Raw genomic sequence first — 72,089 nt, forward strand, 5'->3', positions numbered from 1 at the left:
AACAATATAGTATGAGCTATGTATATGCTTATTTGTATGTGTGCCTGTGTGTGTATGTGTATGTGTGTTTTCAGATGCATTGCTTTCTTTTTCCAAATAAAATGTGGATCATATGAGAAACTAAATATGACAGAAACAAAAAAGAGAGGAATTAAAAAGAAATTATATATATATGTGTGTGTGTATATATATGTATGTATATATATAATGAAGTAAATTGTAGATATACTTTAGAAATTCCTTTTGATTGTTTTTATCTCTCTCTTATTCTCTGTCTCTGTTCTTCTCACTTTGGATTTAGGGACTGGGAGTAAACATTGAAAACCATCGGGAAAAATAGTATAAATTTAAAAGGATACCATATATGAATGTAGAATTAAGCATGAGATAACTGAAAGTGTTTTATAGCAGGTCTATCAATAATTAAAACCACGTCCTTTAAAATAATTACCATTTTAGAGCTGCTGACTTTAAAAGGACATTTTTTTTTTGAAACAGAGTCTCATTTTGTCACCCTCAGTAGAGTGCTATGGCATCATAGCTCACAGCAACCTTAGACTCCTGGGCTCAAGCAATTTTCTTGCCCTAGCCTCCCAAGTAGCTGGGATACAGGTACCTGCCACAACACCTGGCTATTTTTAGAGATGAGGGTCTCACTCTGGCACAGGCTGGTCTCAAACTTGTGAGTTCAGGCAATCCACCCACCTCAGCTTCCCAGAGTGCTAGGATTACAAGCGTGAGCCACTGCGCCTGGCCTAAAGGACGTTTTTAATGTATTTATTTTCTTTTATATTATTGTTCCTGCATTCAGAAACTTGAGTAAAGAATAAAAACCAGATTTGGTTTTCGTCTAAGAGAGAAACATATTCCAGGAAATGCATGAGCAACAGCAGGGAATGTCAATTTGGTCAATGAGAAAATCATTTTTTAAAAATATGAGGACCCAAAGCATGCATACACACACACACACAGAGTGCTCCCTCTCCTGAGCATACACAAAGTATTAAAATGTATAGCCAAAGGAGTGTCCAGAGATTGAAGTTAAAGTGACAGTGAATTGGTAAAAGATTCAAAATGTTATGAGAGAAATTATATTAGACATTAAATAGAACATATTGCAAAAATGTATTTCCCTGAATATGTTTGAGAATCTGCTTTACCTGCTAGCTTTATCAAAATTGCTGATATTTTGTCAAGAAATAATAAAGGGTTATCAGATATTATAGCTTCACTTAGTTCAGTATAGGGCAGTCATGTCAAAACATAGAATGGTGGTGTCAATCACCCTAATTCAATCCAAGTCAAGAAAAAATGGTCCCTACAAAGGTAACTAGCCTATCCTTTAGTCTTAATTGTCAACTCTAGTAATCAATAACTTTCATGCCCCTTCTATTTTTTTCTCCTGACTTACTCACCATTCATATATGATTGAACTTTTCTAATGCTATTTAAAGTAAATTTTGCTTATCTTCCACATTAATTTTCCCTCTATCATTCTAAAAATCTTTGTCCACTATGTCTGCACATCATGCTCCCAGATCTACCTCTCCAAATGACATCTCCAGCTTGCTGTGGCTTCCTTAGGCAACTTCTATACTCAACACTGTTCACAGTTACAATCTTTTTTGTTTGTCAATTACAAAGATTATACATGAGATTCCAAAATCTGATAACTGGGTTGGCTAAAGGTAAAAGAAGCTCAGAAAGCAAGTGTCAAAACAGCCAGTTGGAAGCCACAACAATGAAGCTTCATCCTCTTACTTTAGTGAGAGATATCACTCCCAGGCCTGTGACTCCTCCTCTATCAGTGGGGATTAGTGGCTTATTTGTACTTTGTTCCACGATGCTCTTTGAGATGACTTTATAATTGAAATTCTGCCTTTTAATTTTAAATCTTCAGTAGTTTGTTTATGTATTGTGAAGCCACAGGAATGTCACAAAGTGAATTCACAAGAAGATGGGTAGTATTCTTTATATTCTTCAGTCTTAAAAATTTGTGTTTGAGGTACAGAGAGGCATCCTCATTTATCTTCATCAGTCAATTAATGTATCATCAGAATCCTGGGCTGCACTGAGAATCATAGCTCACAGTGGATGATTAACAATATGAGGTGATTTAGAACAATTGAGTCTACACTACATCTATGCCAGCTAAAACAAAATAAGCTAACTGAACATTACCAATAGGACCCAAATCAGTGACAAATAGAGCCTGCTGAGAAGTGGACACAAAAGAAACATCATTCACCTGGTCAGAGTATAATATGTTGAGGAGTAGCATATAAAATGATGAATTTTTATTCTTTTAGAAGCTGCTTCAACATGACTACTTGGGTAGAGGTTGAACCTTCAAGAGTCCTGAGAAGATGATATTGGTCAGCACTCCCTAAACTTCATTCTTCACATAAGTCACCAGGGATCCTATCTACATTACAGATGCTGATTCAGTAGGTCTGACTTTCAGGGGCCGGGGGACAGAAATCTTCATTTCCGGCAAACTTCCAGGTGACTCCAGTACTGCTAGCATCTGCACTTCAGATAGCAAGGGTTAAACTTTAGTGTTAGGGATGGAAACTACTGAATGAGCAGGGGGAGAGAGGAGGGAGGATGGGACTGGCAGAGAGAGAAGAGAGGAAAGATGTGGGTTCCTATAAGGCAAGCACGATGCGGAAGGCTGTATTCTTCATAGTGTAGCATTTGTAGCACCCCTTCCTTGAAAGAAAAGTCTCACAAATACAAAACTACATAATGCCGTATGATTTGTTTTCTCCTGGAAACTGGTGAAAGGGCTGGTGTTTGCACCTAGCTTTATTAGGGAAGGATTGCGCATACAATGCAGAACCCAATAGGAGAAAAATAGAGGCAAGAATTTGGCAAAGGACTTTGTGCTCTGAAGGATCATGAAATAAGAAATTGTTCACAAAGTTTACCTAAATCTCCCAGGGACCAGGAGGCCTTACCTGACATCTGGATTATAATAATGTAATAATCATGGTTAGTGCTTACCATATGCCAGACATTACACCTTATGTAAATTACCTCATTAATTCCCACAACAACCCCGTGACCTATCACTATATTTTACAAAGGAGTGAATGAGGTTAATAGCATGCTCGAAGCCATAGAGTTGGTAGGTTCCACACTGAGTATTTTAACATTGATCTTGCTGAATTAAAAGGGGTTTTCATTCTTGTTTATCAAAGATGAGAAAGCTTGAAAGGACAGGAGAAAAAAATGTGAAACACGTAAGATAAAGAAAAGTTGAAAACAAAATGATTCAGAAATGACACAAAGCACTGATCTTCATATTGTTCTATTATTTTTCTACCTATATTTGTTTGGCCATGAATGAGCTGACATTTGGAGTTTTGACAGACTGCAGACATATCATGCAGTAATACTCACATTACAGACTAATTTTAAAAGGTGAAATCTAGAGGTTAGAGATACACTGAAATAAAATTCCTAGGAGGATTTTTTTCCCCCTAGCCTTAATCCCCTAGCACTGTTGACATTTAAGACCACCTTTTAGAAACACCAGAGAGATAACTTAGTTGCATTCTTCCAGTTGGAAGAGTGAGTACAAACTGCTAAGGGTACCCTGTCTGCTTAATCCTTTTAAATTCTAGCCTTTCTTTCAGTTATCATTGAGCCATCACTATATTTGAAATGTATGATTTGAGACTTATTTTTCCTCTTTGCACACGTGAGTCCTTTAGGCCACAGAGGAGAGAAGGGATCTACACTTTCTAATGAAGGAAGATTTTCTGACACTAAAGATACAATCTCTATCAGGAGCACACAGAGGAAGGGCTTCCAGCTACAACAATTTTGAGACTGTCTATATTTAAAAAAAACACATTGCAGAGAATACAATAGTACCAGTCACCATTCTTCACCTGTTGTTAAGGTGAAGAACTGACAATACAGCACTCAGATTTGGGAAGGGGTGTCTAAGCAGGCAATTCTGTCTTTTTCCATCTCGCTACAAACCTTCATTCAAATGTGTAAAGGAAGAAGGTCTCCATGAAAACTCTTCCTACGAAAACTCATTAAGAAGTGCACAAAGATGGATTTCCATAAATTTAAAGTCACGGAGTAAGCTTAGCTAACCAGCTCCAAGGAAAGCCATAGGGGGAAGTGACCAACTCCTGCTGGCCCTTCCCTCTCTACTTTTATCTCCTTGGTCAGTGTTCCAGTCAACACCTAAGTCATGGTTCCATACTCAGCCCTTCAAGTTCCACAAAGCATAAACTAAACCTGCTCATCCTGCCAAAGTTTCAGCTGTTCAGGGTGACCATTTCAGAGGCTTTCAATATTTCATTTTTAGGCCGAGTGCAGTGGCTCATGCCTGTAATCCTAGCACTCTGGGAGGCCAAGCCAGGTGGATTGCCTGAGCTCACAGGTTCGAGACCAGTCTGAGCCAGAGCGAGACCTTGTCTCTAAAAATAGCTGGGCATTGTGGTGGGCACTTGTAGTCCCAGCTTGCCTCTTGGGAGCCTGAGGCAAGAGAATCACTTGAGCCAAAGAGTTTGAGGTTGCTGTGAGCTATGATGCCATGGCACTCTACTGAATGTGACAAAATGAGATTCTCTTTCAAAAAAAAAAATGAAAAAAGAACAGAAAAAGGAATTTAGCTACATCTAATTGAGAACCACTGACTTCAGTCTCTTCCTGATTTACCTCAAGAATGGTATTAAGAGAATGGATCTGTCATGATGGACTTCCTTAATAAAGAATGGTTAAAAAATTACTCAACTTTCAGTTACATTCCCAAGCACAGAGAACTCCACAACAGATACAGAAAATGATGTACTGGGCGGTGTCCATGGCTCAAAGGAGTAGGGCGCCGGCCCCATATGCTGGAGTGGCGAGTTCAAACCCAGCCCCAGCCAAAAAAACTGCAAAAAAAAAAAAAAAAAAGAAAAGAAAAGAAAATGATGTACCATGCTGATGGTGTCTAATGATGATAACTGAAATTCCGCCATAATGAGAATGTTAGTAGGCAACCACTTGATTCAAGGTAACCAGAAGTTTCAACTTGTAGATGCAGAAACCAAGAGAGATTATAACTCAGTCATGATGTGCTTATACTTAGTCATTTCTCTACATAGCTATAAATTAATACAATTGAATTATAAATATGGGAAAAGATTTGTGCCTATCAGGAACCATCCTTAAGAAGTAAATGCTGGAAAAAATGGAAAATGCACTTTGAATTAGTCCTACTAGTAATATTCCAAACTTCCCATATTCCTACCTCCTGGCTATCTTACTCACACTTCTTTCATTGCCACAAACATAATTATTTAAAAACTAATCATCCTTCCCATCCAGTGTCCTTTAGTGTTTTCACTTCCACAATTTATTTTCTTTCTCTGTGGGAAAGTAAATTAATACAGTCATAGGCACTACTATGAAACATCAATTAACTTGAAATCAAAACATCAACACATAATGTGGATAGTGAATGTCCTATTATTGACTTAAATCAAACTGATTCAACAATCTAGTACATTTTAAAATTAGAAAAGACATTAGAAAATGATGGAATTCAGTTGTTAGATGTAGAATTCTTCATTTTTATAAATAGTCTTTTTTTAAAAAAAAAAGAAAAAACAGCAATTATTAATCATAGTTATTTATGCTAATTATAAGCCAGAAACTCTCCAACAACGAAACAAGACATCTAAGAAATGTAATTCAGAATACATCAGATCCTGGAACTCTCTTGATGTTATTAATTACCACAAGTAGCAGATAGGCCTCAGTATATTATATTACAAAGTTCTACTCACATCACAATCTTTCTGGAGTGGACCTCAAGAATGGATGTATAATAAAGAGAGTAAATGCCTGAAATACTCTTCTCTGTTTCTTATTCCTAAAGTTGAGTGTATTTTGCTGACTTTACTACCTATTACATTGGAAAAATAGTGGGTATCGTAGTAACTCCTTGTCCATGGTTTCACTTTCCTCAGTTTCAGTTACCCAAGGTCTTTCATAGTCTGCAAATACATGAGTACAGTAAAATAAAATATTTTGAGAGAGAATGAAACCATATTCACATAACATTGTTTTTTTAAGACAGAGTCTCACTCTGTTACCACAGGCTAGAGTGCTGTGCTGTCATAGCTCACAGCAACCTCAAACTCTTGGGCTTCAGCAATCCTCTTCTAGAGTAGCTGGGACTATAGGCACCTGCCACAATACCTGGCTAGTTTTTCTACTTTTAGTAGAGATGAGGTCTTGCTCTTGCTTGGGTTGGTCTGAGCACAAGCAATCCCTCCCCTCACCGCCTCGGCCTCCCAGAGTGCTAGAATTATAGGCATGAGCCACCACACCTGACCTCACATTCACACAGCTTTTATTATAGCATGTTGTTATAACTGTTCCAGTTTTTTATTATTTATTGTTGTTAATCTCTTATGATGCCTAATTTATAAATTCAACTTTATTATAGGTATATTGTATAGGAAAAAAACTTACTATATATCTGTGGTTCCTAACCCCTGAGTCATGGATCAGTAGCAGTCTGTGGCCTGTTACGAATGAGATTGCACAGCAGGAGGTGAGAGGGGGGTAAGGAATCAAAGCTTCATCTGAATTTATAGCCATTCAGCTCCCCATCACTTGCATCACTGCCTGAGTTCTGTCTCCTGCAAGATCAGCAGCATTAGATTCTTATAGGAGCACGAACCCTACTGTAAACTGCACCTGTTAGGTATCTAGCTTATGAGCTCCTTATGACAACCTAATGCCTGACGATCTGAGGTGGAGCAGAGGACAAAAGCAACACACTTTGGATATCACTGTCTCATATCAACCCCTGATGGGACTATCTAATTGCAGGAAAACAAGCTCAGGGCTCCCACAGATTCTGCATTATGGTGAGTTATATACTTATTTCATTATATATTACAATGTAATAATAATAGAAATAAGCTGCACAATAAATGTAGTGCACTTGAATCATCTCAAAACCATCCCCCCTCCCCTGGTCTGTGGAAAAGTACTATTCCATGAAATCAGTCCCTGGTGCCAAAAAGGTTGGGGACCACTGGTATATATAGAGAGTTAGGTAGTTTCTGTGATTTCAGGCATCCACCACACGTCTTGGAACATATCCCTGCAGACAAGGGGAGGACTACTATATATCGAATTTTTCAACGAGGGCTTCATTGTTTTGTCTTCCAAGCTATTTGTTTCTCCATTCCATTTCTCTTCTCTAAGAGCAAACGAGTCAAATGCTGCATGTCTAGATGTGATCCCAGCACTGAAATCCATGTGTAGAAAGACTTTCCAAGATCTGAGAGGAGAAACACAACTAAAAGAGCCTGGTCAAGTGGTCCTACACCCAATGGACAGAACTTACTTTTATGAGAACACCAACCCAAGGCCTACCTAAAGAAGGGTCTTAGGATTGACAGTGACCAGTGGCTGCTGTGGCAGTAACAAATTGGTGACTTGAACAATGTATGAGATTGGGGGGGGGTCCATTCTTGAAAACAGTAATTTTTTTTCCCTTCCTAACTGACTGAATCCCTGGTAGTTCATCCCATATGACTAAACCTTAGTAATTACACATTTCAACTGCTGAGCAAACACAGAGATGGTGCCTTTGCTGACAGGCTGGGAGCTGGCCCTATGACATTAACTCCTCTTACTCTCTTAAGACCAGCTCAAAATCAGGAATATGTTTTACCCCTCTATCTCTTCCACACCCTCCTCTAGCTGTATCACTTCCATTTCCCTGATGGACTTCTAATCTCTTCCATCTGACCTCACCTCTCACATTGCTGACCCATTATTCTGGCCTCACTGATTCAAGCTGGGGGCCGATCTCTTCAGGGCCCAGAGAAAGACTCCTTCCTGCCTTTCCCTGGCTACACAACTCATGCATCCAAATTTCATGAAGCTCCTATAATATGGAACAGAGTTAGGGACCCCAACTAATAACCTTTGCCCCCTGAGCTCCAGGACAGGGGTGACCATAGTAATACGGTGCCCCAGGCTAGCTAGGCTCAGGTGAAAGAGGGGGCCACTGGCCTTTGTGAGACCTAATAGTACAGGGCGAACAGAGCTATCCCTTTGAAACAATCTCAGTTCAATTCTCCTCAGCTAAGGATGAGAATTGTCTTTGCAGTTCAATTTCCCTTCTCAACTCTGGGTCTATTTAAATTCTATTTCTGACACACACACAAACACATACGCACACCATATATATTCATATTATATATGATGCATATATACGATATATATACATATATACATATATATATATCTTAGTGGTTACCTGCTAGCCCACCTCCCACCCCATTCCCTGTCTTTATTACTCTCTCTTTCCTGAAGCACCAGGAGGGAATATCTCGGGAATTTCCTTATGGAATTTAAGAAACTTTCCAAATGATATGTAATTGTCTTAAGACAACTTTCCTAAGAATCTCATCAAATAACCAGGAAAGATGAAACACCTGGAAGAGAAAAGACTATACGTCTTCACTACTCCCAGACAGATTTTTCATTTATTTTTCTGAGGGCAGCTCCTACAGAGTGTATCTGGGATGCTTTTTTTATCTGCATAAATAAAACAACCTTTGTCCCCAGTGAAGTTCTGCCCCACACCTTCCTGCCACCTCCCCCAGAGCTTGGAAGAACTTTGTCCCAGGCCACTGTATTTTGAGCTCATTGATTTCCCCTGAAAAATCATTTACGCCTACATCCCCACCTCCTCTTCCCCCATTACCAAGGGTATATAAGCATCTGGACTTCATTGGGTTTTTGGGTAATCACACTACTGTGATTTTTTTCCCCCCTACACACATAAAATAAATTTTAGGTGCCTTTTTCTCTTGTTAATCGGTCTTTTCTCAGTTCCTTTTCAGTGAACCTTCAGTGGGTGGAGAGGAAGCTTTCCCTCCACTCCTGAGTTTGCTACAAACTTAAGAATAAATACTTTTGTCTCGAAAGTTTTGTATTTTGAAAGTGGGGATTAGGAATGGTTGGTCTGCTTATGTTGGGCAAATTCTATAAATGATTAATAGGAGAATGGCGCATTTTAGGAGAATTTTGCTTTTGTTGTCAAAATTGGCTTATTTTTCTAATTTTGGAAACAGCATAGAGACAATTTTGTAGATAGTACTCACGAGGATAGAGTAATTCAGGTAAGCAGTTGGGAACAGGCCAGAAAAAAACAAAGTAAAACAAGTGTGAGGGTGTGGGGGCTAGAAGTGGAGAAGAAAGGGAGAAGAAAGAAACCTGTTTTAAAGATAAAGATTTTGGCTGACTGGAAAAATAACTTATTAAAGGGAAAGTGGTAAAACCCGGGAGAAAATAGATTTCTTTATAACTTTCGAGATCATAGTCAACGAATTTTCTTAAGGATTATTTTTGTATGTACATTAGAAACCCACAAACGTAAATCCAGTTAAAAGAAAAACATCACGAACTTTGTCACCCCTACTAATCATCCTGGTTTCTAAAGTTTTCACAGTTTTGTAAGGAACTGTTTTCAAGGAGAAGCATTATGACTCTTTTTAGTTAGGAATCCAAGAAACCCATAGAAAGTTGGAGATTAGGGAGCTCAGTGTGCTCTAGGCATTTAAGGTCCTGCAATAATTAGCATGATAATGATTTAGAGATAAGGGGAAAATTGCCAGTTCCCTAAATTGTAAATGTGAAAACCCCAGGCTTTTGTTTCGCTTGGGGTTGGTTCTTATTTGACATTAACTCTATTGTTCTTAGAATTGAAAATGTTGCTTCATTCAAAATGGGATCAGCCTCTGGTAAGACGCGGTTAGAAGGGAAAGCATTACCATCAAAATGTATTACTTTGAAATCCTGCAGCTTGAAGACGGTGTTTTACAGAAGGAAGGGGGTGTTTCTTCCATTCTTCAGCTCTTAACCAATACTTCCAGATGGTGAAAAATCTGGAAACATACCAGATAACCTATTCAATAACCTAGTCCATAAATGGTGAATTTTATAGTATAGATGCAAAGTAGTCAAAAAGAGACACATAACATGACAATTACCTTCTAAACTTGCCAATTACAGAACTGCAATTTTAATGTCAAGAATTTTGTTCTCACGTATTGCGGAGGGGAATAAAGCGTCTCCTTAAGAATCGGAACAAGGTCCTATTGTGCTGAATCCTTAGCCCATAAGTGCTCAATAAATATTTGCAGACTAATTAGTTTCCCATTCAGGAAAAATAGACACCACGTTTCCTATTGCAGGCCCTGGGCTAGGTCTTGCAGGGGACAAGGACATCTTAATACCCAGAATGATATCCAGCTTGGCATAATGCAAAGTGAAATGAATAAAGGTTTTAGCCAATACAGAAAGGGCAGAGCAGTAGAAATGGACAAAAGATTTACTGAATTCACATTTTGTGGGAGTTCTCATTTTAGCCTCTGTATTCCTTCCACAAACGCCCTTCGTAAGGCGCGCAAAAGATCCAAGCAAGCCCCGAAAACAGACGCGGCAGCCCGCTTGTGAGAGAAGTGAAAAAAGATGAAAACCAGAGTAAGGGGACGAGTCCTAGTTCCACCCTGGGTTTGAAAAGAGGATAAAATGCCTTTAGTCACTTTTCTCCTTATTCCTCCAAATCCCTCAGGATGTGAAACTGGCTGAAGAGGGGAGAGTTACATCACTGAGAAAGAGGACCTGTGCTTGCTTCAAGGGCCACAGCCTGGGATACCCAGTAATCACATCTGACACGTTCTAGAAAACGACCCACCTCTGCTCCCTAAGAAAGGGAGACCCACGTGACTGGGCGGGGGGGCAGCGAAGCGACCCAAGAGCCAGCGTAGCTGGGGGCCGGGCGGGCGGTCGGGGTCCAGGCGGCTTCGAGGAACTGGGGGCTTCCAGTAGGCAGCGGCGGCCTCACGCTGGGCTCTGAGCGCCGGAGGGGCGGGGCAGGGGCGGAGCGGGCGCGAGCCTCTGGCGCCGGGAGTTAGAGCCCTGAGCCTCCTAGTGCGGACCCTCTGCTCCTCCCCACTGGGCACCGCCTCCCGCAGCCCGGGGGCGGGACCTGGGCGGAGCGAGCCGGGCCACGCGGGGCGGAGCGGGCGCAGGCTCTGGGTTTTAGCGCGGGCGCGGCCAGAGCGCGGCGCGAAGCAGTCGGTGAGGGTCCGTGGCTGGAGAGGCGTAGCTGCTGCCGTCCACCACTCCCGCCGGGCCGGCTGTCTCTGCAGACACATCTTCTCAGCGCGGCGGGACGCGCGCAGAGCTCCAAGGGAGTGAGTCCCCGCGCTCGGTCTCTCTGGACCCGCCTGGCGTCCTCCCCTCCGGCGGGGCTGGCGGCCGCGGCGCCCGGGCATGGCTTCGGCGGGCAGCGGCATGGAGGAGGTGCGCGTGTCGGTGCTGACCCCGCTGAAGCTGGTGGGGCTGGTGTGCATCTTCCTGGCGCTGTGTCTGGACCTGGGGGCGGTGCTGAGCCCGGCGTGGGTCACCGCTGACCACCAGTACTACCTGTCCCTGTGGGAGTCCTGCAGGAAACCCGCCAGCTTGGACATCTGGCACTGCGACTCCACGCTCAGCAGCGGTGAGGGCCCGGCGCGCCGCGACCCCTGCGTCCCTCCCCGGACTGCCCCGCGCCCCGCCGGCAGGACGGTCACCACCTCTCCCCATCCCTCGTGTCCCCAGTCCTTGTCTGTCCCAACCCCACCCGTCCCTTCGCGGATCCCGGGGCTCCAGCCACCTCCCTGGCTTCCTCCCTTGCCTTCCCCTCCCCTCCCCTCTCCTCCCCATTCCTGGTCACGGAACCTACAGCGACGTCCCACGCCCTCTCCTTCCTCCTGTGGCCATTCCTCCGGCTCTGGAGTAACACATATGCTATTTTGGGTAATTGTTATCATTTAAGGCGAGAACCATGTGGCTGTGTAAAAAATGCAACGCCTTCCCCACCCCCGTGAGAAAAGAAACCAGCAAAAACGCCCCAACTCCACCAAGATGCGGCGGGTTCTCTGCTCAGTCTTCCCCACTCTTCTCCTCCTTTTCCTTTACTCTCCCGAGGAGGAAATTGCCTAGGTTTACCTCGTAGCGTTTGCATTTCTGCCTGGTCTTCTTCACCTTATGTGAGTTTTCCCCCAGTGAGCTTCAATATGGATTTTATTTTCTTTAATTTTTGAGGGATATTGGAGAGTTGAGAGAGAGGTTTAGTATTTTTTTTTTCCTTTTTGAGTGACACCTTGGTTGGTTGTGAGTTGCCGTTCTGTCTCTCCCACTCTGACTCCTCTTTCCTCCAGATCTTTCTTTCTCTTTTCCACGAGCTACTCACAGATGCTTGGAAAGTTGTGCTTTATTCAGCCATCTCTGAAATCTGCAAAGGGATGGGATAGGGATGGGGATGGAGAAGAAGGTAGCCATTGGGGCTACCAGTCGCAGGAAGACTTTACTGTTTTATTTCCTCCCTGATCATCCAGTTGCCTTCTCCAGCCGACCCAGTTATACCCTTAGGGCAGAAATCTGCCAACTTCTGGTTTCTTGCTGCAAAGCCTTCCTCTCTAATCTTGATTTTTCAGCTGCTGGTGTCAGTGCAGAGAAAGAGGAATAAAGGGAAAGGACCTGCCCTTGATTTTCTACACACACGCACACCTGAGAAACTCATTAAATTCCTTCCTGACAGTTTCATGTCTTCTCTGGGACTATTTATAAAGCTTTCCTGGAAAGGTTTCAAGTTCCAACAAAGTTGAAATAGCACAAAAAGCCACAAAAATCGGATTTTACTTTGTCTTTGGTTTCTTCTTGTGGGAGAGATTAGTTCACTTGGTTAAGTTTCTGCAGAAAATTTGTTTTTACAAAAGGCTTTTTCTTTGATATTACCCGAAAATTCTCATTAGAGGGTTTCATCTTTGTTGATTAATTCACTTTGGAGGGGACTGGTTGGCAGCAGGAGGTCAACATTTAGGTCCTTTAATTCTTTCAGGGTTAGTTGTTTACAACTGAAGATAAAATAAATCAGCAAAATTCCTTTCTTTGGTAACCAGGGGATCTAAATAAACTTTGTGGAAAATATCTTTTCTTTCCTTCTTCAATAGAAATGGAAATTTATGTAGGAATGCCAGCTTCTGCATGTATCCTTAGCAACGTCAATCTTTTGCCCCTTTCTTTCTGTCTCCTGAAATAATAGCCCCCTGATTGTATAAAGACTTTTCAGATAGGTTAGAAAAGCCAGCTTTAACTCCCATTGCTTTTCAAGCCAGTATCCTTTTCTCTTGGCCAGGAATGTAGGGAGTGGGGAGAAGCCAGCTCCAGTTTGTTGAGCTCAATGCAGTGTTTGCTAATCTTTTCTTAATTGCCTCCATACCCATTTATCTCAGCCTTTTTTTCCCCTCTAGGAAGGGAAATGGGGAGACATAAACTTAATGCAAATATAGTGGTAATTGGACTCTACAAAGTAAAAATCAAAGGCAGGCAGAATTTTTTAGATTATTTTTTTCTCCTGAATTTTATTTTACCCTTATTTTACCCCCTTGCTGAGACCCATACCCCAATATGTATTTGCATTCGGGTTTCTGAAAATTACCTTTAGGCTTATTTTGCTTAAACAATAATTTTCAGTCTAGAGAAAGTAGAGAAAGTAGAATTCATCAGCAAACGAGTGAAAAGTAGAGATGGTTTTGTTAGAGGCTATTTGGAACAAGTTCTTGACTTTCTGTATGTTGCAGTTTGTTCTCCAAGGTGGTGGTGGGGTACAAGGGGATGGAGGAAAGGAAAGAAAACACAGCACAGTGCTGTGTTCCCATTTTACAAAATGTGCTAATTTCTTAAACTGTTAGGCAGACTTAAAGCTTCTGTCCACCGTGTTTTGAAAAGGAGGGAAACGCCTGAATCGAAACCAGCAGTGCTTTTCTTGCCTGTTCAGAAGAGAGGCAGCTTTTGTCAGTCTGTTTCCTGTGTGGAGTAGCAGAGAGCAAGGAGGGAAATGTCTTTTCTGAAGATTTTTAAGAGATGTACTTGTCTCTGGAAGTAAATTACCTTGGGAGAAACCACCAAGGACAATTTTACTGAAGGCCTTCACCAGGATCTTTAGGGCTTAATTAAAAACCTTTGTCTTAATTAGAATTAAAACTGCCCTGAAGAGGCAAGCTTGTATTTACACAAGGAAGATTTGAGGAATGCTTTCTACTGATAATAGTATGTCCTACTTAGGCCCAATTTCTACTGAAAGTTTCCCTTACGCTATTATTTTTCAACTTGCATTCTAATTTTGTACCAAATGTGCCTCGTTTGCTGTTTATACCCGTTTTATGGTTTTAAACTAAAACAGAACCATGCCTCTCGTGTCCTGGTGTATTGAAGGTTGCATCAGCACTTCTAGTACGAACCAGTAATCCTGTTGTCAGTCAGCTGTAATCCCTTTCTTTGGTGTCCCAATTCAGTGTATGGAGGGCAGCCTAGGCACTCATCTTAAATTTTAAGTTTTCTAAAAAGGCAAATGAGAAAACGGCTAATTGGCTATCATTCATTGTGGAAATGGAAATAAAAAATAAAGTATGCTTGTTAGGAAGTTTAGAATATTCAGTACTCACATGGCTGCCGTCCACATAATTTCTTTCTAAGGATGGTTTTCCCCAGTACTGTTTCAGGCAGTCTTTTAATCTTATATCTTATAAAAATTGTAATAATGTACTTCTGCTTAATCACTTTTAATTTTGATAACTTTATTAAACAGTATTCCTAGAATATTGTTGTTAGGATTTCACAGTCAAAGCAATTAGCAGAGAGAATCCCTTAGTGCAAATAGAATTGGCTCAAGTATATACTCTATGGTGATGCCCTAAAATTCAACATCAAATATGCTGGATAAACTCTAGGGAGATTTTGCATTTCTTCTTTAAAGTTTATAAATAATAACTATTTCATATAAAGCAGATTGATAATTTATTGACTAAGCAAAATGCAAGGACATACAGATGGCCAAATGCAAATATTTTACTGACAATAATTTGAAGGTATAACAAGTGCATTTATGCATCTTTTTACCCACAAAATACTTAATCAAATAGTACCTTTTTCAAGGGATACTGTTAACAGAATTCATGTACTGTCCTAAAAATAGCTGCATTTGTAACATGAGTCACTGGTAGTTTTGAAATGGCAGTACACCGGATGCTAATAACAGGTGAATATTATTATTTCTAGTCGACAGGAGATTCTTTTTAGAGTTTTTTGTACGTAGATAATTTTGTTAAACTTTAGTAAAAGGAATTGACAAGAATACCTATATTAGGAGGTAGTTTAAGATAAAAAGAACTGCCTGAACACCTGCAAATCTTAGAAAATCTGAAATATGGTGATTCTGCGTTCAGACATGTATCATTTGTAAATATTTTGAATCTGTACCTTATTTTATCCAGGGAGCATTGTTTGAAATGAGTAGATATTGATGCATGTTTACAAGTAGCTCACCAAACCTGGAAATCACTACAGTTGTACCCTCTTCTTGAATGCAGTTTCATTTAACCTACACAGCATAGAGGGATACAAATTAATAGAATATCAGTTAATGCAAACTTTCTTAACTAATAAACCAGAGGAAACCAAGCATACTTTATATCAAGACTGTCATGGTGATTTCTTTTAATACCTTCTCGATTTTCAGGTTCTCCAGATGTACTTTTACAAAGGACATTTTAATTTGTGGCCAGATATAATTCCTCTTTTGCTCACATTCATAGAAGGATTGTAATCCCCGGGGAGCCAGCTAGAGCAGTCTTTGGCAGCTAAGGGATTTGATCAGTGTGGGAAAAGCCTGGCCTTTAATAAAAACATTTCACAACAAAACAGAAACAAACAAAGGCATATCTGAAGCAATGGATTTTACCTATTGTCAGGAATGTGTATCAGGAAATTTCTTGCATGTCTCTGTTTCATGGTATGGCCACTTAGACCATGGATACAGCCAGTGAGACCATGGATACAGCCAGTAATATTACACATATTAGTGAAAGGAGTTGTAGATCTAGAATACATTACCAAAATACCACAGCAGGGACTTCTGGCTCTCTTCTGGTTCTGAGGGGTGCCCCTAGATAAGTAAGTAAATACATATGTACATACATATAATAGCGAACCATATGAGCTATGCTAAATTACAGTATAATCCTACAGAATGGCAGAGTAGTATTGTAGAGAATACATGTGACTTTGGATTCTAACTGACTTGAACTTGGCCACTTAAAATCATGTGACCTCATACAACTTAATGTCTTAAATGGTTTGTCATGACGATTAGATATATGAAAGTGCCTGCTTATTAGCATTGTGCTTTTTTATTATATTCAAAAGAACACAGTGATATTATTTCAATAACCATAACAAAATTCAATAGTTAAAATAACAACCATTTTATTATGCTCATAGTTCTCTGATACAGGAATTCAAATAGGACATAATGAGAATGGCTTGTCTCTGATCCAGAATGTCTGGGGCCATAGCTGAGAATAACTTAAATAACTGGAGACGGGAACATCTGGAACTGTAGGATCCTTTTCCAAATGGTTTCACTCATGAGTTTGGCACCTTGGTAGGACAAGCTTTGAGGCTAGACTCAACTGGGACTCTTGCTGGAGCTCCTACAGGTGGTCCTTCTGGCATTGTGTTATCAAGATAGTTGGACCTCTCACAAATGGAGTGGTTTCCCCCAGAGTAAAAATCATAGGAGAACCAGGCTCTGAACTTGCCTAATAAATAAACCACACATCCCTTCGACTACATTCCATTGGTTACAAAGGAGTCATATGGCAAACCAGGATTTAAGGGGAGGAGAATTGGAGATGCCACCTCTGGATGGAATAATTGGCAAGGTCACATTGTAGAAGAGCGTGTGGGATAGGAAATGCCATTGGCACATGTTTGGAGCATACAGTCTGACACTGAGTCTAGCTGCACATCTGGATTCTTTATTGCCTCTAAAGAACAAAGATAACTGTGTAGCTTCTGTATTTAAGAGTTTTGAATCAATTATATAAATAATGTCTGGCTAGGACAAAAACTTCCCCCACCAAAGTATGGCTTTAATGATTGGTGCCTTGTACTCTGGATTTGGGATGAAATGAATTCAAGAACCTACCCTGTCCATAAATAGAAACATGTAACACCTTCTTTCATCTTTAGTTTATAGTCTCAAATGACCAACGCTCAAACTGATTAAGAATCTGTACCATTAATCTGCTACTTCATGCTACATGATAAAAATCTTACTCTTTTTTTTTTTTAGAAAGTTTTGAATACATCTGATGAGATGCTTGGTACATGACACACTCAAACATTAACATTCCAGACAGGAGCCAAGTTTTATAGTGCTAGAGAAGCATTGCAGTTACAGAGTTGTTTTTTTGTTTGCTTGCTTTTCTTTGTTTTAATCACAGTTCTTCTCTTGATAGTTACCTGTGTATTGGATCACAGAATCATAACACATTTGAAATAGAAAAGACTTTTAAATAATCTGGTCGAATCACATGGATTGCATGGATAAGAGCAATGAGGCAGGCTGCAATGTTAAAAGACCCAATAGAAAGGGATCATTTAGCATGGTTGGTTTTCAACATTTTCTGTAATATTGCAGATAACTATCTCTTGGTGCTGAAGGTAAATATATGGAATTTTGGGTAAAGAGGTTAAGGACCACACATGACATAACTGCCCACTTTTTGTAAGATTTCTTATCTATGATTTGATTTCACATAGAATCACTGTGAAAGAGTATTTTAAGAGTCTTTAAATAGAATCCTATGGATTGATAAATCAGTTAAATTTTAGTTATTTATTATCATCAAATTTATATTTTTACCATGACCAGTTCTTATAAATAGACACTTCTTTTTGCTTGAAGTTTCTCCAGGATGGGGTACTCTAAATTAAAACAATCTCTTAATTTTAAGTTTAAAAATAATTCCAAAAGTATATAGAAATCGGCCATGTAAGTTTCTTAAATCGATTAAGTAATATAAGTTTTCATTCAATAAGTTATTATTGCATTCTGATTTAATTTAAAAATATATTAATTTTTCAAAAAATATTGATTTTTCTTAAAACAGAATCCTTTTTTTTTTGGAGATATGTCACCCTTGGTAGAGTGATGTGGCATCACAGCTTACAGCAACCTCAAACTCTTGGGCTTAAGTGATTCTCTTGCCTCAGCCTCCCAAGTAGCTGGGAGTACAGGCGCCTGCCATAATGCCTGGCTGTTTTTGTTGTTGTCGTTAACAGTTGTCATTGTTGTTTAGCTGGCCTGGGCCGAGTTCAAACTCACCGGCCTTGGTGTATATGGCTGGCGCCAAGCCTTAAAACAGAATCTTAACCTCACACATTTAAGGCCCTGACAGCTAAATCTTATCAATCTTTACAAACTGATAGATCAGTTCCCTTGAGAATTAACCCTTTTGCTTCTAGGTTGGTGTGAGATTTTGTGAAACATGAGTTTTCTATTCTGTTCCAATCTTTCTTTTGGCATTATAGGCTCCCATTTAAATAAAAATACAAGGAGACATCTGTGGTCTCCCATAGAACCAGGGAAAGATATTTGGATCATCTTTATCTCTGTCAATTTACTAAGAGTTATGAAATTTAAAGTGATAGTTTAATGAGGCATGTTTCAAGATAATGTCACAAATTTTGATACTGTTTAAAATGTCTGTTTATTGGGCCAAAAAAAGATTTAAAAAAATTAGAAGTTGAGACTCCTGAATCACCTATTCTCTGTACATAAAAAGAGATACCCACAAATAACTAAAATTTTCATCAAAGAGGATTTTATTTATTTTAGGTCCCTAAACCAAATAGTCACCAGAATTCTGACATAGTGCTCTATAGATGAAACCTATAATTTATTCCTAATACCTCTAGATGATTTAGAGAAAGAAATGATGTCTCTCCTCCAGATTCCTATCTCGTTACATATATACACAAGGAGTTAACTTCACTGAAACGTATTCATTGATTTTTCTAGAAAGGGGTAAATATTATCCCGGTACAAATTTAGCCAGTGACTCTGTGCCAGGCACTGTGGTAGGTGGTGAGAAGTGACGAATGAAACAAAGGGTGTCTTGTCAACAAATTAAAGAAATAAATGTACAAAATCCTGTAAAGAAGGAAACAGAAGCTTTACTTCTGCAGAGGGCTATAAGAAGGAGCTGGCACTACCTTACCAATTTAATCCCTCCACATTTACTAAAGGAGTGTCTTAAAACTGATTGTGGGTAGCTGTCTGGATGTCTTCCTTTTACCCTTTGACTATTCTTAGCTGCCCTAAACCCATCACAAAAATGTTTTAGTTGCTTAGAGGAAGGTCATCTACTTCTAATCCTAGTGTGGGTTTTCTTCTTCCTGCTTTTCCAAATAATCAAGTTTTCCAAACTGTAGCTTTTTTAGGTTTTTTTCTCAAAGAGTGAAAAAGGAAAAATGTTCAGTGTAACTCATCACGACTTTATAGAAATACCATAATTAGAAATGATTAATGAGAAGTACTAGGACCCATTAGGTAATATTAGTTACCCTAAAATGTTAATGAAATCTTAATGGGTAAGAAACAGTAGGAGGTGATAGTATCTTTCTTTTTGTTTAAATATTGAAACTTGCTTTAATAGTAAAGCTTTTTTCTAAGTACTGTATACAGTTGTTTCATTTGAGGAAAAACACCATATGTTATTGTTTTTAGATTATAAATTACATTTCCACTGACTTTTCTAAGGTAAAATTCCATGAAGCAGCTAAAATGTCCCTTTATTTGTTTAAGCAGAAGCTATGCCTATTCTTCTGACATCAAAGAACAATGCCAAGGTTTTCAACAAAATTATCATGGGTTGAAAACTAGTAACCTGTCTGGCACTTTTGGACAACCGGAATTTTCCATGCACTTTGGTCATTGGAGTTATTACATCACTTATTTGGATGGTCACCTGGTGTTATTTTTGTAGTATAAAATCAGGTTGGCACTGTGCTTTTGAAACAGTCTTTATTGCTGTAACATGATTAACATACAGATATCTAAAGTCTCTGCTTTAATTTGTGTACCACGGTACACATGGTGTCTATATTGTTTGCCATTTTATTACAGACAAATAATTATTTGCCTTAAATATTTGTTTGCACATGAAAAATGTCAGTTTCGATATCAGTCTGAAAAGAAGAGGTAGCCATTTTAATTATTGAAATTAGAATCCAATTTTTTGTGACTGCCTTCATTTGTATGTATATCATGAAAGGGTATGAAATTAATGTAGGTCAGAATGCAACTTAACCAAGAAAACAAAGTTTAAACTGCCTCAGTAACAGGTTCAATTTTTGCTTCCTTTGCCACGTGCAAATTACCTTTAAAAAGTTAAGCGTATCATTTGATATTAATACTTTCAGAAGTAGTTAGGCTGTTTATAGTCCCCCCACACACACACACAGAAAGCACCGTTTTGACTTATTCTTTATATATGACAATATGGCCTTTCTGTCCAGACTCAGAAGTATTTAGTATTGATCTTTAAAAAACTAGTTACATTTGATAAAAATAATTAAATGTCATAATTTCTCACAAAGTGAGCTAGTTGGGAAAAAGATACAATCTTCAGCAAAGAGGTAGATAACTTGGGGGATGTACATTTGAAATGTTATTCTTTATCTGAGCTTTTTTTCTTGAACAAATCCTAGCTATCCCAGTATTTCCATTCCTCCCTTCCTTCTTTCCTTCTCACCTTCTTCCCCTCATTTCCTTCCCTTTTTTCTTTCCTCTTTTTTTTAGAGACAGGGTCTTACTCTGTTGCATAGGTTGGAATGAATTTAGTGGCAGCATAATGATCATATAGCTCACTGTATATAACTTGGAACTCCCAAGCTCAAACAGTCCTCCTGCCTCTAAAGAGATACACCACCACACCCAGCCCTATAATTTCTTTTCTTTGAGACAGAGTTGTCACCCTCAGTAGAGTGCCACGGCATCCCAGCTCACAGTTCACAGCAACCTCAAACTCTTGGGCTAAAGCGATTGTCTTGTCTCTGGGACTACAGGCACCTGCCACGATGCCTGGCTATTTTTTTTTTTTAAGAGACAGGGTCTCACTCTGGCTCAGGCTGGTCTGGAACCTGCAAGCTCAGGCAATCCACCTGCCTCACCCTCCCGGAGTGCTAGGATTACAGGAGTGATCCACCATGGTTGGCCAGCCCTCTAATTCTTGATGATGGAATGGGATTGGCAATACTTATTTTAACTGTGTAAGTTCTTGCCAATATAATTATTTTAAATATTTTGCTGTATGTATGTCCTACAAATAAAGAAGGGTATTTAGACAAAAAAAAAAAAAATGTTTGCCAAGAATGAGTGAAAAGGATCTAATCTATTTAGGAGAATTTGTGGATAACTTACAAGGAGCAGTGTTAAGATAAGTTACATACATCACTTTGGTTAATATAGTGTCCTTTTGGCTCGGCGCCTATAGCTCAACCGGCTAAGGCCCCAGCCACGTACACCTAAGGTGGCGGATTCGAATCCCCAGCCCGGACCCGCCAAACAACGACGGCTGCAACCAAAAAATAGCCAGACGTTGTGGCGGGCACCTGTGGTCCCAGCTACTTGGGAGGCGGAGGCAGGAGACTCACTTGAGCCCAGGAGTTGGAGGTTGCTGTGAGCTGTAATGCCACGGCACTCTGCCCAGGGGGACAGCTTGAGGCTCTGTCTCAAAAAAAAAAAAAAAAAAAATAGTGTCCTTTTGGAGAGCAACAAAACTGAAAATACAAGTGCCAATCTGATAATTTTGAATGTGATTATAAAAGTTTTCAAAAATGAGTGTTTTAATTTGTGATGACAGTTGTAGAAAAGTGAAGATAGGCCATTAAAACAATAGAATACATTTAGAGAAATACTACCTATCCAAACAGTGGGACATGAATTTATAAGGTTAAAAATTTTTTTCTTCAAAAAAAAAATAAAAATTTGTTTCTTCACTGCTTTTTAATTATATCTAATTTCTAAAGGATTCTAAAAGAAACTGAATTATGTACTCAGGGATTTACTTACAGTAGAACTAATCCCAGCATACAAATAATACCTATAGGGGTAAATAAATTAGCCAGTGTTTGACAAGTTAAAAGTTCCAAATGAGTTGAGTGAAGGCAGAAAGCTTTAAGGAAATAAGAATTCTCCAAATGGGCAGTGATGATTTGGCCTGTAGAATTTTCATAATTCAGTGGTGATTTCAGACCAGTCTCATGTATTAAACTGCTAAAGTCAGTCAGCACAATTCTGCAGAATACTGAAACATTTATAGACATCAGAAACTGTGATGCCAGCTAATAAAAAGACCTTGAAAGAGGACTAGAATTTAATTCCTGAGTTGCAAATTAATGTTGGACTTGATGTTGTAATATAGGGACTGCTAGATTTTTAGCTTGCAACTACAGGAGAAAATACAACCTTATATATATTTTCCTATTGTTTTCTAGCTTATTTTTTTCTGTTAGGGAAAGCACTAAAAGAGAAGCATATACTTATCTTGTGCCTGGACTACTCTAGGTGTAGCTCTAATTCCTCCAGAGTGTCACTGTGGCAATTTTGCTGAAATAATCTGGAGGGAGCCTGACATGTAATATGGCAGCCTCATTTCAGGTTTCGTTTCTAGATCTAAAACATGCCTTCAGCCCATTTGAGCCCTCATGGGTTTATGGACCAAGGATGTACCTTATTTCTTTAAAACTGATCATCACCCATTCTCTCAGGTCTTAGAAACTAAACTCAGATTTCCAATCACCTGGCCTAACATTGAACAATGGCAGTTTTAACTCTGCAAAGCATGCAGTTTGTAGAAGAGCACTATGGCCATCGATGTTCTGCAGGGCTTGGCTGATGTCCTGTGTTCCACTACATTTATAGAAATGTGGAAAACTAATACAGAGTCATAAATCTCTAAGGACTCTTAACACTTCATCTGACTAAACACTGTGAGGGATATAATTGGGGAACTAAGACTCATAGAGAAATCAGTCATAACTAATTAGGAGAACTCTCATAACTGATTATGAGAACTTAAAATACATGACTTTCTTGAAGCCCCAGCTCAAAACTGAAAATTTTATGACATTTTGTTTTGCAAACACAATATGGGCTAGCAAGTATTCGTGTCATGCGAACCTTTTAATGGAAAAATCATTAGGGTAAGACAAGTTTTCTGGTCACTTATTATAATATTACTATAAACTGAGAAAGTCTTATGTAATAAAACCTTTTATATGTATATATTCTTAAAAAAATCTAGTATTGGACTTGGTTGGCAAATAAATGCCTATTTACATATGTAAACACAAAGCCTAGCCTATTATTTTAATGATATCTATAAAATAGGTATCTATGGCATACTCTTTTTTTACTCCCTGTATCACAGTCTTATTCAGCAAGACAGAGGAAAATGGTAACAGGCCAATCTACATGGTCCCTGACTTTAGTTTACTGGCCAGATTATTTGGACAATGGATTATAGTTAAAAAGACACAAAGCCACAACAAGCCCTGTTCACAGCTCTAAAATGCCCATGCTGAACCTGGAAAAGCGCCCTAGGCCTCCTTGACTGTAGTAGCCATATCTAACCACTTTTCAGCTTTCTGATTGAGGTTCAACTAGTCAGCAATTTAAAGTTTTGGTTCTGGGCAACTGGCCTGAGTGAATCATTCCAAATGGATATGATGACAGCAATTCTAAAACTTGGCACCATCTACCAGGGATATAGTCTGAATAATCTAGTCTGAGCCCCAGGTTTTGGCCAGGACAGTGGTAGTTACGACTTATTTCTAGTCTCTCTCAAAAAATAAAATGGCTTTTCTGTTTGAGCAGACATACCTCTGGTTGTGGGCCAAAGGGAAGGGTAGCAGTATCACAACCATGGTAATGCTAATATTCCTTGTTGACTTTATATGCAGAGTAAACTCTCATTGGCAACAATCTTAGTACTGAAAGTAAACATAGGACGTTTAGAAGAAAATCCAGAACTCATTGGGTTTATCTTCTTTTCAGAAGTATTTCCTGTGCTATAAGAGGTTCCTTTCCTAATTAGGTCCTAGTCCCTTTTGATAACCTTTATTGTCCTAGAGACTTCTCGTCTTAACATTTTTGCTTTCCATATGAAATAGAGTATTGCTATTTTGAGGAAATGTAAGGGGCAAGTAGGATTTTTTTGTAGCTATATTGGATAAGCATCACTTTGCTCTCCTGTATTACTCATTCATCAAGTTGACTTCATTATGTGTTTTTATTGTTTGAGAGGCCTTTACCTAGAAACACAAAGTCAACATTTGAAAGTGGGATATAAAGCATACACCTGGGGTCAGCAAACAGCAACCCAGTGACAGGGTCAAAACCAACCTATCATGTTTTTGTGGAGAGAGTTTTATTGGATCACAGCCATGCTCATTTGTTTACATAATGTCTGTGGCTGTTTTCACACTACGGGGCCCTATTAAGGTTCAAAAGAGACCATGACTCACAGAGCTAAAAATATTTGTTATCTGACCCTTATAGGGAAAGTTTACCTATTTTGTTTATAAAATGCAAACCAACATGTGCATTTTAGCTATTCTTTGAGGATATTTAAAATAGAGAAAAATGATCGTTCCTGTGTGGTTTTAGGCTGAAAGTGAAAATAGTCAAATGTGTAACATTTTATGCACATTGGGCTACATGAAAGCTTACAAGAAAAAGCAGTCCATTGAACTTTCATTTTTGAATTCTTTTTTTCTTTTTTAAGGGAGATGTGGTCTCATTATATTGCTCTGGGTTGTCTCAAATGCCTGGTCTCAAGTTCTCTCACCTTGGTCTCCCAAAGTGCTAGGATTACAGGCGTGAACCACCATGCCTGGCTATTTTAGGATACTTCATGATTGAAATAAAGCCCATACTTTAAAAGTTCCTATTTATATAAACTAATTTGAGCACAGTTGTTAAAAGTAATAATCATTTTATTCAGCCTAGGCTCTCTTAATCAAACTCTCTGGAATTTGATTGATGGATGGATGGAGGGATTTTGTTCTTTTCTTTGTACCCCAAACACTTTGATGTAATTAAACATTTTTTATTCAAAAATTTCAACTTACATATTACAGAAAGATTTCCATTATGTTGAAGTGCAAAATAATTGTGTTATGTCTAAACTTTTCTGAAGAAATGTAGAAGCTTCCAGATATAAGAATTATTCTTTTGGCTTTTTAATTCAAACCTACGGTCTATTATGGAATAACAAAAGCTATAGTATGCCTGTCCTTTTAATTGCTAGTTGAAAGCCTGATATACTTTTATTTGAAGTTGAATGGCTTTGTTACAAATAGATGGCATAAAAATGCTCTCCACTTTCTTGTGATTCATCTTTATATTTTAAGAGGTATACATTTATTCTATTTTTCCTCTTACTTGTTTGTTTTCTGATTTCAGTGCAAGTTGTAGTTGAGCACCCATGAAACATTCAGAATTTCTTAGGAGGAGAGGATATGGGAGAAGATACTTGAGGCAGGGATATAGGAGTATAAATCAAAGAAGAAAATCTTAGGGTGGGGTGGCTTTCTCTGCTTATCCTTTATCTGCTGCAGCAAAATGTGCACTTTGGAAGCTGCCTGGAGGTATTATTTCAGAGGAAAGCATCAAAATATCATGAGTTCTGGACCTTGGGTAGAATCCATTGCAATTTAACTATAGATTGAAATCTATTTGCATTTGCTGCGCATGCATTTAACTGAGGGCCAGAAGAGACAGCCCAGGGCTTTTAAACAGCCACCACTGAAGAGTGTTCCTCTTCACAGAATCATTTCATATGTTTCCTAACCTATCTAGTACTTTCATAGGTTCACTTTGTTTCTCCTTAGAGAACATTGAACCCTTCTTATGAATGGAAATGGACCCATTTTCTGTCATGCCGTTTCTTCATTTTTATAAGCATTGACACCTGAATTTCAATGAGACTTACATGTCATTAAGTGTGAGGCCTGCACATAGTAGGTGGTCAACACGCAGTGGCTATTTCTGTGTATGAATGAAGACAGGAGCTGATGAGTCACGTAGAGTCCATTCTGGCTCCCTAGGAATACTTAATTTTAGAAACCATCCTTACAATGGTAAATACAACAGCGAAATTAGAATGAAATTTTTTTAAAAAGGAGGAAAACTCAAACCACAAATCCTCCTGATGCTAATATGCCCAGAGGTTGTTTCAGTGGAGGGGGGAGAAGCAAATAAAAATCCAGGGATTTTTACGTGGTGAAGGAAGGCTTGCCAAGATGAAACAGCCATAAAAAAGAATATGCTGTTGTCACACACAACAACATGGATAAAAATGAGAGACTTAAAAGCCAGACACAAAAGAGTTCATTCCATTTATAATGAAGTTTAAGAACAAGCAAAACTCAGCTAATTTATGGTGACATGTACTCTGTAGCCTGGGTGGCAAGTTATTGACCAAGAAGGGGCACAAAAGAACCTTCTGGGAAATGTCCTGTGTCTTAATGTGGATGGTGGTTATGCTGATGTATAAATATAAAAAACCATCAACTTCTCTACTTTCTATACATAGGATTCGTGAACTTTATAGCTTACTGAAAACCTAAATTATAATAATATTGAAAATAGGTCATGGAGGGGACACGGAATTTAACATGAATGCTTAATAGAGTCTTTAGAAGGAAAATGTGGCCAACCCCTGGTCTAAAAACCCTGCTGAACTTAGCAAAGCAGACTCTTCTGAATAAGGATATGTATATTAATTTTTTATTGAGAAACGTTTTAAACTCCAAAGGATGCTCAGTATGCAGTAAAATCACATCTATTGAGCCGTAGTAAGGTGAAGGCTACAGAGCATAGTTGTGTTGATTCTTTGAAGACTTACTGCTGAAAAGCCATGCCCTTCTTCTTTTCTTTCCAGATTGGCAGATTGCTACTCTGGCTTTACTCTTGGGCGGTGCTGCCATCATTCTCATTGCATTCCTGGTGGGTTTGATTTCTATCTGCGTGGGATCTCGAAGGCGCTTCTACAGACCTGTGGCTGTCATGCTTTTTGCAGCAGGTAAATATATTCATTACTTTCAAATGGATATTAAAGTTTCATGAGCCTTTCTACCACCCTCCCTTCTCATGTTTGCTATATTACATAAAAATTGAGAAGCATTTCTTGTATTTTAAGGTAAATTGGCTAAAAGTTTATCATATTATTAGTTTTCAGTATGTTAAGCATTTTACAGAGCACACTGGCAACTTCTAAACCTCTAAAACATGAATAAATCAGACTTCTTGACAAGGATATTACTTTAGGAATTGCAGCAGGTGTATTTCCCAAGTCTTTCTTTATATCCAGTTTTTTTTTTCCCTTTTTACTGCCCTCTTGCTGATCTTAAGACAACATTACATTTTCTGATATAGAACTGAAAAACATTCCAAAGTATGTACCTTTAACAGCATACATCTTTTTGGAACTAACCTTAGTTATGCTGAAAAATCGTGACATACAAGTTGAATCATCAGACGAGTCAATTATATGAAGTCAGTTGTATATTCATTAATTTAACAATCATCATTTTATGTAGCACAACTTGGATTAAAATAGCAACCAATATCAAAAAAAAGACAGGGAGCTATTTAGAAAGGAGGCTTACAGACTAAAAGTTCAGTGTGTGATTTGATGTGAGTTTTAATTTTCATTTATAAGAAAGCATTTGAATATATTGTTCTTTTTGACTCTAAATGAAATATTCTGTGGTGCCTTCAATTTACCCTGTCAATCATATCTGATTTGAAGACTGAAAAATAAGCCCCTCTGACTGTCAATAATGAAGACACTGACAAAACGGTCTAGGCTGTTAGATGGATTTTTAAAAGCTGTTTAAAGATTGGAATAGATGAAATTTCTCAGGATTTAAGGATAGTTTGAACTAGAAATGTAAAATCAGAAGTGTTCTGCTGCCCCCTACTGTTTCTGTTCATCTTCTTATATCCGTAAAGAGTGGTCAGAATGTAGGTGTCATATAAACAAAGGTCCAAAGGGCTGAAGGAATTTAAAAGTACATCTAATTCAAATCTTAAAGTGATTTGTTCAAGATCACATGGTAGTTTCTGGCAGTTCTGGGGCTAGGGGACTTCTGAATCTTAAAACTAGTGGTTCGTTCAGGACTGATTTCCCTCACTCATTCATGCAGCTATGCTTGTCTATTATGGGCTAAAAATTATAGGTATTAAGACACTTAGAAAATTGGCCAAGGTGTCATCACAAATATTTTCTGATAGATTAGAAAACATGGTTTCAAAACATACTTTGAAGTCTTAGGCACTGACCTTAGTATCGTTGTTTTATTGCTCTTGTGTGTAATAAAAGTCTCTATTCTGAATGATCTAGTGCAAAATGAAAATTCTCTTAAAGATTCCATCACTATTCTCTAGTTTATTTCTTGGATCATGGATTTACTATGGCTCTTTTTCTATTTTTAGAATGAAATAACTTAGGCATTTTAGTTGTACTATAAGTTTGTCTTTGCACCTAGAATTTAACACAGTGATTAATCAATTATAATACAATTTTTTGATAAATTATTCTGAAATGATATGCCATTCTTTAAAACTATAATTCTGCTTTGAATAAATTTTGTAATATATAGACATCTCTCATTTTATGATGGTATAGGGATGTTCTATAATAAAAAGATTTATTATAAATATCCAATATTATTGTACATATTTAGTTACTATTTTATTTAGTCCTTAACTTAGTATATAATGAAATATGAAGAATCTATAAAGAGATCCACTGTTTGTACCATCTATTATAAACATGCTTAGAATAAGATTTTCAGGCTTTGTTCTAAAAAAAACTGTACATTTTTCTCAGGATAGCAAAATTTATGATATGTGAAAGTAAGTATTATTTGTAACAGAAGATATATTATAAATGAACATAAGTTAAATGTAATGGGCTCCGCCAAAATAAAAATTTTGATTTAGCTTTAACTACCACAAATATTAGTAAATTACAAAATAACAAGAGGAATGTCTGCAGCAAAATTTATATAGTTTCTTTTACCCACTAAGGCCGAAAATGGACATTATACTGCTACATGGACAAAATTTACATGTGCTGAGATTTAATTTGACTCATTTTCTTTTGATGCCTTGATTATGGAAGGTTATTTTGAAATAACCATTAGTTTAGCGTTAAATTTGCATATAAGCAAGGTAAAACTTACTGGTTATTTGTAACATGTCATGAAAAGGTTTCTCTCTTCCATTTGTAAAAGCCACTAAAATGTTGCCTGTAGCTAATTTCTGGAAAAGCTGTTCATTGCACATAATAATCCATTATCATTGAGTGTAAGATTAGAAGTTGGAAAATCTGCCTGCTTGAAACAATGCTAACTAAAGTTATGGTTGTTTATTTTGCTTGCTTCTTAGTAAACATACTTATTCCAGTGGGTGGCTTGTCTCACTTGCAGTTAAGTTTAGTGACTCTTTGTAAATAGGTATTTAGGGCCATTTCCCCTTTTGCTTATTTTGGTCTACCTTAAAATGGACTATATTTTTCCTCATTTCTCAAAATGGGCAGTATCTTGGAGCTCACACACATAGATAATGAGATCTATCTCAACAAAGAAATATTATTTATTTTTCTTCTGAGACTTGAGTACATAAAATAGACACATCACTACCACTTAGAAACATCTCTACCTGGGACTAAATATTTAATTCATTCAGTACCATGTGCTGTGCTTGGTTCTCATAGATAATAGTTTTTGAATGAATGATGAAAAGATGGCTAAGGCATGAGTCTCATAATCTGGTGGAGGGGGAAACAGTCATGTAAGTAACTGACTAACTGTAATTCTTTTTTTTTTTTTTTCATTTCTCTCTTTGAGACTTAGAAGCAGCAACTTTTACATAACTACAAAGCTAGGACCAAAATAGCTCATAAAATTAATAATTATAAAAATGATATTTTATTTATTTACATTCTCATTTGTTTATTTAACAAATATGTTGAACACCTGTGCTGTGCAAATGTACTATCTTGGTGTTAGAAAATAGACTCTAAGGGTTTTTACTGCAAACTGATGATTAGGTCTTATAAAGATATCAAATACATTTTAAAGATTTTTGTCTTCTTTTCTCTAAAGTCTTTTATTTAAGGTGGGCTTGTTACTTGCTTAAATAGTTGTTATAAGAACTGAGAACTAGCCATCATCACTGCAGCCCTTTTCAACATTGTCCTATTGCCCACAACTCTCTTTCTCATCAGTTCTAGGAGTCTACACTTCAGAATTAGATGTTTTATATAACAATATAAAACATAATTAACTGAGCATCTATCATCTGCCGCAGTTCTAGAACTTATCATGTGTATGTGATCTCTGATATAGTAATCTTAAAGTGAGGTATTTATTTTCCGCATAGTATCAACAAAGAAACAGGCTCAGAAAGGTTAAGTAATACCTCAGAGTTATCCAATTAGTAAGTTTCAAGCCCAGGCTTGAAATTTAGGGCATCTACCTGACTTGAAGGCCCAAATAAGGATTCACAGTCATCTTCACATATCACTTGTAGAAAAACAAGAGCAGAATCAGCCTTGATTTTGAATTCAGCTTCCAACTATGGACTGCACTTGGAGTCCATCCTGTAACTTCAGTTACTTCATTTGTCAGGAGCAATACCTGAAGGAAATCAGCAACTTGAGATGTCATAAAAACCACAAACTGAGGCCAGGGCAGCATGACTGAACCATAGCACTTAAGGGAATCTGTGCACATTTCCAGTATAGTTGATACAGCATATTTCTTGGGTGTGTAATGGACAATGTTAGATAATACACGGCATGATTCTGATAACTGGCATCCCCTTCTCTTTACTAAAGACTTGGTAAAATCAGGGGGATTGTCTCCTTCAGAGTTCTCTCTTCTTTTGTGGTCTAGTTTTGAACTGTCTGCAGGTCATTTTTGTGCCCCATAGGGACTTAGGGTCAGTGTTTTCTTTTTCTCTCTAGGCCTTTCAAACAAATTGCAGAGCATTCTCAGTCTATCATAATTCAGATTTAAGTAATAGAATCTCTGTTTATTGCATTATTAAGGATGCTTCCTTTCTGTTATATTTGCAAAAAGCTCCCTCTAAATGATTGTTTATCCAGAGTGGTGATCTGGTAGGGGAGTCTTATAACAGACTTCAATCTCTGATGTATCTCTGATTAGATGCTTGGAGTTTTTTCGCACCTCTCATCACCATCCTTTAAGTCACAGTGAGAACAAGATAGCCAGAGCCATTTCAAGTCTAGATTTTGGCAGAAAACTCAGTGACCAGCTTAGATTTTAAGCTAAAAGGAGAGTTTTTCTGTTCACAAGCCTTTAGATTCCATGTTACTTTCCAGGTACCAATATGGAACTACTCTTTGGCTAGAACCATTTATGAATCACTGCACAATAATTGATGTCATACTACTACTACTTAGTAGTTAGAGATTAAATTTTTAAAAAGAAAGCACAAAAATCGATAGTTTCATATTAACCCAGTGGTTTTTAAATGGTGTGCCATGCATGAGAAGCTCTTAAATGTGCCACGAACTTTTAAAGATCATTAATTAAATTATTTTCAAAAGAAGTTCAAACCGTATTAAGTATATTCTTTTTTTTACTCTTTTTTGGATCAACATAATTTAAGTATGCCACAGAAGTTTAACTGAAGGTTCAAGTGTGCCGTGAGATAAAAAATGGTGAAAAACACTATGTTAACCCTTTATGGCCAAATATTTTTTGTTTTCCAAATCATTATTTTCCTTTATGTCAATTCTATATTTAAGGACCTGGCTAATTTAAATTATCTCTTAAGTCTGCACTTTCTTTTCATACTCCACCATTATTGCCTTAGTTGAGGCCACAGCTCTTCCTTAAGTAGAGCATCTCAGTTCCCCAATTCGGTCTTCCCCTTCATTGTTTTTTTTTGGTAATATCTGACTTTTTATCCCTGTGGCTTATTCCTTTCCCTTTCTAAGAATTTAGTTCTTCCTTTTGTAGTCTTTTTTTTATATCTGCTAACTTTTTTTCTGCCACCTACGATACCTTAATCATCGCTGCCTACCTGTCCCCAGGCATTGACTGTTCTCCTAGGGGCCTGTTCTTCTCTAGTCTCTTCCCCTTGTTATCTGACTTGTATACAAACATGTGAAGTCTATTTCTGAAATGCACATCTAGTCTCCAGGAGGAGACTCTGAGGCTAAGAATCATGTAAAAATACGTTATTTGCAAAGTAAAAGAAGAGGTATGGTAAGGGGTTTAGAAAATGAGACAAGGGTGTGAGTAGGGCACTGGCCCCATATACCGGGCCATATACCGGGGGTGGTGGGTTTGAACCCAGCCCCGGCCAAACTGCAACAAATAGCTGGGCATTGGGCGTTGGGCATTGGGCGTTGTGGTGGGCACCTATAGTCCCAGCTACTCAGGAGGCTAAAGCAAGAGAATTGCCTAAGCCCAGGAGTTGGAGGTTGCTGTGACCTATGATGCCACAGCACTCTATCAAGGACAATAAAGTGAGACTCTGTCTCTAAAAAAAAAAAAAGAAAGAAAGAAAGTAAATGAGACAAAGATAGACGGCAGCCATTAGAAGGTACATTTTTAAGTCAGTTATTACTCAAAGAAACTGGAGCTTAATCCTTCTGGAGAAATTCTAGAAACCAAGGTAGAATACACACCTCAAGAGTTATTCCACTTGAAGAACACTTAAAACATTAAAGCTCCCTTTCCCTCACAAAGGCACATAGCCAGCTGAGTTTTTTTTTTTTTAATTAATACACATCAATTTAGCACTTACAGGCTAGAAATCAGTGAAGTGTGGGTCTTATAATATGCTGTCATCTGAGTCCTAACAATGACCTAAAACTTTTTCTGAGACTTTTAAACGATAAACAAGGTGTGATTTCTGTTTGGGATGTTGAGAGATTCTTTTATATGAACTTACATCCATCCAATGAAATATGGTAGGCAGGGTGCTGGCCGAGGGCAGTGTTGAGCTACATGGCAAAGATGTTTGGAATTCTTATGTCTAGTTCCACATAGATCTTTTGACCCCTAGCCAGACCTTATAGAAAATAAATATTTTGAGGAAGTGTGCCCCCATGAATTCGTTGTAGTTCATCAGTTTTGTGAGAGAGGTAGATGACTGTTATGTACACTTTCTAGGAATGTTAATCATATTGGTGGTAATGCCGTTCTACAAATTCTGAGAGTAGATTTTTAAACAAAATTCTAGTTAAACATCCATCCTAGTGCTCTTTTTAAAAAAATAATAAACTATATCAAAACTATGTATGTATGTGTACATTCATATATATTGTTTTTTACTGTGTCAAAGTTTGTTCACTCCTATTCTTTGTTTATATTTTTATTCTTTCACTTCAGGAATTGGCAGTATTTTTCTCAGATGAATTAACCAATAATAATTTTTTTTTTGAGACAGAGTCTCACTTTGTCACCCTGGGTAGAGTGCTGTTGCATCACAGCTCACAGCTACCTCAAACTCTTGGGCTCAAGCGATTGTCTTGCCTCAGCCTCCTAAGTAGCTGGGACTACAGGCACCTGCCACAACACCTGGCTGTTTTTTGTTGCAGTTGTCATTGTTGGTTAGCTGGCCCGGGCCGGGTTCAAACCTGCCAACTTCAGTGTATGTGGCTGGTGCCGTAACCACTGTGCTACACACACGGAGCCCCAATAATCATTTTCATCAAAAAATTACTTCATATATCAGAGTTTAACAAACTTTCTTTCTAAATCAGGGCTTAACAAACTTTCTTTCTAAAAGACAAGGAAATAAATACTTTTACCTTTGTGGGCCATATAATTTCTGATGCAACTACTCAACTGTGCCATTGTAGTGGGGACAATATATAAATGAATGAACATTGCTGCTGTGTTTCCCCAAACCAAGCACCAGACAAGATTTGGTACTTTGCCAACCCCTCCTTTATGTATGTAACTCTACCTTGTAATTTTGGGGGAGAAAATTATCTATTTCTTGAGGGTGGAAGCTGTAATGTTGTATAGAATGAAGCAGATTCATTCCATAAATTCTAATTAAATGGATTTAAATAAAATAAAAACTATATAATAATTGATATATAGAAAGTTATGAATTTTAAGTGGAAGACATTATTTCTTGTGAAATCTAGTACTTCCAGGCAGCACCCGTAGCTCAGTGAGTAGGGCACTGGCCCCACATACCAAGGGTGGTGGGTTTGAACCCAGCTGTGACCAAACTGCAACAAAAAAATAGTCAGGCATTGCATTGGGCGCCTGTAGTTTCAGCTACTCGGGAGACTGAGGCAAGAGAATTGCCTAAGCCCAAGAGCTGGAGGTTGCTGTGAGCTGTGATGCCACGGCACTCTGCCGAGGGCGACACTACAAGACTCTGTCTCTAAAAAAAAAAAAAAAAAAAGAAAAGAAATCTAGTACTTCTCATAAAAGAAATATCCACAGGATGAATACCACTTTAATTTTAGATAGTGAAAAAAATAAATAAAACAACAGCAACAAAATAAACTTTTCCTTCCTGATTACTCTGGTTTATTTTGTTAGGAATGACTAATCACAATTCTTTAACCCTGACTGAGAACTAAGATCTAAGTAGGAAATAAGAGCTAAGTTTTGTGCTGTGTTATAGTGGCCACCAATAGCCTCGGTGTTCCAATACCATTATCTCCTTTGCCTTCAACAGACTTCCTTCTTTTGTGAAAGTAGGTAGAAAATAGATATGTAAATGTCATCTGTTAGATCTAGTAGAAAGGGTTATAGCCTCTTGACAAAGATGACTTTTGAGCCTCTGTTTAAAATGAGAGGTAAGGACTAGATGAGAGGAAATGAATGAAGGCAAATTTGAATTAGAGTACTATAAGCAAAGACATCAAAGTAGGGCTTTCTGGAATATTGGCCCCAGTTAGATGGTATTGTGAAGCAACAACAACAAAGAAAGCACATTTCAATCATAGGCTAACAAATTTCATTAGTAGAAATGAGTTCGAATTCGCTCATTCCTCAAGAACATAAATAAATAACAAGAATTTTAGTTGGCATTGAGCTCACACTATTCTTGGGGAGTTATTTAGAGGTTTTAGTAGTTGAACAGTTTAGCTTAACCGGTACTAATTGCCAGAAAAGTGGTGATTTTGTATGTATTTGTAAGGTAAGACTCACTATGTTGTGTGTTCATATAAATTATACATCTCACCATAACTCATTATAACTAATTATTGGCAGGTTATTAACAGGGTAATTCTTACTATACTGTGAAAAAATGTTTAAACAGAAAAGTTAATATTTTAACGTATACCACCTAGAATAAGCAATACCTTAAATTTTTTTGGCTTTTATGTTTATTTGGTTAAAAATTAACTCTCACACATAGATAGTTATATGCCATTTTATTTCCTGTAAATAACATTTTCTAATTTTGATTTACTTCTGTTTCAGTTGTTTTACAGGTTTGCAGCCTGGTTCTTTACCCAATCAAGTTCATTGAAACTGTGAGCTTGAAAATTTACCACGAGTTCAACTGGGGTTACGGCCTGGCCTGGGGTGCGACTATATTTTCATTCGGGGGTGCCATCCTTTATTGCCTGAACCCTAAGAACTATGAAGACTACTACTAGAGCCAATAGTCTCAAATTAAAAAACCACCACCATCCACCAAAAGGATTATGTCTGCATCTTTTCTAACTTGCTGTTTTCTAAAACACTTGTGGAGCATCAAGCAGTTTGCTCAGTTGATTTAATATCCTTTGCCATTTGGCTGTCAACATCATAACCAGCTTTTACATCCATTTTAGGGACCTGCACAAATTAAGAGAGTCGATTAGACGTAGGCAAATGCTGCAAATTTCCAATATGTTCATGTCATTTTTCTTGACAAGTGAAGGGTCTGTATGACAGCAACGATTGTGAGAAACTAGTTGGAATGAGAATTGCCTGAATCTCCTTTTACCTGCGGGGGAGCAGCTGGCATAGGCAGCATTTAGAAGTTCCTTTGCCCTGACAAGGATTCCACTGTTAGAGCCCTTATCGCCTGCTTATCTCCCCCAATGACTATATTGGCTATTGGTTATTTGCTTGAATGAGCCCTTGAAGAGTGAACTGCCCTTCAGCCTCTCATGGGAGTTGTGAATGTAAATAGTTAATGGTACACATTCCACCTTTAAGAATAGTCTTTTTAATGGGAGGTTATGCTTTGGCAGTCAGCATCTCCCTGGGAAGGGACTCAAGCCTTAGAGACATGTGCTTTTCATTATGTGGTTAAAAATTGTGCCTCAGCTCTATCTAAAATGGGGTAAATTGAGGGTCTCTGTTTTCCTTGGGGCAACTAGAAAGAAACATGCATGAGTTGCTTTGGTACCCTTTAAGTCATTTACCAAACATTGCAGCAAACAATTGTGCATATGTAACAAGCTTACATGTTTTTCTAGAAGGTGAACCATTAGTATAAATGGTAATAAGTTGTTCTCTAACCCTCCACATACATTTGCCTATTACACGTAAAATTAATATTTGCTCTAGTGAAGTGGTTTGAACACTAACCTTGTACACGTTGTTAAGAGGCTTAGATTGGTATTCACACTTACTTACCGTACAAAAGTATGGTATCTTAAAGCTTTTGCTCTATATTCTCTACTGTGTCACTGGAAAGTGTTAATAGAATCGCGTAAGAAGAAAATTGAAATGGTGTTATTCTGAAAATTAATGATTCTTCTGTAAGCTCTGTAGTTCAAAAGAGAGTAGCAATTAGGATAATCATTTTGTGTAAAATTCATTAAAATAGAAGGCTGCTATTTTTTGCAAGTATTTTAAATGTCTTCATTTTTTTAAAAGGAATAGTGATAGATTTATATAAATGTCTAAATGTCTCAAGTAGGGGAGTAGAATTCATTTGATTATCACCTGGTCCTCTGAAGTTAACTGATGGGCTGATTTGTACACACAATGATGATAGATTTAGGTTAAGGGAATCACTTACTGACTGTTCAAATGGAAGAAAGTATCAAGAATAGGGAATAAGTTTGCACCTAATCTCACACTGCAAACTTCTGTTAATTTTCTTTAGTATACAAACTTGGATAGTTTAATTATAAACATATTTTTGTATCAAATATACAGCTCTAATATAAAAGTTATAAATAATTATTTTTGTTAACGAAGACACTAAAACAGTATGTTCTGGTTTTGGCCCTCTTGCAGAAGAAACATTGGAAAAATCATTTTTAAAATGTACCTATGTGTTACTGTATTGCAAAATCTGTTAAGAGCAGGACCATTATCAATGGTATTTAATGATTTGCTTTACCTCCCAAAGCAGAGTTCTGCTTTCAGCTTGTCTTAAGAATGGTTGCCAAAAACAACAGCCAAAACAAAACTATTATTCAAATGCTAAAAAAAGCCTGCTTATCTCACGAATTTTCTATAGAATCACAAATAACGAAGTACCTGGTTTATTCTTACTTTACCAATGATAGACAAAATTGATGAAATATATCAGAGAGAGAAACTTTTATGAACGTATACACTGCTATAAAGAATCCTAAGAAAACATGAGTGGAAATTTTTCAGAAAGTGATTAGTATTATAGACTATTTTAAAGCAATTTTCTTGAGAAATAGTAAAATCTGGGGCAGCCTGTATTGCAGTTAATTGTGTATTATCGGAACAGCATGAGAAATATGATATTTGGATAGAGATTTGGGCAACGGAACACTCTCTATTATGAGAAGGTCTCTTTATTCCTGAATAATGAAAGAGCAGTACTTGGTGCTGACATCAGTGAGGCGTTTTTCTTGGTCCTAGTAGAGGATGCAGTGTGCTGTTAAGCCAGTATCATATCTTGAGTCTTATCAAGTTCTTATTCTCTGTCAATATGACAAGCTGGAAAGTGACAGAATATGTTCTAGGTTGAGGCACACGTATTTGCAGTTTACTTAAAAGTGGATTTCTTACATAACTTTTTCCCCTTCCCAATAAAGAGCCCTATGCTATATTTCTACCATCACTAGTATTTGGAAGTGTTTCATTACTCACAAGCTCAGTACAACGTGAATATTTTTGTTCATCCAAGATACTATTTTGTCTATCAGAATAAACACAAGTAAAATTTTCACCAACATTAGCATTACATCTTTGCAGCTTTAGGTTTGTTTGATGTTTTCTTAAGCAAAATTGTTAGCCACAAACCCACTGTTTATCATTGAGAGAGAGAGAGAAAGAGATATATATATATATATATACTCACACACATATAGCATAAAGTACTCAGCAGGGCTAGCTATTCGGATTTCTTGCACAACTATTTAGCTTTTTGTAAGTTCAACATGTAAATTTTAAAGACATAAATATAGAGAGACCTGTGTTTGAAATATAAATGATATATATGGATTAGCATGTACCTATGTATTATTAAACATGCAATGAATTGACTGGTAAGTGACTTCTAATTGTACGGCTAGCAATGTAATTTATTCAGACTGTATTTTTGTACAGAGCAGCGCACACTAACCTATGCCTCTGTGTCCTCTTTAATGCCTAAAACTGTGCCTAGAAATCTCATCTGTCTTAAGAAATAAAATATACTTCATGCTGTTTATGCTATGAGTTTCTCTACTGCTATTCTATATTTATTATTTTTGAATATATGACATGTTTAGTACTTAAGTATGAACTCGTGGTATTCTGGTTATTTTTTTTTTAACAGTCATCTGGGGGAAAAAACCTGTTTATCACTCTGGTGATTCTGAGTTTGCAGTTTCATGATCAATTGTTCATTTTCATGATTTTTGTAGTTGACATGAAGTTATCTATGTGGACAAATAAAAATAAAAGTGGTTTCACTGATAAGGGCTCGACTTTGTGTCTTCTCTACTGCGTAAACACTTCAAACAAAGCTTCTAACTTATGGGTCTTCATTTCATTTCCTTCTTTAAAATATATATTAGAAAACTGCTTAAAATAACATGCTCACTTTTTACAAAGAAGGCAAAAGCATCCATTGGGGAAAAGACACGATATTCGTTGTTTTCAAAATATTTTTAAATTTTTTGTTAGAGATTCTGTCCCAAGATCTTTCTGATCTCTGAAGCTGAGTTGTGTGAACAGTGATAAAAGAAAGAAATGCTATTAAGTATCTTTTTTTTAACTTTGTTTTGAAATGCACAGATAGGAGATGTAGGGCAGGCTACCCTATTTTCCTACTTCCTAATCAGTTGAAACGAGTAGTGGAAGGGTTTGATACTGTCTTTTGGTTTTTGTGTAGCTTTCAGTGTTTGCAGAGTATGTTAAAAGCAGACTTGTCTGTATTTTCTCTATTTTTTAATTAGAAACTAAAAATTCAGTGTGCATGTGTGCACGTGTGTATGTGTGTATGTGAAGAAATTGATGAAATGAAAGTCCAAATTTACATCACCCTTTGATGTGTATAAATGGCAAGTATACTTGGAAAACAATTTAAATTGGACAGGCAACAAAATTCACTTGTGTGTATGATAGAAAATTTTCTTTTTTTTAAAGAAAGTCTCATTTTATTGCCCCCTGGTAGAGTGCGGTGACATCATAGCTCACAGCAACCTCAGACATTTGGGCTCAAGCCATTCTCTTGCCTCAGCCTCCCAAGTAGCTGGGACTATAGCTGCCTGCCACAATGCCCGGCTATTTTTTATAGACAGGGTCTTGCTCTAGCTCAGGCTGGTCTCAAACCTGTGAACTCAGGCGATCTGCCCACCTCGGCCTCCCAGAGTGCTGGGATTACAGGCATGAACCACCATGCCTGGCCTAGAAAAATTTTCTTGAAGATATAAGTAGAACCATAGGCAATTGAGCAAACATTTTCATGTTGATAAAATCAGTTTGAATATAAAGTACATATATTTGTCATAGGTTTTTTCTTCTCATATAAACCTTCCAGTTTTGAGAGCTTCACAGTATATTTTTGCCAAGAAAATATTGTAAATCAACCATAAGCCTGTGATGTATTTAATATCACATTTTAAAAAGTATAGATATTTAAGTTATAAATACTAACATTTTCACAGTTTTCCTGTCATTTTAGAAATTATCCTCTTCAGTAGTGTTATTCTTACTTGATGAAGTAGCAAAATTCATTTGATATATTACATTTTTATTATAAGTGCTTTCATTTTTATACCAAATTCTCATGAGCAAATAACCCTCACAAACATGGCTTGCCTGGTAATTATCCATGACCCAGTTTCTCTGAATTTGGAAGACCTGGAGACAGTTTCACTAGGATTTGACAAGGGAAAACCTTTTGCTTTCAGAGGTTTCATTGTGAACATAATACAGAAAAGCAATTTCAATTTACTTTTCCATACTGGACATAATCAGTATAGCCTGTTAGCAGTTTCTTTTATGAAGTCAGGCCCATTCTATGTCAACATAAAGATCCATTTTGATGTTTTTGAAGTCGTTTTGATTAGAAAATAAATTGATAGTAAAATTATTTTGTATTCTGTCGATTAATCCACTGAATACCTGTATCAAACTTTCATGTTCTGACTTTCTGTTAATAGCTTCTTGGAATTGTGATGTTAAATGAGATAAGATTAAGAGAGGAAATAAAAATTAGAATTGGCTTGGCACCCAAAGCACAGCAGTTACATTGCCAGCCACATACACTGAGGCTGGCGGGTTCTAATCCAGCTGGGGCCAGCTAAACAACAATGATAACTGCAACAAAAAAATAGCGAGGCTTTGTGGTGGGCACCGTTAGTCCCAGCTACTGGGAGGCTGAGGCAAGAGAATTGCTTAAGTCCAGGAATTTGAGGTTGCTGTGAGCAGTGACGCCACTGCACTTTACAGAGGGCAATATAGTGAGACTCTCAAAAAAAAATGAAAAATAAATAAATATTAGAATTAAGTACTTAGGAGTATTTTCACAGGAAGCACTAATTTATTTGAATAATTCAGCTTCTTTGTCAAGTATTGGGACATGGTGTCATAGCAACTTAATCTCAAGTTAAAATCTGACTGACAAAACTACGTAATAAAATATCAACAGTTTTCTCTACATAAGGCAGGTTTGGCAACTGTTTGGGAAGTTCTCACATTTCTAATAACTTCTTAATGTTGTCCTGGGTTCATATATCTATCTATACTTGGGCAATCTGTTTTCAAAGAGTCACCCACTAGGTGACTCACAGATTTATATTCTAGAAGTCTAGTGGTTCCAAAGTATAACTAAGCGAACAGGAACTGAACTGTTCAATTGGGAAGGATAATATGTGGTATTTCTAAGCCAAGATTAACAGCACACAAAGAATGGTGTTCTTTGTAAAACTAAAGCTGTGTTGAGTGGTTCACCAGAGAAACTCAGTTTTGGCAAGCAATTATTTCCAAGTTCAATGACTTCATAGAAGTAATTATAAAAGGACCTTGGAACAAGTACTGGAAAATAATGTCATTAAACCACCAGAAACCTTTAATACTTCAATCTTTCATGTGGCAAGGATTAATGAAGAAAATATGATCTAACAAATGATTATGTATGTGCTAATTTTTGCCTGGATGAAGATATGTCTGTGCGTGACCTGAAGGCATTTCTTACACTACAGATGAGAGGCAGTCAGGGACAGTTAAAATATGACATATAAAAGATGATAGTACTGTAGGCCGCCCTTTCGTTTGCTTTGAATTCATCATTATAAAGGTAAAATGAAAAATGAATATCAATCATCTGTACAGTCTTTAATTTTTTAATAAAAATATAGTTCACAAGGAAAATTTTGAAGAAATTGTTTTAAGTCTGAGCAGGAGACAATTTCTCTTAAGATTCTTATGCGAAGGGAGTTAAATTGGTAAGTGTTGAGTAGAAACCTCTACTTTTGCAGGTCTTTGATACCGTACATTAACTTAAAAGGCCAATAATACTATCGTTCTTGACAGCCTCTCCCAGGCAAGCTTCTGCTGTAGCAAAACATTTTGGAGAGTAGATCCTTCTTGGTCCATATCAATAATCAATGGGAATGTGACAACTTCTGACATCAAGCACAAGTTTTTCTATTTTTAATTTTTAGGTAATTCCTCTTCTTAAACATCTAGCCTCTTGCTATTATGGTTGTGTTAATCATGTGAGGCATGCTGTGTGCGTGAAAGGAGCAAAATAAGAATGAAATCATGAAAAGCGTGTTGATCATCCAAGTCCAAGCTATGAATGCTGTTTACCAGCGGAACATACTGGCATAAATTTGACACGATAGAAATCCTTATGGAGGCATAAGTAACTCCCAGTTATGTTCTCTGAAGACATTTACGTTTTAAAATGCTTTCTAATGAAGAGGAATTTACAAAATCCATTGCTCGGAATCTCTGTGTAAACCTCAATGTTTAGCTTGTGTCTTACAGCTAATTTTTAAGACGCAAACTGCTTTAAGATACTTTCCCCACTGGTCACCCTTGGATAAAAATAAATTTTCCCTGCCTCAGACAGTCAATAAACATCAGTACATATTTAGGCAGGCATGTGAGCTTTGGGAAGTTTAAGTATGATCCAAAACACAACGACCTACTGCTGCCAGTGACTGTATGACATCTTTGAATCAGAAATAATCGGCAAAATGAGACAACAATTGAGCCTCCTTTTGTCATTCAAAGCAAAAGTACTATTTGTCTCCAGTTAGACTTGAGTGTGCTGTTTGAGGGAGAAAACTCATGTAATATGTTATTTTCTAAAAGTTGGCCTGGTTTTGATTTATAAGTATAAACATGTGCCTATTCCATGCATTTATATACTTTGAATGGTTTACATAGTATCTATTTTGGAATGGGAACGTTTTTAGAACTTTTTATAACTTACGGAAATGCGAAGTTGAAGTCAGAGTAAGGAATGGAGAAAATTAGCTATTAGGAAAAGGAGATTAAACAGTTGGATCTTCCACGTGTTGCCATTTAGTCATAATTGCATGCAATAAGACTCTGCAGATATGAGAGGGAGTAGAAACCTGATTGGTTAATGTAACTGATTAGCTACGGAGTTTATGTTCCATCCATAATGGTTTCTCTGAGAACAATAGAGAATTTGGCAGGTGGCCATATTTGCACCACAACTTGACACCCTTGGTCAAGGATGATTAGAGTAGAGATGGCTCCTGCCTTAAGCTAGTCCCCTCTGTTTCTCTTGCTCATTAATTTGGAATTGTTCTCTGTATGTAGCTAGTAATAAAAGGCATAAACTATGGGCTTTGGGGGTGTGTGCAGAGATGCGAAGAAAGCAAACTACTAAGAATAAAACTATATATATGTGCATGCGTGCGTGTGTGTCTGTGTGTATACATACATTCATACATATACATACAGAGATAAATAGTCAAGAAGAATCATGTAAAACCTAGAGAGAGTGAAAGAGTGGGTGGCCTCAGTTTCTAGTAAGGCCAATCTGCCTTATGTTGCATGATATATAACTGTGCCCTTCCAGTAACTTCCTATTTTGACTAAATCAGTTTCAGTTGGATGCAAGAGAACCTTAACAAAGACTCTTCTAAAAGTTTCAATATTCGGGTTATACTAACTTTCAAAAACAGAATTGAAAAGTAAGTGAAGATTTCCTGACAAACTTCCCATTCCAACCCAGAGTGCCCGATACTCTATTGCCCTGTCAAAATTGTTCCAAGTTATATTATACACAGTAAAATATAACCAAATGAAAACATTTTAGTGTTAACTCTCCGTTTTGTTTATTTTTTTCTAGGATCAAAGTTATGTGCTAAGGGGGGAAATCAATCATTATTGGATGGCACGAAAGCTGTCCCAGAATCTCTGGTAGTTTTTACCCTTTCTTGGTAATTAGCTTTCTTCATTGGCCCTAAATGGAGAGCACCATTCACATATGCTCTCCAAGAAAGTTAGGCCTGTTGGTTTTGCCTGTTTCTTTGTACCTATGGATTCTCATGAGGATTTTAAAGTAGCAAGTACCTCACACACATAACAGTATCAACCGGGGTTCATATTGCCTTCACTCTAATGCTGTTTTGGGCTCAGATGAATCAAGCCCAGGTAGAACTAAGCACGTGGGAGCAGACATATTAATTGACTCTGGGCAAAGACTCATCTCATCCAACTCCTCTAAAGACTTGGCCTATATGACTGCTTAAGCAAGTCAATGTAATAGTTACAATTATTCTTAGATCATCCTTTGCCTAACATAGTGTCCCACATATGAAAAAATAATTACAAGTGTGGACAACTGAACTCCAGGTCAGTATCTAATCTGCACATTTGTGTTCTCAATTTAATTTAGAGTTAAACAAAAGAAAGGAAGTAAAAATCCCCTTTTCTTGCTATTGTAGTCTCATAAGGGCAAGTCTGTTTATATTTTAAGAAAAGATCATGCCTTGTTCATGAAAATCCACTGTTGTGATATATATTTCAATATAAGAAAGGGTGGTTCTTTCTTGCAATGGAACCAAAAATATTTTGGTGTTTAAATATGTGGTAGGATGATTTTCTTAGTTCTAATTGCAATGTATTTATAGGCAATCAAATTATCTGTCATCTCCACAGCTTTCATCCACAAGCTAAGTATTCACTTTGAGAGGCTATTTTTTTCACTCTCCTATTTAATTCCAAAAGAGAAAGGTCTATAGATTGATGTGAATTTCAACTTTGATGGCCATTTTTCTGCAATTCTGTACGACAACAGATGACCTCAGGCCCTTAACACATATTGATTCATCACCAGAAGTATCCATTGGTGTAATACGCCATCTTGTTTTCTTGTGAACAATATTTTCAAGTTGCGTGGACAAGCCACATCCACTCAGAACATGAGACAAAAGAGTGGTTCTGACAACTTGTGCTACTGAAAGAAGGGTCCCATAAAACTTGATAAGTAGAAAAAGACTTGAGTAACATGATGGGACTTCCTACAGGCTACTTTAGTTCTTTCAGTATTTGATATTACTAAATACTCTACATCATAATTGTCTAATTTGTTTAAAATTCTCAGGCCTTGAAAAGATCTTCAGACACAAATAACAAAAGTCTAATCCTTTAGAATATTCCCTTTTCCTATGGCCTGAGCGGCAGATGCCTTTTGTTTTTGAACTACCAGGAAACTGTCACATTTCCCGGGTCAAGGGAAAAGACATGCCTTGTTACTTTCCATTCTTATTGGGATCTAACAGTGCAGGACAAAATAATTTTGAATTTCTGACTCCATCAGGAAAATAATATAAGAATCAACATAAGAAACAGGGTGAGGCATTTAGGAGTGCTGGATTTTACACACTATATTTAAGTGCTCCAGGAATAAGCATAGAGTCTTAAAAGCACATCTGGCCAAGACTTCTTTTCTCCTTTATCCACAGTCTTCTAATGCAAATGTATGCATAGTTATAGCTCTCAGAAAAATAACCCTAATGAGAATTCTCTCTTTCCCAAGGGATGCCCTCTGCTACCGTCTATTTATAGAATAATAGCTTGCTCCCTACTTCATTCTCACATCGTACGTTTAAAAGAGCAATTTCTGTTTTTGAAGTATTGCTGAAAGGAAAGAAGTCATCTTTTATCACAGTCAGGAAAGGTCAGCAAGTCAGTAATCCTCCATTCACTTACTGACAGAAATATCCTCTTCCCTTCCACAGGAGACCTGAAAACTGATTTATTTGAGATTGGTATTAATACATAAAATGGGCAATGCACCTAGTTATGCCTGGGCAATCCCTTACATGGTCCAGAGGCTTCTTTTATTACCTGCTAAGGCTGTGAACTGAATCTGTTGGAGCAAGTGTTGTAGATAGGATTCCGATCTCCTCCCAAGTAATCTTCTGTAATATTGAATCCTGGCAAAGCCAGAACATTTTCATGTTGAGGACCAACTCAGATGCTATATTTTCTCCCATGCCCTTTCTTTTCTTTGCATTTAGATATACAAATGTATATACAAACACCAATTTTCAGAATTTTTTGTTTGTTTCTCACAAATGTTTTTTCAAATGTCTATTTTTTTTAGCTCTCCAACCATTCATCAAGTTGTATTGCATCTTCAATATGGGTTCCATACTTAGAAGGCAGTAGGACATTACTAAAGGTGTAATCTTAGATTTCTTCTCGGGTCTTATACTTCAGGTTTGAAACACAAAGTATAGAAACATATCAATAACTCTTATATTTTAGAAGGACTTACAGTTCTCAAAGTGAGTTCACTAATTCTATTGCAACTTTTACTAACAATACAGAGAATATAGCAAGAATTTGACCAAATTTAATGCATGGTTAAATAAAATGATATATGTAAGAATCAATCTGATTTTTCCTGTCCAATCGTAAGCTAAATATTTTCTTTTGAAAAAAAAAAAAGAAGAACAAACTCTAATTACCTGTAACCTGTATTTTATACAATCTAAGGCACTACTGTATGTAAAACTTTATGTACCAACAAGAAAGAAAAAACACAACCGAGATTTATTTCATGGACGGTTGGGCTAATAGGAATTCCCTGAGTATAACTGGGATACCAAATTCTGTGTCTTCAGTGTAAGACTGTACCATTTACAGATGTGTGGCCACATCCTTGAGTGGCCACCAAGAAAGAAATAGCAAGAGAACCTTAATATCTCACCCTTGGAACTGGGTAGAGAATTTGAACAACTATTAACTAATCAGGAAGGTCTGAGGCCTAAATTCATACTACCAGTGTGGTCCAAAACACCTCAAGCAGAGAATTTTTATTTTTTTTGGAGACAAAGTCTCACTATGTCACCCTCGGTAGAGTGCTGTGCTGTCACAGCTCACAGCAACCTCCAACTCTTGGGCTTAAGGGATTCTATTGCCTCAGCCTCCCAAGTAGCTGGGACTATAGGCGCTCACCACAATGCCTGGCGATTTTGTCGTTGTTGTTGCTGTTGTTGTAGTTGTTGCAGTTGTTTAGTTGGCCTGGGCCGGCTTTGAACCCGCCACCCTCAGTATATGTGGCTGGCACTGTAACCACTGTGCTATGGGTGCCAAGCATCAAGCAGAGAATTTTAACTTAAAGTGGTCTCAGGTGATTAGTGCCTGAAGTTGGCTGGCAAAAGCAAACAAAACTTCTCTCTGGAAAACCTTGACTTCAATCCAGGCTGATAGAAATTGAGCACGCTGTTTATTGATTATAAGATGCATCTTGATTTCCTAGGTATGAAAAATATGTTTTAAGATTAATGAAATATAATTCTTATGTATTTGTAAGTGATGACTTTCACCCCATAATTACCTCTTAGTTAGGATTAAAATATCTTAGACTTAAAAAGAGTCAATTGTTTTATAGATCTTAGCCACGATGTTTCAATACCTTTTACTATAAGAGAGTTACTTACATATCTTCTGAAATATGTTTTCAGCCTAGCAAATCCAACCTAACATATCACTTATTTACAAAATGATAATGGTTACAATATCAGGTAAGTCTTTAAATTGTTGGAAAGATCTACTCCATATAAAAGAAGCCATTTTAACTATCAAAATGTTTAATGGTAGCTTTGACTAAGGACTGGAGATGAAACAGAAGACAATCTTGAGGAGGTGCTTCTATACATGCCATTCCGTTTAGTGTTTTTATTAAAAGCCTTTTAATTGTAAAATAAAACACATATACTAAAGTGTACAAATACACTAGGACTCAGTGATTTATTACAGAGTGTTCATCCATATAACCTTAACAAATATCAAGAAATTGCCAGTGCCTTGGAGATCTCTCATACTCATCACTGCTCCTCCATTTCACTCACCCCAGATATAATCACTCTTTGTCCCCCTTTTTTAAAGAGATTGACCATGTAACTATTCTTTCCTCGGTATCAATTGTATTTAGTCTGTTTTTTGAACTTAGAAAAATAAACTTACGTAGTATAGTAGAACCTCCATAGTTGACCACCTCCCTTCAGTGACCACCTCCTTATATTGACCTAATTTTCATAGACCCGACATATATCACATGTATGTGTCAGTACAGTGGGCCTAGTTCCTTATGTTGACCAGTTTGTTATAGTTCCTTGGGTGGACAACTTATGGAGTTTCTATTGTATTTGTTTTATGTCTGTCTTGTTTTGTTCTGCATTATTTTCTTGAGGTTTATCCATGTTGTTGCATATAGCTGTAATTTGATCATTCTCATGGCTGTATAGTTTTCCATTATATTAAAATACCACTATTTATTCATTCTACTATGGTTGGACATATAAGTTGTTCTCACTTCAAATTATTACAAATATTGATATTGATACTATGATTATTCTTGTATATGTCCCTTGATAAAACTGTAGGCACAATTCTACAATTGATGGGTAATAGGGAATTCACATGTTTAATTAACATATTTCCAAGTGGCTGCATGCCTGGGGGCCGTGTTATAGAGTACCAATTTTTTCTGGTTTCTTCTATTTTTTTTTGGCCAGGGCCGGGTTTGAACCCACCACCTCCAGTATATGGGCCCGGCGCCCTACTCCTTTGAGCCACAGGTGCCACCCTATTTTTTTAAATTTTAGTCATCTGTTCTGTTAAATTATTTGCAATGACTTTTAAGAATACATAGAATTTGTGGATAGTATTTAGGATTATTAGGATTATAGTCACAGTACACAAAACCATTGGCAAACTAGAAAAATGGAGCAGGAAAAATACAAAGTTATATCATCTGACCAAATCTAGTACAAGGAGACTAAGTATCACAGAATTTTACATAAAGAAAATGGTAGAATGTTACTAAAATGTAGTAGTTGGGGGAAAAAGCACAAACCAAATTGAACCTAGCATAGTCAGTTTTATTAAGTAGAACTTGCATATGTCAACTCTCAATGAGGAGCGATCATTTCATTCAGTAGGTATTTATTTGTAGAGTTAACAAATAAGCAAACAAATGAATGACTGAATGGCTTTTGTTCAAAGCTTAATACTAGAGAACATACTAACAATCCAAAGCAAAGCTCTTGTGTGTGTTCTTTCTCTTTCCCCCTGAGTTCCCATTTTATGCAAAGCAGGACAGAGAAAATGAGGTGGCAATTATCAGAAAGGCAAATGATTAAAATGATAACTGGTTTAAATTAAACCCTGGATTTTTGGGAGACAGTTATGAAATAAGAGGCTGTGTTTAAGTCATTTAAGTTTTAGTTATGCTTTCCAAATAGGAACCTTCTTTTCCTATTCTGTCTAATCCATTGCTTTGGGGATTCTCTCTCTTTTTTTCTCTTCTCTTTTCTCCTCTAAGGCCCACTCTATTCTTTCTCTAATTTTAAAGTGTAATTTATGTGTCTTTCCACATATTATCTGTTCTTTTCAAAAAAGAATACTGCACACAAAAGCCTGCCAAATCAAGAATTCCCTCTTTTGGTCATCTCCTGCTCAGCTTAGGTCATGTACTTCATCAGAGTCCTGCTTCCCATTACTCATTTTATCCAGTGCAGCATTCTATTTTTAATTTTTTCAACAAAAAAGAATAACTTTGGGAAATTTCAAATATAGGAAAAATGAACAATCAAATGGAATTTTAGAAACTCGTGCCCATAGAGAATATGCCGTGTAAATAAAGTCACACCTCATAAACAAAAAGTTAATGCCTATTAGCATCTCCAGACCTTTTTTTTTATGTTTATTCCAATTTCAAGGCATAATCAGCTTTTTGTTTTGCACCATTCGTATTTGCATGCCTCCTGGAAGCTGAGGAATAAATGCCCTGTTTCATTGCTATTCCTCGAGGTTATTTTGGTTCAGTGGTCTGATGTGTGTAACGCTTCATAAAATTAGAAATATCTTATTAATGCCTTCATTTCCCCTTCAGGATTTTTGTCTGTATGATCTATGCCACAGATTACATTTACTGTAAACTTAATCTATTTTTAATGACATTTGCCAAGAAAACCGTGGCTTTATTTTTCTGTTTACTTGGTAGTTGCCTAGGAAATAGCAGCGGTCTATCACTGATTCGGAAGGAAGGTGGCACGTTAAATTTCACCATTTATCAGTTTTTCCCTATGTAACTGGCATATCAGAGAATAGTACATTTTAAATCATCTAGTGCTTGCCTGGGGTTTCTTTTTTTATGAGACAAAGAAAAAACTTAGCTGAAATTTTACAGCATCTTTGAACAGGAGTTGCAGGCTCATAGTAATGCCTTATATTTTTAGTGTGCTTTAGCATTGATGAAGCACTTTCAAAAATAATCTCATTTCATCTTCATAAGAACAAAGTTGTTCAGTGTACTGGTTAGAATATGCCCTCTGGGGGTGGCACCTGTGGCTCAAGAAGTAGGGCACCGGCCCCATATACCAGGGGTGGTGGGTTTGAACCCGGCCCAGGCCGAAACTGGAAAAAAAAAAAAAAGGAATGTACCCTCAGTAGCTATGCTTTCTAATTTGAAACACTGCGTTTATCATTTACTCTCTGGTAATGTGTGACCCAGGGCAGTTTACCGAAATTTTCTTTGGGTCTCAGTGTTCTTTTGTCCAATGAGAATGATAATGGTGCTTACAGGTTCATTGTGTGAATGAGATGAGATAATCATTTGTATCTGCTACTTATTGCCATAATGATATGTGTACCAGAATAAACCGTTGGTGGTCTACAAGGATTGCCTAGAGGTTAGCTAGTCATGTTTGGTCTCATTAACAAGTCTAGGAGTTGGCTGGATATCCATTGATCTATTATAGCCTAAGACAAAATAACTCAGTGTCCTTGACTCTACTGTACATGTGGTTTATTCTGCAGTCTGTCCTGAACATATTTTCTTGGCAGAAGAAAGCAAGCCCCATTACATGAGTTCATCTCAAGCTTTTGCTTGAACACACAGGCTAAAACATCCCATTGGCCAAAATAAATCAAATTGTCAGTCCTGGAGTCAAAGGACAGGGCAGATCATCCCACTTCAGATGGGAGGGCACTAAAAATGTGTATTAGAAAAAGCACAGATATAAAGAGGGTAAAAACTGAAACTATCATTGTAATCTACTAGAACATGTAAGATATAGCAAAGTACTTATAACAAAGACAGCTTCAGTAAGTGTATAGCTATTGCTCTTAGGTTGATCTAAATGCAATTATCATTTCTGTAGATAAAAATTACCAAATAGCAGCAATTTTATATTATTCAACCTCAATTTACTATTACAACATCCTGTTAAAAGTAATTGTCATCTACAATTTTCAGTGGAAGAGACTAAGTAATTTTCAAGGTAACTCAGATGGTACATTTTAACTTTTTATTTCAATATAGTCTTTTAACTCTAAATCTAGTTCTCTTACCTTATCTTACAGCTAAATTTTGAGATGTTGGGTGGTAGATAAATAATTCTGTGATGTGTCTTTATACACAACACAGAGACATAATTTCCCAATCCTTTAATCTCATAAAATTTATGTATTGCCAGTGAGTACTGACATCTGAAACACCTGGACGTTTTCCAACAACAATCTTATAGCATTCCATCTCCTGGTTACTAGTCCTAGAAATAGAAATGAAGCTGGTAGTAGCGAAATGCTATATTGGTACTTTCAGGAAAGCCAGCTCAGAAGCATTTGAGAATTTGTGAGTTATAACTATATACAATGTTTTCATTCTTAATATTCTTAAAATTATTTTTATTGACAATTGTAGTTGTATATGTTTATGGGGTACAAATCGGTGATACAATTTTTAATACAATGTGTGAACATTAAATTAATCTAATTAGCATATGTATCGCCTCAAATGTTAAAATAACTAAATAATTTTTTGTCATAAGAACATCAGAAATTTAATGTAAGCAATATTGAAATGTACAAAACTCTGTTATTAGGTATTTTCATGACACTATGCAATTGATTCAATTTTTTAAAAATTACACTTACTTCTTCTGTCTGATCGAGGTTTTGTACCTTTTGACCATCATCTTTCCATTTCTCCCACATCCAACCTCTGGTGATCACCATTCTATTCTCTACTTGTGTGAGTTCAATTGTTTTAGGTTTCACATATCAATGGGAACATGTGGAATTTGTCTTTTTGTGTTTGGCTTATTTCACTTAGGGCAGTGTTCTCCAATTCCATCTATGTTGTTGCAAATGACAGAATTTCTTCCTTTTCTTAAAGATGAACAGTGTTGCATTGTGTATAAAGACTGTATTTTCTTTACCCGTTCATCCAACAATGGACACTCAGATTGATTCCATCCTGTTTTCCATAATGGTTGTGCTAATCTGGATTTTGCTGTGTTCAAAATACAGTATTTAATTTTTATCTCACATGTATTTTCCTAAACATGGTGGCTATGGTATTTTATATTTATTTCTTCTTTTTGTATCTAATTATATTTGATCTATTTGAACAGATACATTATGTATAAATATGTATCTCTTTACATATCTACCTATAACATATTTAACACTAAACTGTGCCTGAAAATGTTTCCAGAGTTGTCCTATCTGCTGTATCCTGATGGCCTCTGCTGAGTGAATTGACCAAATGAGTACCTAGGCAAAATAGTTGCAATGCGATTAATTCCCCTATATATGGATTTAGACAAGCCAATTAAATGAACATTCAGGTCAACTCATTCTTCCAATTATAAATCATGCTTCATACAGCTCAGAAGAAGAGAATATTTATAAAGAGCAATAAACTATTGAAGCTCCTCATCATTATCATCATTATATGTTGCTGCTAAATTAAGTTTCTTGGACTGTCAATTAGTATCTTATTTAAAATAGACCCAATTTCATTCCCTCCTTCCTGTTCCCACTAAAGTTTGGGCATCAAAGGATTCTTCCTTTCTGACAAACTAGTTATTTTGACACTGCAGGGCTTTCTTTTATGTATTGCTCTATAAATTGAATGATTGTGTGGATTTATTTTGTTAATGCTGTCAAATCAAGAAGGAAATATATTTAATATTAGTACAAAAATCTGTAGAAACTTATCTGAACTAGTGACGCCGTAAGGACTCACACTTCCTAGGCATCCTGTTTTCTGGTCTGGACCTGAAAGTACATGGAGTATCTAAAGGAAGTATAAGGAGAAGGGGACGTGATGCCACAAAGTCACATTTGTTTTCTATTTATGACATTAGGGAAGGTATTTAAATTTTATCCTTGCCTTTGATATTTGCATAAGCCCTGCCACAGTATTGTGTAGCATCAAATCAGATATTGTATATGTTTAAGTACCACACTGTTATTGATCAAGTTCTGAATTACAGTACCTAGAGAACCATCTGAGAGATATTTCTTTATACATATAGCAAAAAAGAAATTGAAAAATAGCTCACATAGCTTTTAAATCTGAGGAGGTTACCAATCAAATCATCTAGTCATTACACTTTATTTTAGGTTTTTTTTTCTTTTGTTGCATATAATAATTGTCACAGGTCACTTTGACTGAAGAGTGTAGACTGCAGTATTTTTTAAACTTTTCTTTACAGTGATGCAGTAAGAAATACCTTTTTATTTTTTATTTATTTATTTTTTTTTGAGACAGAGCCTCAAGCTGTCCCCCTGGGTAGAATGCCGTGGCATTACAGCTCACAGCAACCTCCTACTCCTGGGCTCAAGCAAGTCTCTTGCCTCCGCCTCCCAAGTAGCTGGGACCACAGGCGCCCGCCACAACGCCTGGCTATTTTTTGGTTGCAGCCGTCGATGTTTGGCGGGTCCGGGCTGGGGATTCGAACCTGCCACCTTAGGTGTACATGGCTGGTGCCTTAGCCGGTTGAACTATAGGGGCCGAGCCAGAAATACCTTTTTCTTATAACTCAATATACACATGCTTTGCACCTACACACATATCTGAAAGAAAAGTTGCATGAACCTTTTCTACCTGTGTTGTTGTCTAATGTTTTCTCCTCTACCTTGTTCTAATGCCATTTGTTGTTTTTTTTTAAAAAAAAGTTGATGATGGGGCGATGCCTGTGGCTCAAAGAGGTAGGGCTCCAGCCCCATATGCCAGAGGTGGCGGGTTCAAACCCAGCCCCAGCCAGAAACCACAAAAAAAAAAAAAAAAGTTGATGAGTAACCCAGTTTGGGTCACCACATTTAAAAAATATATATTATGAAGTAAAGCAGATCAGAATCTAAGTCATGAATCATCCACTTGTTTGCCTAATAACTGTGGAAATTAAAATCGCAATTTCTTCATTTGTACAATGATAATTATATGAAAAATAGATCTTATATCATGGGGACACCGTAAGGATTAAATCAGATAATTAAGGTAAAGCATAAAGCATAGTAGATGCTCATTATTTGGAGGTTTCAGATCAGGATCTTCAGTTGCACGAGAGATAGAGTAAAAACATATTTGTATCTATTACATTTAGAAAACTAGACAATACTCTGGGCAATTTGGAACCTTAAATGTATTTCTCCCTTGACAATTTTATAGAAAGAGAAATCAAAGACTACTTTAGGCTCTTTAATGTCCATGAAAAAACAAAATTTATATCCAAACACCACTGACCTAGTTTGGTAGAAAAGGCTATGAATGCTTTAGAAACATCATTCTGGAACTTGTCAAGTGCCTCACTGCTCAAATTCATTCAAGAGACTGGCCTGGTATATTTAACTCTGTCTTCAAAGTTCTAAATTCAGGCCAACACTTGTAAACGCCAATGTACCACTGATTGCAATGTCATCTTGTTCTCTATTTTCCATCCTCACCCCATTTCATTTCCCCAACATGACTCAATTTTTAAATTTATCTGAAACTTCCAAATGTGTCTAAGAAAATTGTATTGTTGTTAGCCACTTACTTCTCCATGGGCTTAGAATACTTGGCCAAAATGAAATCCCACATTCCAAACCAGACCTCCCTGTGTACCACCACTGTGAGGAGAAGAATTTTAGCTTAATTGGATTTGTATTTTATTCCTAATTTAGTAATGCAGATTATCATAGTCTGCCCTGAAGATACTACAGTGTATAGTGCAACTAGGACCCTGTTGGCTAACAATCTAGGGAGATGAATCAGTGGAGAAGTCTGCAGGGAAACAAATAACATGCTTACTGAAAATGCTTTTCTTTCTAAGGGTAAGAATATGACTTTTCAAATGGCAATATACAGGTGTTTCCTAACAAACCTTTTTGATCATTATTGTTTGTTTTCTTCTCTTCTATCCTTTATTGCCACGTCTGGTAAATGTTGTTGACAATGGCTTTTCATTGTTGTTGTTGTTGTTGTTGACAATGGTTTTGAAAACCTTCTTCTAAGGCCAGACGCAGTGGCTCATGCCTATAATCCCAGCACTTGGGAGGCCGAGGCAGGTAGATCCCCCGAGCTCACAGGTTATAGACCATCCCGAGCAAGAACAAGACCTTGTCTCTAAAAAACAGCCAGGCATTGTGGCAGGTGCCTGTAATCCAAGCTACTTGGGAGGTTGAGAAAAGAGAATTGCTTGTGCCCAAGAGTTAGAGGCTGCTGTGAGCTATGAAACCGTGAGACTCTTTCTCAAAAAAAAAATTTAAGAAAAGAAAGGAAACCTTCTGCTAGTAAGCTATGCTTTTGGGTCTTATGGATTGCTTATCCTATCTTCTTGATACCATCTGAACATAATGTGTTTTTATAAGGAAACTGGAGAATTACCTAATTGCAATGTTTCTGTTTTTACTTGATGTGATACTGAACAGAAATGAGAGGAATATAGTTTCCCAAATGAAATTCCCTGGCTAAGCTAGAAACATGACTTTCACATCACACTCATCGAGTGACTGACTCTAAGCCGAACAATTCTCCTTGTGAATGGAAATATCTCATGCTTAGTCTCTGATGAAAGGTGAAGTTTATTTTGATCTAACCTATTTTAGTCGCTTTTTTCCATGAGGAAATCTTTAAAAATATTTTTGTAACTTATAAAGCGTTCTGGCAACCTTAAGAATGAAATAGCTTTAAACGAGGAGGAAATCTCATTGTTAAAATCACTTACACTCTCTGTGCTTAATTGAAAGTCTTTTGGGAAAAAAAAAATCAGTGTGGAATGAGATTCATTCAGAGATTTTAATGGTACAGATTTTAAGGTTTGATACTTTTATAAATTTAAACTCAGAAAACACAGGAACGGTTAATTATACATAAAATAGTGTCTCCATTCTGCATAGGTATTCTGTATTTTTTATTATTTGTATTACATCTTTGTGCTTTTATAAAAAATGTTTAGTTCCAGGCTCTTTGGGTCAGTGGCAATGATCTGTCTGTGCTTAGGCCCATCATCTGTTGTATAAACTAAACTGTTGGGTTTGTCATTTCAATGACTATGAACACGCTGTTAATACACATGCATAATCTTAGGATGCCCCATCTTGCCTAAATGTAAAAACACTGGTCACATCGGGAGGAGTAAAAACTAGAATTTGGACTTAAGTAAATTAAAAAGACCTAAATGAATTAAAGGGATATGACCAGAGTCATGAAGTCAAATATCTACATGTTTTGTAGAGATGACTTAAATGAATGAAACTGGTAGGGTGTAAGACAAATGGAGATGGTGGGGTATGTGTCCAATTGAGATAGTAAGAATTTATTTGGCTATAAGCCCAAATGCTAGGCTTTTGTGAGACTGTAAGTTCACTGCTTCTAAATCTATTTCTTTTTGAAAATTCAGAAACACACATTTCTGATTTGAAGTTCTTAGTAGCCATTTAAAAAGTTACTTAAACACTAATTTAGAATAATTTTCATTAGTTCTTTATCACTGAGTCCTCATTCATACATATTTTGAGGTATAATTTTCATAAAATAAATTGCACAGATATTAAATATATGATTGAATAAGTTTTAATTATGTGTGTGCATATATATGTACATATATATATATACATATAGATCTCCATGTAAAATTTACCACAAACAAATTAGAGAATATTTCCAATACCCAAAAATGTTCCCTTATTCCCCATTCCAGTCAATTCTTCACCCCCAAAAGTAACCACTGTTTTGATTTCTAGCACCATAACTCAGATTGGCCAGCTCTGGAACTTCATATAAATGCAATTAAACAGCCAATGGGTTTGATTTCTTTTTTTTCAACATAATGTTTTTGAGATTCATCCATGTTGTTACATGTATCAGTAGTCCGTTCCCTTGCATTGCTGAGTACTATCACATTCAGTTCGTGCTAAAACTGGATGTGAACCAAGTCTTCTGATAGACTTGGGCTCCAGGATCATGTTTGGTTATTTCTGGATTGGAGACAAGACACTAGGCAGATGCAAAAACTTCTTAAATGCCGAAAGGATGGGAGAAAGTTCATTGTGGGAGGAGTGTTAAAATACAACAAGATCAAATAGTGGAAATAAAAGAAGAAAGAGGTGAATAAAGGAATCTTTAGTTTGGCCTTTTAAAGTTTTTAGGAATTTGGGTATGAAAAGGACATAGATGTGACCAAAGAGGTGGAAAAAATAGCTGAGCTAAATGAATATATTAGCAGTTAAATTAAAAAATGGTAACATGGTTTTTGATACCTAAAGTCATTTAATTGCAAATGTTTGAAATTTTTTTTTAAATAAAAGTATGATATTTGGGGGGGGTGTCAATGCACACACAATGAGTTTCCCTTGTCCTATTTTCTTTTTATTTATCCCACCATATTTTATTTACCTTTCCCTTTTTGTACTACCTTCACAGTTTGTAAAATAAACTTTGAATTTTCGAATAGGTTTAGGTTACAGAAACAATTTTAAAGATAGTACAGAGAGTTCCAATACACACCACACTCAGTTTCTTGCTTAAGGAACATTCATCATGATGAATGAACAAATACTGACACATTAGTCTTAAGTAATGTCCTGATTTTACTCATATTTCCTCAGCTTTTGGTTTGTTTTTTAATTTCGCTGATGTCCTTTCTGAAGGGGTTTCAGTGTGAGGAATGAAGAGGTTTGACACAAAGTCCATGTTGGAGGACTGAGGAACTCTGGGCGGAGCCCTTCTGAGCCAGCCTGGGGTCCTTATTTATTATCAAGAAGCAGGAAAAAGTAGTTAATAGTCACTTATCAGACATCAGCACTAAAAAGAGGGGATATGGAAAGTGTCAGACAGAATGTCTCCAAGTTGTTTTTGCAAAATTTTAGACCTTAAGCAAGACCTCTGCCTCTAGTGTCAAGAGACCTTTGGGATGTAGAGAATCTTCACCGTAACTGTTAGGCCTGGTACTGCCACACCTCACATACACATTGACTCTTGGACGCCAGTTTTCTGACCTCCTGCACGGACACAGCTCACATGCTAGTCTCATGATTCTCTAGGCCTCTCAAGCAAGAAGGGAGTCTTATGCTAAAGATCAGGGCACAATTTTCCCTACAACTTTTTCTGTCTCTGGCTCCTGTCTGCAAAACTATATTACATTCAGTCATCCTTAGAGTCCTTGGGACTCTCACAGTTTTCTCATACTAACCTTGTTGTTAAGGACTTTGACAGTTTTGATAAGTACTAGGTACTTTATAGAATTTCTCTCAACTTGGGTTTATCTAATGTTTTTCTAATGATTAGACTGAGGTTATAGGTTTGGGGGAGGATGAGAACAGAAGACAAGTGTCATTTTCATCTCATTATTTCCAGGGTACGTGCTAACACAGGACTTACCATCATTGATGTTGACTTTGATAACATGGCTGAGATACTTTGCCAGGTTTCTCCTTTGCAAAGGGGATCTTTTCCTGCCTTTCCACACTGCACTTTCTGAAAAGGAGTCCCTATATGCAGCCCACATTTAAAGAAAGAAGAGTTATGCTTCACTTTCTTGAGAATGGAGTATCAATGTAAATTATTTGGAAAAGCTTAGAATCTTTATCAAGCTCAGGATGTCAACTGGAGCTGAGCTATTTTATTTTGTTAGAAAAGAGAAACTTACAGAGACTAGAAGGCAGGTGATAACACAATATGCTTTGTTATATATAACAAAGAAAAATATCTATAAATACCGCAGATTATCAGGTGCTATTCCATTCAGGCACAATCTAGGTAGGACCCAGAAAAGTCACAGATAAAACTAGCGATCACACAAAACCTGCAATTGTCCCTATTCATAAATGTGTGTATCCACATCTATTCATATATTAATTTTCTTATCAGTCTTTTTGGCATAACTACGTATCAAGTATTAAGCTAGGCAGAGCTTGGATGCCCTCATATTGTACGGCACCAGCCACATACACCTAAGGTGGCGGGTTCGAATCCAGCCTGGGCCTGCCAAATAACAATGACGGCTGCAACCAAAAAATAGCTGGGCGTTGTGGTGGGCACCTGTGGTCCCAGCTACTTGGGAGGCTGAGGCAGGAGACTCTCTTGAGCCCAGGAGTCAGTGGTTGCTGTGAGCTGTGATGCCACGGCACTCTACCCAGGGGGACGGCTTAAGGCTCTGTCTCAAAAAAATAAAAATAAAAAAATAAACTTCAATACGTATAAAGCTTTATTTCTACCAGAAGCCTCTTAGTCAATGACATGAATTCTTTTACTTAAGAATAATTTTCTTAAAACTCTAGATTAGTTCTTCTTCCCTCTTTTGCATTCATTCATACTTGCACTTTTTTGATTTTCATGAAATCATGTGTGTGAGTGAATATAGTTTGACATTAAATTAATTGATGCCTTTATTTAAAGTGATGTGGTTTTACACCTGCTTGTGTTCCAGTGGATACTCGTAGTTTAGTATATGCAAACATTCAGACGGGGGTTGCTATCCAAATATATTAGTCAGTACTTTTTGGATGGTAAATGACAAAAAATACAATTAAGCTAGATTTTTTAAAGAGCATGGTAGTATATACAGTTTATGTAATTGTTAGACTGGGGTATAGAGTTGGCTTCTGATACAAGCAGTGATCAGGTATCTTTTCTCCATCTGACACAAAGACAGCCTTAACAGTTCCAGTTTGCATGTTTGTGAGGGCACATAATCTCCACAGCAAGAAAGCCTCCTCTTTCCAGACAGTTTCACTTATAGCCCCAAGGGCTGATCTCCTTTTCTGGGATTAGATCACATGCCAAACAGAACTAGTCACTATGGCCAGGGACATGAAATGCTTTATTTAGTTGGACAGATCGTGAAGGTGAGGAGTGATGGATAGACATCAATCTCACTGGTTTCAGAGGGACTGAGATTATCTGGCCAGCAAAATACATACTTCTTTGCACATTATATCTTAGCTCAATAGAAGTTGATTACAAATGCAGTCATATTTACAGAGGAGTACTTAGTGCCTTTAAGATAATTGTTTTCAATGATCTGTAAATATTTTAGACCCTTCCATGTAACCGATAAACCAATTAAAAAATCACCTTTGTATATTTATCACAATTATCCTCTCAAGGAAGTTCACCAGTAAACTCACTCTTAGTCTTGCTTAAATTACATCTTTAAAGCAGTAATATAGCTTTCTTTTTAAAAAACCTATAATTCCAACCTGCAGATAACTCACACAACCATCTCCCTCTCTCTCTCTCTCTCTCTCTTTTTTTTTTTTTTTTTTTTTTGCAGTTTTTAGCCAGGGCTGGGTTTGAACCCACCACCTCTGGCATATGGGGCTGGCACCCTACTCCTTTGAGCCACAGGCACCACCCCAACACACAGCCATCTTTTGAGCTTTACAGATCAAGCAATGTTTATTATAATGTTTCAACACTATTAAGGGTACTTCTTTTTATGTCTTTTGTTACGTACAATAATCCTGAAATTCTGCTACCTGGGTCACAGATTATGGGGTCTTTTTCAGGATTTTGTTTCTTTTCCATCTTCTTTACTTCTTATCATCTCAGAATAATCTAACTCCTTTATTATTTAACATTAATTTTCCTTTTCCTCACTTGTGAAGGGTAAGCCTGCATTGTAAAATTATTTTTGTGTTGATAGTACACAGGTTTATACACAGGTCATCTTTCTCCTCTTTAAAATAATTTTCCCTCTATTTCTTACTATGATCTCATACTCTGGAATGAAACTGAACTACAGTTCCCTACAAGACAGAAAACTTCAACAAGGCCATTGGCATCTATGACCATCCAATAGTGAGAGAGCAGATAACATACAGATTACTTCTCTGTGAATCTCTATATTTCCAAACTTGCTACATTTTAGTCCAGTTCTCTTGAGTTCAATTCATGATTGTTTGAATCCACGTTTATTCTGAAATATTTTAATACTTGAGGGTTTATTTTAGACCTGGGTATTTTTATCATTTTGATAAGTTTTGAGATTGGTCTACCAACAGTGCTACTATCTGATATCCCTGAAGATGGTTTGGTGACCCCTTCAGAATCGAATTACATTATATGCACCAAAAATATTCCCATTTTCTCTGTTGTTTATAATGTAGACAAGAACCATGAACTATGAATATCCTATTTTAGCCTAAAACTCAGTCCAACAACAAAATACTTTACCATGAAGTAAGGCCTATATGCAATGAGGTGCTTTCATGATGTTTAGAAAAATATTTTTGACAAGAAAGGTTGAAGAGAACTTCCCTAAATACTAAGAAATGCACTTCCATGCATGCTAGAAAGATTAGAGGGAGGAGAGTCTTCAAAAACAGAAACATCATTGATTCCATGATTCAGTGAAATAGCCATCCCTTTACTTTGCTCACCTTAAGCTCAACTTCTTTTCAAGAGGCTGTCAATAGTAACTGGGGGTGTGGAGTGTTTACTTCCTTATTCACTCAGACAAAATAAAATAACTTCTGTTCTATACATGAAATATAATTTATCCTGATTAGTCCAACTCAGATCACATGACCTATCTGGGAAAGAAGTATAACCAAAAGACATGCAGGCAAGCAGGCACTCCCTGGGGAGATAGAGATGGAGTGGATACCTAAACAAAATTGAGATTCTGTTAAGATAGAGAAAGTGTGGCTTCAGCTCTTTTCTATTCTGTTTTATTTTGTATTCTAATATCTCCTGAGATTTTATTTACAACACATGGGCGTTTAACAGCCATTTAATATGTGAAAAGGTGAGGACTGAAAACACATTGGCATCTAAGTACAAAGTGGTTCATAAAATACAGATGCTCAATTTTTATATTGAAGACATTATTCATAACATTCAGAAATAAAAATCTTTTCAAATTGTTTATTTTAATTGGATTTGTTTCCTGGCTCCAGAAATAAATAAAACCCCATTTTAATCTGTGCAATATACCTTTAGACAGCAGAGGTGCACTGAAATCAGTGATAAATAATTCACTTAGCCTGGAAACAGATAGATGAACCAATTTCTGAGAGCTGCAGACATCTAAGTTTCCCGTACCTTTCCTTGTTGAGATTAGCTAGAACAGATGAATGCTGGCAGTCTAATCAGGACAAAAAAAGGGTATCTCTCTTTAAATTTTCAGCAACCTGTCATGCTAAATTACCAATGTCATGCCTAGTCATATTATTTTCTGTCAAGAGTCCTTAGATCTGCTACACTTAAGTGCTATAAATAGTTGTGGATAGCTGATATTTTCCCTAGAAATAGCCACATTTGCAAATTATCATATCTCCTTTAGGGGATGTCAAATGGAGGAAAGTAGAATAATTCTACTCCCAGTAACTCACGAGTAAATTTCAATTCATTTTACCCAAACCACTAATGTAGTTTGAGGATATTTTCCTGATTTTTATCCAACACTGCACATTACAAGGCATCTTAAGGATCATTTATTCAATAATCTTCCTGTTCTATTTTTCAAAACCCTGACTAAAAGAAATTAAAGAATTTTTTTCTCAAATAAATAACCTAGACTTGCAAGAATAGTTACCTGGTATATGTAAATTTTACTTAAAAGCTAATGTTGATTGTCAAATCCATAAATGTGCTTTAGTAACCTGAAATAACTTTTAAGAACAGAGACACAAAAGAGAAGGCTGTTTTCACTGAGATTTTGAAAGTACCTATTATAAAATCCATGGTACAATAAAAGTACCTATTATAAATCCATTATAAAACCATATCGAATGACCTAGGTTAAAAGAAAAAAGCTTAAAAAAGAAGGTTAAAAAAGGTTTAAAAAGAATAAAAGTGCTTGCATGTTGGGCAAATTTCCCCCTGTGTAAATCAGCCTATATATATTTTCTCAAAGGATTAACTTGTAAATTAAAATAAATTATTAACATTAAATTGAAATACAGCAAAATGAACAGATTGAAAGGACATAATCCAAGGACATTTGATACATACACATGGAATACACACATTTACAAATGTAATATATACACACGTACTCCATGCCTCTTCAAGATAAGATCAAGAGAACCTAGTGCTTCTTTATTCCAATCATATTCCCCCAAGTTAGTAGTCACTGTCCTGATTTCTATCACCATGAATGCATGTACTAGAACTTCATCTAAATGGGATCGTAAAATATGTAATGTTTTGTATATGTCATCTTTTAGTGATCATTTTGTCTATGAGATTCATACATATTGGTGTGCATATGAGTAGTTCATTATTTTGTATTGCTATATACCATTTCAGTACATGACTATATTACAGTTTTATATCTTTTTGAAAAACTTTTAAATTATTTTAAATTGTTTACTATTTTATTTTACTTATTTACATATATTTTTTGAGATAGAGTCTCACTTTGTCACCCTCGGTACATAGCGCACAGCAGCAACCTTAAACTCTTGGGCTCAAGTGGTTCTCTTGCCTCAGCTTCCCAAGTAGCTGGTACTATAGGCACCCACCATAATGCCCAGCTATTTTTAGAGACAAGGTCTCACTCAGACTGGTCTCAAACCTGAGCTCAGGCAATCCACCCACCTTGGCCTCCCAGAGTAGTGGGATTACAGGGATGAACCATTGCATCCAGCCTTTCTACTATTTTAAATAAAACCAGTATAATCATTCTTATACAAGTCTATGTGAGCATTCTTTTTAAATTTTGTGTGATTAAATACCAAGGATTGGAATCACAGGGTCCTAAGAGTGGTATGTGTTTAACTGTTTAAAATACTGATAACCAGATTTTCAAAGTGCTTGTATCACTGTGGTTTTAGTTTTCATTTCCTAGATCCTTGACGTGGGAATCTTTACATACACTTATTGGCTCTTCACATATCTTCCTTCATGTAGTATTTGTTCAAATATTTTGCCCATATTTTGGTTAGTTTTTTTTAAAGAGACTTTTCCTCTGTTACCCAGTGTAGGGTGCATGAGCACAATCATAGCTCACTGCAGCCTGGAACTCCTTGACTCAAGGGATCCTTTTGCTTCAGCCTCCCAAACAGCCAGGACTACAGGTTTGCACTGCCACACCCAGCTAATTTTTTAATTTTTAATTTTTTTTATAGAGATGGAGTCTTGCTATGTTGCCCAGGCTGTTCTCAAATTCCTGGTGTGAAGCATTCCTCCTGTCTTGTCCTCTCATAGTGCTGGGCTAACAAGTGTGAGCCACCATCCCCACCCTCATTAGTCATTCTTGAGAGGTCTTTGTATATTCTGGACATGAGTCCTCTGTCAGATATGTGCATTCCCAATGTTTTCACCTTCTTTGTGGTTTGAATTTTTATTTTTGTAAAGATGACAATTGAAAAACAAATTATTGTTTATTTTGATAAAGTCCAATGTAATCATCTTTCATTAAGTTTAAAGTGTTTTTTTAAATGGCTGCTCTATGAAATCTCTGCTGACTCTATTCTTTTTTTTTTTTTTAAAGACACAGTCTCATTTTATCTCCCTTGGTAGAGTGCTGTAGCATCACAGCTCACAGCAACCTCCGACTCTTGGTCTTAGGCGATTCTCTTGCCTCAGCCTCCCAAGTGGCTGGGACTATAGGCATCCACCACAACACCCAGCTATTTTTTTGTTGATGCAATTTGACAGGGGCCAGGTTTGAACCCACCACCCTTGGTATATGGGGCTGGCGCCCTACCCACTGAGCCACAGGAACCACCTTGCTGACTATTCTTGCAAACATATTCTGTAATGTTTTCTTTGAAAAACTTTTGTGGTTTTAGCTCTGGAATTTAAGACTTAATACATAGTACATCTCAAATTAATTTTTATGGCTGGGTGCAATGGCTCTCACCTATAATCCTAGCACTCTGGAGGGCTGAGACTGAGGATTGCTTGAGGCCAGGAGTTAGAGACCAGCCTGAACAAGAATGAAAACCCCTTATACAAAAAAGTAGAAGAATTACCTGGAAGTGGTGACACATGCCTGTAGTCCCAGCTATTCAGGAGGCTGAGGCAGGAGAATCTGTTGAGCCCAGGAATGTGAGGTTGCAGCAAGCTAAGGTGATGCCACTGCACTCTAGCTCTGGCAACAGAGTGTGACCGTGTCAAAAAAAAAAAAAAAACGTGCATTGTATAAAGAATAGATCAAAGTTAATTTTTCCCCTGTTAAATAAGTTGCTCTAGCCTTATTTTTTGAAGATACTGTCCTTTCCCCTTTTGAACTGCCATTGATCACTTTCTTAAAAATTGATTGCATAAGTGTAACTCTTTTTCTGAATGATGCATCCTATTCTTTTGAGGTGTGTCAAGTTAGAATACAATATCTTAATTACTGTACCATTATAGAAAACTTTGAAATTAGTGTAAGGCAGGCATCCTCAAACTACGGCCCACAGGCCACATGCAGCCCACCTAGGACATTTATCCAGCCCACTGGGTGTTTTTGCCACCTCTGCCTGTCCTGCTTAGCAGCCAACTCGTCCCGGGCCTGCACTCCAGCCCTCCAATGGTCTGAGGGACAGTGAACTGGCCCCCTGTTTAACAAGTTTGAGGACCCCTGGCTTTTAAAATGGGGACATTGACTTAGTCATTGATTTTAGATCTTACTTATTTTCTAAAATAAGCAGGCAAAGTATAAATTTCCCTCTAAGTATAACTTTAGTAGCATTAGACAAATTTTGGCACGCTATATTTCATGAGAATTCAACCTGATATATTTTCTAGTTTCCCTTGTGATGCATTTATTGGCCCATGAGTTACTTAGAAGAGTTTGTTAATTTCCAAAGTTTGAGGCATTTCTAAATATTTTCTTATTATTGATTTTGAATTCAGTTCTGTTATGGTAAACAACATACTCTGTAAGGGTTTGGTCCCTTGCATTTATTGATTACTATCTTAGTACCCAGCAACTGCGGATCTTGATGAAAGCCCCATGTGCATATGGGGAAACAAAGTTGTGGTCAGCAATTGTTGACGTGATCTATACATCTCAATTAGAGCTGACTTATAATGTTGTTGAGATTATCTATAGCCTTATGATCTTTTCTCTACTTGTTTTAACAGTTAACGAGGGGAGCAGTGAAATTGCCGACTGTGGCTTTTTATGTTTCTTAATTTAGTTTGGTCAGTTTTGGCTTCATCTATTTGGTAACTTTGTGAAGAGTGCACGTGGGAATACTTAAGGGAAGAGTCATGTCTTGATATGCTTGCATTACTCATAATAATGATTTTATAAGCTTGAAAATTCAATATTCAATTATTAATTGTTAGTAGATTAGAAATATTATTAGAAACAGAGTGCAGAGTATGGACAAAGGGAGACAGTAATAGAGGATTGATTCAGATGAAATTTCCTGGCTTTGAGCACAAAGCGTGAGACCTTGTCCCTTTAATATTCTTTGAGACCTTTGTCTGCCAGGGCCGGGCTGGTGCTCTGGGAGAGGGCTTTTTGGGAGTTAAGAATGTGGAATCTTTAAACCTGGTTCAACACAGGAAGATTTGCTCCAGACCAGATAAGGAGATGAAATATCTCTTTTCTTCTCTCACCTTAGCTTGGCCAGAGGAGTCTATCTGTCTGGACACCAGGCTGTCAGAGTCTTAAAATATCACCTCTGTGACGTGTGACTGTGAGTCAGCTAGGGTTTTTTCCTTGAGTAAGCCCCTAATTATTTACCTTGTCAAGACTTTGTGTTTGTATTAAGACCATAAATACCTTAAAACAATAAAAAGTAGAAAGTAAATCCATACAATTAATGTAATTAGTTGTCGAATTAGTCTAGTTTATAGAAATGCAAGTGCAGCAAGAACCATGATGGGACTGTTTGCCTTGCCTTCCTGAGATCTATGATTGTAACACTGATGTATGAACTAAAGACAGAGCTAGCTGATAACTTGACATACTGTAAGCCTCACGAAGAAGGGTGTGCTGCCTCCAGAATCCCCACTGCCTTTAAAACTACCTCTTTGTCTTTGTCTATTATTTCTCTATTCATTCTCTATAGTTTCCCTAATATTCTTTCATTAGTTTGTACCCCACCAGAGCACAAGGAAGTAGACTTATAGGGGTGGGGCTGGTTTCCCGACACTTTGTTATTTGGTTCATTCAATTCGAGGAGTGTAGCATCTTCTTAATGAACTGACGCATTTTTGATAAGATTTACTTAAAATTACCTTCTAAGCTATTTGTTTTCTACTTTTCCCATACACTGCTTGTTTCTTTTGTTCTCATTTACTGCACTTGTGGGTATCATTTTAACATTCTAGTCTTTTTTTAGATCCTCTATTAGATTTTTATAAATACATCTTTGTACTACTTTTATTACTTTTTCATATAGATATAAATACATGTCCCTAACTTTCCACAATCTAAATAGAATTGATATCATACAAGTATGTATACAATTCAGTTGGGCGGTGTGGTTCATACCTGTAATCCCAGCACTGTGGGAGGCTCAGGAGGGAGAATTGCTTGAGCTCAGGAGTTCCAGACTCACCTGAGCAAGAGTGAGGCCCCGACTCGTGAAAAAAATGGAAAAACCCAGCTGGTCGCCCGTAATCCCAGCAGTTTCCAGAGGCTGAGGCAGTGGAATGCCCACAGCTGGAGTCTGAGGCTGCAGTGAGCTATCACGCCACTACACTCTGCTCAGGGCATAGGGTGGGACTCTGTCTCAACAACAACAAAAAAATGTATACAATTCAAAATGTTCAAAAGAGTATAATTCTATTTTTCCTCTTACACATTGTGCTATTTTGTAATGCCTTAAACTACTACATAAGTCAAAAATCCCAAGAATACAGTCATGCACCACTTAATGGAGTTTTGGTTAATGACCAATTGCATATATGATGGTGGGCCCATGAGATTTTAATACCATGTTTTTACTGTACATGTCTATGTTTAGATATGTTTACATACACAAATACCATTGTGTTACAGTTGCCTAGAGTAGTCATCATAGTAACATACCGCTCAGGTTTGTAGCCTAGAAGCCATAGGCTATGCCATACAGCCTGTGTGTGTAATAGGCCATATCAACTAGGTTTATGGCAGTATACTATATGACACGCACACAATGACAAAATGGCTTAGTGACACATCCGTTAGAACACATCCCATTGTCAAGTGATGCATAACTCCATTATTATGTGTGGTTTAAAGATCAGTTTTTGTTTTCAAAATAGGAAAACTAAAAGACAAGACAAAAAACTCAAGACAGCCTTTATGTTTACTCACATATTTTTCTTTTCTGTCACTTCATTTTTTTGCTCTAGATCTGAGTCGTCCCCCCCCCCCCAGTATCATTTCTCCTTATCTGGAAGAATTTTTTTTTAACAATCTTTCAGAGGTCAGATTTGCTGGTAACAGATCCAGTTTTTATCTGTAAATGGCTATTACACCCTGTTGTTTTCATTTTTAAGATACAAATTCAAATAGTGAAATTTGCCCTTTTTAGTGTGCAATTCTACTAGTTTTGAAAAACACATCATGATGTAGTACACAGCCATAACCCCAAACATAGTCCCATGTGTCTCTTCCAAGCCAACCTGTTCTTCCATTTCCAGCCATTGGCAACCATGGATCTTTTTCTGTCTCTATAATTTTGCCTTTCTTAGAAGATCATATAAATGAAATCATGCTTTCTATTCTTTCGAAATTGGTTTCTTTCAGTTAGCATAATGCATTTAAAATTTATGAATATTGTTAAGTCATTTCATGTTTTAACAATTCATTCATTTTTTTCTTTGTTGAGTGGTATTTCATTGTGTGAATATATCCCAAGTTGTTTATGCATTCCATGTTGGAGAAACATTTGAGAAAAAAATTGTTCCAAACTTCAGTGATTGTGAACAAAACCACCATAAACATATGTGAACAGATTTTTGTGTGAACACACATTTCCATTTCACTTGTATGTGAGAGTCTTGGTTTTAACACATAACTATCTTAAAAACTACTAAAATGTTTTCCAAAGTGAAAACAAAGGCAAATTTAACATCCATACCAGCAATGAAAGCTTCCATTTCCAGTTGCTTCACATCCTTGACAGTATTTATCAGAATTCTTTTCACCTTTCTCATGTGAGTAGTGGTACTTCATGATGTCAGTTTGGATTTTCCTAATGATTAATAATATTCAGCATCTTTTCATTTACTAATCGTCCATGTACATATTTTCTTTGGTGAAGTGTCACAAAGAGTCTCTGCTTGACCAAACTTTAGTCAGGATCTTCCGAATTATCTTCTCAAGTCAGCCTCAACTTCTGGATTTCCAGGTCTGTTTTTGCATTGTTTAGTTTTAGCAAGAACCTGCTAAGTCAGTTTAGCCAGAATCTTCTACCCATGATTTCTGATTAACTTTAATGGATGACCAAATTCCTTATCCCTCATCATCCCTCAGCTCTTATAACCCTGGCTTGTCTTCATCAAGATCCTACCCATGTCTGTGTAGCCAGAACTGTTCCCTTACTACTAATGCTTCCACTTAATAATTTTCCATCCCCTGATGGCTCTATTCTGCTCCTTGGCTATAAATTCTTACTTTTCTTACTTTCTTTTTTTTTTTTTAGACAGAGTTTCACTATGTCACCCTTGGTAGAGTTCTGTGTTATCACAGCTCACAGCAACCTCAAACTCTTGGGCTTAAGTGATTCTCTCACCTCAGCCGCCACAATTCTTTCACCTCAGCCTGGCTATATATTTTTTGTTGTTGTTGCAGTTGTCACTGTTGGTTTCAGAGGCCCAGGCCGGGTTCAAGTCTGCCTAGCTTGGTATATATGGTTGGCATCCTAACCATTGAGCTATGGGCACCAAGCCAATTCTCACTTTTCTTTTTTGCATTCAGAGTTGATCCAAGTCCCTCTCCCTCTACTCCAAATTTTCTTACCATTCTTTAACTAATGTCATGAATGACTTTATCCTTAGCAAGTGTCTGTTCAAGTTTTTTTTCTGCATATTATTGATTTTGGTTAATATATATTTTGGATATAAATCATTGTTTATATTTGTGATTTGCAACTACTTTTCCTAGTCTTTGGCTGATCGTTTTATTTTCTTAATGCTGGTTTTTTTTTTTTGTTAGTTTGTTTGTTTTGAGACAGACTCTCACTATTTTGCCCTCACTAGACTGCTATGGCATCAGATCTCACAGCAACCTCAAACTCTTGGGCTTAAGTGATTCTCTTGCCTCAGCCTCCTAAGCACCTGGGACTTCAGGCACCTGCGACAATGCCCAGCTATTTTTTGTTGCAGTTGCCATTGTTGTTTAGCAGGCCCAGGTCAGGTTCGAACCCACCAGCCTCACTGTATGTGCCTGGTGTCATAACCAACTGTGCTACAGGCGCCAGGCCTATACTGCCTTTGAAGATCAGACATTCCTGGTTCTGATGAAGTTCAGTTTTTTATCAGTTTTCTTTTTTATATATATTTGGTGTTAATTACTGAGAAATCTGTGCCTAACCAAGGCTCACACATAAGAAAAAAAAAAAAACTATGTTTTCTTCGATCGTCCTCTTTTTTGAAGGATATTTACACTATAGTATAGGACTCTTGATTGATGAGTTTTTGTTTGTATGTTTTTATTTTCAGCATTTTTTATTTAATTATTTATTTATTTTTTGAGACAGAGTCTCACTTTTTTGTCACCCTCAGTAGAGTGCCATGGTGCCATAGGTCACAGCAACCTCCAACTCTTAGGCTTAAGCAATTCTCTTGCCTCAGCTTCCTGAGTAGCTGGGACTACAGGCGACTGCCACAACACCCGCTATTTTTTAGAGACGAGATCTCGCTCTGGCTCAGGCTGGTCTCCAACTCATGAGCTCAGACAATCTATCTGCCTCGGCCTCCCAGAGTGCTAGAATTACAGGTTTGAGCTACTGCACCCAGCTATTTTCAGTATTTTAAAATTGAAATCTTCATCCATTTTCCAGAATAATAGTTCCACATTTTTATATCTTTCTAATGCCAGTGCAGTTAAGGCTATGAGTCTACTTGATATGAATCCATTAGTAAACATCATTGAAAATGTCCATAGCTATCTTTTCTTGGGCAAATTCAACTCAAATGTGTATATTCAAACCCATATAAAACTTACCAATTGGGGCCATTCTCCAGTTCACAACTGTCACCAGAAATAATGTGCTTTTTTTGCCACTAAATTGAAGTCCTGCTTAAAGGAGAACTAGGAGGTATTGATACTTATCTTTCTTCTGCTTTAGTCTTTGAGCAAATGTCTGGGCTTAGAAATAATTCTTGGACACCTATTTGACCTCAATAACAAAGATTTCGAAGGAATTATAACACCTGTGTTTATGAATTCAGTAATTCAAAGAGAGTCATCAGGGAATTAGTTTTTTCCAGGTCACATACTAGACCCAAGGGGGCAGGATGCAAACATACTAATTTTTCATCGATGAAGAGTACACAGGTTAGCCTGGAAAAGAGATACATTAACAATTTATGTGAATGTAGTTGAATCATAGTGAAATTGTTTGTTTGTGTGTGTGTGTGTGTGCATGTGTGTGTGAGAGAAAGTGTGTTGGAGTTTTAAGGAGGTAGTAACTAGTTCTCTATATTGGTGTTAAAGGCTCACATTTTTTTTTTTTTGGTTTAAAAAATGTATTAAGGAGGCCAACTCAATTAATTCAGGAAAAACTGTGGGATGGGCACAAAACTTTGATAAAATTCTGTACAGGCCAATATTTTAAACTATAATATAGATTGGGATAGTTGTTCTGAGATTCTAGAGCCAGAGGCTATGGATCTCTTTTCCAGCTGGATACAGTCTAAAGTTTGACACGTGAGTTCCTCTAACTCATGGCAGCAAAAGATTGATGGAAATTGCCTGACTTAAGGCCAAGACTTAGCCAAATGCAAATAAGCATGATGCAGATGGTGCCATATACCATATACTAAAGGATATGCAATTTGGAGTGAGATTGGTGAAGTAGCCTGAGCCAAAGTTGGCAGGTGCTTTGTC

General features: G+C 37.0%; 1 protein-coding gene across 1 annotated transcript; it reads left to right on the forward strand.

Annotated features, from left to right (window-relative positions):
- Positions 1 to 11,098: 11,098 nt before the first annotated feature.
- TMEM47 (transmembrane protein 47) lies at positions 11,099 to 38,850 on the forward strand. Its single transcript, XM_003793730.3, has 3 exons — positions 11,099 to 11,548; positions 26,889 to 27,029; positions 35,449 to 38,850. Exons 1-3 carry the CDS (start codon positions 11,323 to 11,325, stop codon positions 35,625 to 35,627), a joined length of 546 nt encoding a protein of 181 aa, XP_003793778.1. The 5' UTR covers positions 11,099 to 11,322; the 3' UTR covers positions 35,628 to 38,850.
- Positions 38,851 to 72,089: the final 33,239 nt, after the last annotated feature.

The sequence above is a fragment of the Otolemur garnettii genome, unplaced genomic scaffold (assembly GCF_000181295.1).
Source record: "Otolemur garnettii isolate 467f Iridium unplaced genomic scaffold, OtoGar3 scaffold00072, whole genome shotgun sequence".
NCBI classification, from domain to species: domain Eukaryota; kingdom Metazoa; phylum Chordata; class Mammalia; order Primates; family Galagidae; genus Otolemur; species Otolemur garnettii.

Coding starts and splice junctions, on each gene's coding strand:
- TMEM47 (XM_003793730.3), top strand. CDS start 11,323: ATGGCTTCGGCGGGCAGCGGCATGGAGGAGGTGCGCGTGTCGGTGCTG. Junction 11,549..26,888: donor CGACTCCACGCTCAGCAGCG/GTGAGGGCCCGG, acceptor TTTTCTTTCCAG/ATTGGCAGATTGCTACTCTG. Junction 27,030..35,448: donor TGTCATGCTTTTTGCAGCAG/GTAAATATATTC, acceptor CTTCTGTTTCAG/TTGTTTTACAGGTTTGCAGC.